Source organism: Peromyscus eremicus, chromosome 16_21 (assembly GCF_949786415.1).
Source record: "Peromyscus eremicus chromosome 16_21, PerEre_H2_v1, whole genome shotgun sequence".
Taxonomy (NCBI): Eukaryota; Metazoa; Chordata; class Mammalia; order Rodentia; family Cricetidae; genus Peromyscus; species Peromyscus eremicus.
In genome coordinates, this window is record NC_081432.1 from 40648910 (window position 1) to 40720998 (window position 72089).

Consider the following 72089-nt stretch of genomic DNA (forward strand, 5'->3'; position numbering starts at 1 on the left):
AGCTCCCATCCTGCCCTGGACTTCCAATCTGGACAAGAGAGCTCCCATCTGGACAAAAGAGAGAGACTTCCTGAATCTGTCAGCTCTGTCTGGACTAAGTGTGCTGATAAGACCAAGAACGAACCACAAGGAGATGGGCAGATGTCAAGGCAGAAGTATATACAACAAAATGAAGAGCAATACAGCATCACCCGAACCTAGCCCTCCTCCAACATCTGGACCTGAACATCAAAAATTGGAAGAAGCAGAAGAAAACAGCCTTATGAATACCATCATGAAGAAGGTAGAGGCTTATATAAAGGAAAAGACAAACAAAAAATGGGAAGAATGCTATAAAAAACTAGAGGAAAGGACAAATAAAGCAGAAGAAAACAATAAAGCCCTGGAAGAAAACAATAAAGCCCTGAAAGAAAATTATGAAAAAGCAATGAAACAGATGAAGGAAACAGTCCAAGACCTGAAAAGGGAAATAGAAAAAATGAAGAAGACACAAACAGAGGGAATGATGGAAATAGAAAATCTGAGTAAACAAACGGGAACTTCAGATGCAAGTATAACCAACAGAATGCAAGAGATGGAAGAGAGGATCTCTGGCATTGAAGATACAGTAGAAGAAATAGATTCATCAGTCAAAGAAAACACTAAAGCCAACAAAGTCGTGAACCAAAGTGTCCAAGAAATTTGGGACACCATGAAAAGACCAAACCTATGAATAATAGGGATAGAGGAAGGAGAAGAATACCAATTCAAAGGCACAGAAAATATATTCAACAAGATCATAGAAGAAAACTTTCCCAACTTAAAGAAGGAAATGCCTATGAAGATACAAAAAGCCTATAGAACACCAAACAGACTAGACCCCCAAAAAAGTCCCCTCGCTACATAATAATTAAACAGCTAAACGTACAGAATAAAGAAAGAATATTAAGAGCAGCAAAGGAAAAAGGCCAAGTGACTTATAAAGGCAAACCCATCAGAATAACACCCGATTTCTCATTGGAGACTTTGAAAGCCAGAAGGACCTGGACAGATGTAATGCAGACACTAAGAGACCATGGACGCCAGCCTAGACTAATATACCCAGCAAAACTTTCAATCATCATAGACGGAGTGAACAAGACATTCCAAGACAAAGCCAGGTTTAAACAATACTTATCCACAAACCCAGCCCTACAGAAAACACTAGAAGGAAAATTCCAACCTAAGGAGTGAGATACACCCTCAAAAACACAGGCAATAGATAAAGCCACAGCAGTAAACCCCAAAGAAGAGAAGTACACACACACTACCACCCAAAAATAACAGGAATGAACAATCACTGGTCATTAATATCTCTTAATATCAATGGACTTAACTCACCTATAAAAAGACACAGGCTTACAGAATCTTTCTTTCTTTCTTTTTTTTCCTTGGCCCAGTGGTGATTCAATGAGCATTGTTCAATTTCCATGAGCTTGTAGGCTTTCTGCTATTAGTGTTGTTGTTAAGTTCTAACTTTAAGATAAGGTAATCTGACAAGATACAGGGGGTTGATTATTACAATTATTTTGTTTCTGTTAAGATTTGCTTTGTTACCGAGTATATGGTCAATTTTGGAGAAGGTTTCACGGGGTGGTGAGAAGAAGGTATATTCTTTTGTGTGAGGATGAAATGTTCTATAGATATCTGTTAAATTCATTTGAGTCATAACATCTGTTAATTCCCTTATTTCTCTGTTAAGTTTCTGTCTGGCAGACCTATCCAGTGGTAAGTGGGGTGGTGAAGTCTCACACTATTAGTGTGTGGGGTTTGATGTGTATTTAAGCTTTAGTAATGTTTCTTTTTACAAATGTGGTTGCTCTTGTTATTCTGATAGGTCTGCCCTTATATATTGCTTGGCTTTTTTCCTTTGCAGATCTTGATATTCTTTCTTTATTCTGTATGTTTGGTGTTTTGATTAGTATATGGTGAAAGAATTTTTTTTTGGTCCAGTCTATTTGGTATTCTGTAAGTGTCTTGAACTTTCATAGGCACGTCCTTCTTTAGGTTGGGGAAATTTTCTTCTATAATTTTGTTGACTATACTTTATATGCCTTTGAGCTGGAATTCTTCTCTTTATTATATCCCTATTATTCTTAGGTTTGGTGTTTTCATCATGTCTCAGACTTCCTGGATGTTTTGTGTTAAGAATTTGTTGGATTTGGCCGGGTGGTGGTGGCACATGCCTTTAATCCCAGCACTCGGGGGCAGAGCCAGGCAGATTTCTGTGAGTTCAAGGCCAGCCTGATCTACAAAGCGAGTTCCAGAAAAGGCACAAAGCTACACAGAGAAACCCTGTCTTGAAACACCAAAAAAAAAAAAAAAAAAGCCAACTGTTGGATTTAACATTTTCTTTGACTGATGAATCTATTTCCTCTATCATATCTTCAATGCCTGAGAGTCTATCTTCCATCTCTTGTATTCTGTGGGTTATGCTTGCATCTGTAGTTTCTGATCGGTTACCCAGATTTTCCATTTCTAGAATTCCCTTGGTTTGTATTTTCTTTATTACCTCTATTTAAATTTTCAAGTCTTGAACTGTTTCCCTCCTTTGTTTTGATTATTTTTTCTTTGCTTTCTTTAAGCGATTTATTGATGTTTTTCCAATTTTTCTTTGTCTTTTCCTCTACTTCTTTATTTTTTAAATTTATAATATTTTTATATTTTACATACCAACACATATCTCCCTCTCATCCCTCCTCTCCCTCTCCTCACCCCCCCAACCCTCCCATCCCCTCCTCCAAAAGAGTAAGGACTCCCATGGGGAGTCAGCAAAGCCTGGTACATTCAGTTGAGGCAGGACCAAGGTCCTCTCCCCTGCATCAAGGGTGAGCAAGGCATCCCACCATAGGTAATGGGCTCCAAAAAGCCAGCTCATGTACCAGGGATAGATCCTGATCCTACTGTCAGGGTCTCCTAAAACAGACCAAGCTACATAACTGTCTCACACATGCAGAGGGTCTAGTCTGATTCCATGTAGGTTCCACAGCTGTCAGTCTAAAGTTTGTGAGTTCCTAAGAGCTTGGCTCAGTTGTCTCTGTAGATTTCCCAATCATGATCTTGAACCCCCCTGCTCATATAATTCCTCTTCCCTCTCTTTGACTGGATTCCCATAGCACAGCCTGGTGCTTGGCTGTGGATCTCTGCATTTGCTTCCATCAGTTACTGGATGAATTCCTCTGCTTCTTTAAGGGAATTTTTCATTTCCTGTTTAAGGGCCTCTATCATCTTCATAAAGTTATTTTTAAGATCATTTTCTTCTGCTTCTTCTACATTGGGGTGTTCAGGTCTTGCTGTTGCAGAACCACTAGTTAGTGGTGGTGCCCTATCGCTCTCTCTGTTGTTGAATATATTCTTACACTGCGGTCTGCCCATCTCTTCCTCCAATTGGTCCAGATGGGGCCTGTGACTTAGGGGAGCCCCCTCTTCCTCCACTTGGTGCAGGTGGGGCCTGGGCTTAGGTGGTCATTCTTCCTCCAGGTGTAGGTGGGGCCTGTGGCTCTAGTGATCACTGATGCAGAAGGGGATGGGGGGAAGCTGCTGTTGGGTATCTGGGCTGCCGTAAGTGGGGGAGAGGCACCGAATATGCCCCTGGGGGCTAGGGCCTAGTGAGCAGGTCTGTCCAACTGGAAGCCCAGACACTCACCTCTTCCTTCAGGTGCAGATGCCCTGTGTTCGCTGACACCCTGATGTGGCAGGGGATGGCTGAGGGCATAGAGAGACTGCTGTCAGGTCTCTGGGGCTCCTCCTCCAGGTGCAAGAGGGACCCAGTGGTAAATGATGCTGCAGGGGATGGTTGGGGGTTATGGAGGCTGCTGCTGGGTCTCTGGGGCTTCAATGGGTTGGGGAGAAGCACAGGATATGCCCCTGGGGGCTAGGGCCTAGTGAGCAGGGCTGTCCAGCTGGGAGCCCAGACACTCACCTCTTCCTGTAGGTGCAGGTGGTTCCTGTGGTAGCTCATGAACTAATTTTTTATGTAAAGATTTTGTATATTTACATTGAGCCTCCCACAGAGGCTGACTGACTAGAATTTCATCAATTGCAGAGAGTTGGAATGTTAATGTCCAGAGCTAATTACAACTTTTCCTGGTCTCCCTTTAGCTCTCTTAATAGCCATTCATTGCCCATCTTGCTGTCTGACCTAATATCCCTATCAGGTGAAACCTTTGGAATGTATTAACTCAATAGACCACTCTCTCCAATTCCAAATCAAAAAATACCATTGGATAACAACTGAGGCCTATAGCAGTGACTTCCCTGTAAAAGCTTCATGGAATTGTTGCCACATTAGAACATGGAATTTGAAAATAGCCCAAATTTGTGCTCCTGGGCAATTGTATTTGACTCAAGAATAAACTCGTTTTATCTTTGAAGTAAGAGCTGTTTTGAAACTTTTTTACATTAACAAATTATTATACATTTTATTACTTTTGATAAATTAGGAATTTATTTTCATGCATGTGAGTATTTCTGAGTCCATGATTGAGGAATACATTTTTGTTGACTTCATGTATGAACACCAGTAGGATTAATAGAGATCTCTTGAGATCAACCTTTCTCATGAAAAATTCTGTACACCTTGGTTCAGTATGTTTTACTGCTTGATAATGGCAATGACTTGGTGTTCCTGAGCACATATGAGATTTTTCTTAAAATTGAAAAATTCATCAAGCTATGTTTAGATGTTCTCTTTTGCTTTATTTAAGATGAACTATCTAACTCTAGAAAAGTTTTCTTTTATAAGACATTTTGTATTATTTTCTTCTCTGCTTTTCCATAGCTCCAGTTACCTATAATAAGGGATCTATTTCATATATATGTATCTATAAATATATATGAATATATATATATAATTTTCTTTTTATCACTTAATTATTCTCTCTGCATTGTTTTTCTAATTAGAATTCTGCAGTGTTGACTTACCTCAGATGCTTCTAAGGTCTTCAGTTTAAATACATTAAATATGGTTTTGTGTCTTTAAATTCTTGCCTGTTCAAATCCTTACCACCTCCAACTTCGTTTTCTCATCTGTTCATGTTTGCAGTTGTTTTTTTTTTTTTCTAATTGAGGCTGACAAGAAGATTCATGTTTCATTTCCTGTAGCACAATATTCCATTCAGTAATCAAATCATTTAATTTGTTCCCCTTTCTTGTCTTTAAAGAAGATGGGTATCTAGGGTCAGTATATGTGCCAAATGATCAATAATGATAAAATATGCACAACAGTGTATTGTGTAGCTATTTTTTTTTTCTGAAACAAAACATTCCCTGCTAGAGGAAGACTTGTGAGACTTGAGAAGTAAATAAAACTGATATGGCTCAGAAAACTCTTAAAACTTAGAAGATTCACAAGGTCCCTCTTCAAGGTTACATACATAGCAACAATTGCTAAGGAGAAGAGACTCTTACATCTGCTGAGCTCCTGCAGGTTGTGCAGAGAGTTCCAGGGATGCAACTCTCAAGATCCAGGGATGCAACTTTCAAGAGCTGTCACTCATGCAGAGATGTGCTTTTTAGGGATGCAGCTGCCACTGAGTTACCCATGGTACTGTAAGTTATTCTTCATCCATGCTCCTGTACGTAAACTGAGAACCTCACCCGTATACTGTCTTAGTGTTCTATCGCTGTGGAGAGGCATTGCAACCATGCCAACTCTTATGAAAGAAACCATTTAATTGGCTTGCTTACAGTTTCAGAGGCTTAGTCAGTTATCATCGTGGCTGGGAGCACGGCAACATGCAGTCAAACACATTGCTGGAGAAGTAGCTGAGAGTTCAAACACCTGGATCTGCAGGCAGCAGGAAGAGAGAGACACTGGGTCTGGCTTGGGCTTTTGAAACATCAGAGACCACCACCAGTGGCACACTTCTTTTGACAAGGCCACATCCACTCAGCAAAGCCACACCTCCTAATCCTTCTTAAATGGTGCTACTCCCTGATGACTAAGGATTCAAATATATGAGCCTATGGAGGCCCTCTTTATTCAAACCACCACATTCACTGAATAGACTTGTGTGAAACCATTTGTGTAGTCTGTAGCCAGTTCCCTATCTGGGGTGAATAGGCTTTGTGTCTGTTAAGCACAAGCACAATGATATGTCAAGGTCAGGCCAATGATGAGATGAGAGATGTAATAAGCCTAAGAGATTATACAGTATCTGGGGTTTGTCTGTATTTCAGTGACTTTAGTATATCCTGGTGTTGAACCAATGCTTTCAGGTTCTGCAAAGACTACTGGTTCAGAACATACAGATCCTACTACCATACGAGGGATACAGATGATAACACTGTTGTTGTAAGCCCCTGTGCCTGGTCTAAATTCAACAACAATATAGCATATAATGAGGAGGAAATATACTTTCATTTATATTGCCAAGGGCAGTGGGAGTATACAGCAGGTGACAACTAGTGTTTGACAAGTCGACCCACCAGACACATGAATCCCTGTTGAGGGGCCCCACTTGGCAAAGCCATGGGGTTATTGACTGTAAATGTCTGGCTGTTAATGGGGGAATGTCTTTCTGTACACTGCAAATATGTGTTGCTCTGATTGGTTGATAAATAAAGCCGTTTGGCATATGGCAAGGCAGCTTAGAGGCAGGCAGGAAATTCAAAGAGAAAGACAGGAAGAAGGTGAAGAGGGATGCCAGTGAGCTGCCCAAGGAGCAACATGTAATTGGACACAGGTAAAGCCACGGAACATGTGGTGATACATAGATTAATAGTTATGGGCTAATTTAAGATATAAGAGCGAGCTAGCAAAAGGCTTGAGCCATGGCCATGAAGTTATAATTAATATAAGCCTCTGTGTGTTTACTTGGGTCCAAACGGGTGTGGGACTGGTGGGTGAGAGAGATTTGTCCTGACCGTGGGCCAGGTGGGATGCAGAAAAACTTCAGCTACAGGTTGTTTTCTGTCTGTAACTTTCTTGGGTGCCACTGTTATGCCTCCCTAATAAAAACAGCATTTGGGTGCTTTCCACAACTCTTTGGTAGTATGTTTTACATCTGTGGGCACACATTTAGTGGTGGATTTCTGTTTAAGCTGTGTAGTTTTGATGTATAGAAATAATACCGGAATGTTCTTCTTTACTGACACAGGAAAGTTACAGTATTCTCAGTTTCAAAGACAGCCTTTTACACATTTTGCAAAGACCTTAGAACTAGTCCAAAACAGACTAAGCTACCCCTACAGAATATAGGCAAAGACTAATTCTCAAGTGTTGTTTATTGCTAAATCAAAGCCAGGCTGTTTACATCAAAACATACTCCTAGCTCCCTTTCTGGACGTATCCTAACCGCTCAAGGTTCAACCAATAGTTTAATGTCTGGGACCCCTCACCAACTTAAGAGTTACATGCATGGGTTATTGTGACATTACTAGCCTCAGAGAAAATATGTGACTTATCCTGTGTTTTGAGCATTGGCTGACAGGGAGCAGCAGGTGGTGTAGAGTGAGATGGCTGTGGAGAGCTATGTGAGAGCTGCTGCAGAATGTGAGTGGTGTGTGTGTGTGTGTGTGTGTGTGTGTGTGTGTGTGTGTGTGTGTGTGTTGAGTGAGAGATGAAGAAGAAGCATGAGAGAAGTATGAGGGAATGAGTGGGTTTAAGAGTTAATGAACAAAAAAATGAGTGAATAATCTAGAAGTATGTGTGTGTGAATGAGTGAGTGAGTGAGTGAGTGAGTGAGTGAGTGAGAGAGAGAGAGAGAGAGAGAGAGAGAGAGAGAGAGAGAGAGAGAGAGAGAGAGAGAGAGAGAGAGCTGTGTATAAGAACTGCTGCTGTGTGGAGGAGCTATGCCTAGGAACTGTGTAAAGTGCTGTGTGGTGAGAGAGCTATGAGATGTTTAGCTGTGGCTGTGTGGAGATTTGTAACTGTGTGGAGACAAGGAAGATGAAGCTATATAGAAAAGAGATATAGAAGAGAAATGTACGTAAAAGAAAGGTGTGTAGATGTGAAAACAGATGTAACTGTGTATTGAGATGTTTGACCATATGTATATAAAGAAAGACATGTAGCTGTATGTATAAAATGTAGCAATGTGGAGATATGTAGTTGTGTGGAGACATAAAGAGTCAGAGATCATTCTTAAGATGAAGTAAAAGAGAAAGTTAATATCAGAAAGCATATGTATTTTCTTATTTTACCAGTCAGAAAGACAGAAACTTATTTCTAAATACCTTCAGATAAAAAACAAGTCTAGCCCTCACCACCTTCATGGATTTTCTTGCATTACCATGGAGGTGGTCTTGGAGCAGGCTCTCCATAGGCTCCCAATAATGTATGATGATCTATTTTGTAAGTTTTGATGAGATTTCTTACCATATTTAAAGATTTCTTACCACAGTTGGTCCTCTATATCAATAGTCTTTATATCCTTGGAGCCTAACAGTCGTGGATAGAAAATAATAGTGTGGACAAATTAAAATTTTGCTGTCCTTATTCCCTGAACAATGGAATGCAGTAATTACTCCCAAGCATCTAAACTGTATTTGACATGATAGGTCATTTTGACATGATTTAAAGTATTTAGGAGTGTGTGGGTAGGCTGTATGTAGGTACCACAGTATTTTTGAGCATCTGCAGATTTTGATGTCTGTGAGGTTTTAGAACCCAGTTCCCTATGGATAGTGATGGACAGCTCTGGATTCACCTTTCTGTTTGTTATACTATATGAACTGGTGGGTGTTGATTACAAAGGCTTCGTTTTCCCACATCATGGTGCATCTGCTCTCATTTGGATGTTGTTTGCTTTGTATCATGAGGCAGCAGCACTGTCTGCCTAGGAGGTTGAAAGTACCTTTCTACAGTAAGTTTATTGGTGTGTGTGTGTGTGTGTGTGTGTGTGTGTGTGTGTGTGTGTGTATGAAACATTCTCAGATTTAGTGAGCCATTCTGATAAGGAGGCTCAGGCTTTTCTTCAGTTGGAGAAAATTTATCTACCAGAATCATTATGACATTTTGTTCTACCTGCAGTAAGCAGTCTGCCCGTTAAGATCTGTCCTTGATGTTTCTTATTTATTTCCTTAGAATAATTTGTCCAAACTAGATGTGGCACATGCTTATAACCCCAGGGTTTAGGCTGAAGCATGAGGACCAGAAATTCAACATCTTCCTCAGCTCAATAGTGGAACTAGAGGCTAGCCTGAGCTACATGAAACCCCGTCTCTAAATATAAAATAAATAAATAAGCAAAAACAAAAAAATGTCAATTTTCATAGGCCCTAAAGTGGCTCAAGAGATTGGGAAAACAAATCTACATCAATGAGCCAATTTTAAATTTGAAAATCATGGCTATTTTTAGAAAACCTTTTTGTTATGTTGAATTTCAATTTCTTATAACTGTTTATTGTTTTCTATTCAGTAGTCACCTATTCTCCTGGCAATTCTTTTTTAAGGTGGAGCATCTGCTCAGTCTCTCAGGCTATAAAGCTGGGTGGTCGGTGTGATAGGAGAGTCCACATTTCTCCTGAAGTCAAGAGGGGCAGGAAGGAGGGCCTCCCATCATTCCAAGATTTTGCATAACCATGAAATTGGGCATTTATGTCTGTTACTAGAAATGCAGGTTTCACAGATTTTATGTGAGAAACCATGGTTTAAACTAGGAAATTCTTTTGTTTCTTAACAATGACAAAAACTGGATACACCCGTTCAAGTCCTCCTTCTCTTCAGGAACAGCAGCTGTGCAGTCTCTGGCAAGGGGACGTTACCAGGGGAACCTAGCGACGCCGTAGACCTTGGTGGATGGTGGCATCGGCAGTGAAGGTTCATAGTCCTTCATTCATGCTGCTGTCGCCTAAATATTAATGATTTATAAAAGCTAATGAGACAAAGAAAACTATGTATCACGTTATTTTGTGTTGTGCTGCTTCTGCTTCACGGCTGAATGTCAGAGTCCCTCCAAAGCCACTTTTATGATGTGGCTATAAATCAGGAACAGGGAGCCAGAGCCCGTGCCTGTGTGGTGGTTGTACCTCACCGCCCCCCTCAAATCCTCCGCCATGGGTGTGGTGAGTAAGGCTTTATTTTACTTCCTAAACTTGGCCTCCCATGTAACGTTTCATTTTGTTTTTCTTTTTGGAAACATGCTTTACTTCTTGTGTGTAAAAACACATTTCTGTGCACCTGTGTGGAAGATCTGGTTCCATGCATGCTTTTAATGTATGAGCGCAGGCTGCCTCCCCCTTCATGCTCTCTCTTTCCTCCCATTTTCTGATATGTGTTTAATTTCAATTGGTATCCATCCTCTGAGTACCTCCCACATCACAAACACGGCAGATGCTTGCGGAAACAGCAGTAAGTACAACATGGCGCCCGAATGCCCTCCCAATGGACATGTGAACACTAGCTGTGTAATACTGCTTAAAATACTCCACATGCTCATCAGGCCACAATCGTTCTACAGGGCAAAGCTCCAAGTTTTGTTTCACCTTTATAGACGAGATGAAGCATGGGTTTACAACTGAGATAAAGGTAAATTATATGAGGGATGAGGAACTGGGGGTGAGCCTTTTTTTTTTTTTTATCTTCATTTGTTCATTCCATCCCAGCCATAGAAGTCAGTTGTTTTTATTTCCTCAAAAAGTGGATGTTCATCCCCTCTGCCGTCTCACATTGAAGACTCCAGCTAGAAGAGCCTTTGTAGCTGCCTCACAGGACACCATGCCGGGGAACATGGATTCCAATTTGGGATCACAGCCTGGTGAAATATCAAGTTCCTGTTCCAAATTAATTGGATGGAATGGGACATTTGATTTTCATCCTGTGAAAACGTTCAGGAAATGTATCATCTTTTGTAAGGTGGATTTGTAGAACCTGGTAGACAGCATATAACTGAGTTGCAATCACTTGAAAAGATACAAAAGGATGCCGTCCTAGTGATTACTGCTGAAGCTAAATTTTAGACTCACCACTGGGTCACACATTTCCTAAGTGGAAACTGACTTGAATGATTTGTCTGTAATCTGAAAATCAGTGGCTGAAGCTCAAGACTTTTTTTTAAAATAGAATAATTAAAAATTATTTTTGTCAAATACTGAAGTTATATAGCTTTGGTTAAGCAAAGCAGTTAAGTGCCCTAAAGTAAAGAATATTAAGAAATAGAACAATCTTCTTGAGAGTGACTTCTAAGCTAAAGTGAGTTCTTAGTTGTTGCAATGATGAGATAATCCTAGGGACCTAATTTTCATCTGCACAGAATATTCCTATCCAAATGTAAATATCTAGCTGAAGGCTAACCTGTCGGGAGTAGATCTGTGCTGACAGTGAGTGGAGAGGCAGGCCACGTTCAGAAAAACTCTGGCCTTGAGTGAGGGGTCATGTTTAACTGAAGTTAAGACACTTAACTTTAGAAGCTGAAGATTCTTCATTCTAACATAAATCCCACAGTTTAAGAGATAAGCAAGTGTGGCTGAAGCCAGTAAAACCAGAATCAGCACCACATGGGTCTGTGCTCCTCCACAGGTTTGTGTGGGTTTGGTAGACTGAGAATTGTAAAGGAAAGAGCTGGCTTCTACAGCATGCCTTCTGTGTTCCTGGATGTGCAGCTGTGTTTTGAGGGCAGGATGAGGGAAGTTCGTTCCTCAAGGCTTTTAGCCATGAGTCAACATAGTCACGTCTAAACCCTAAGTAGGGAGGTCTTGAAAAACAAATGGTTTGCAACTGTAGTTAAAGCCAAAGAAGAAACAGTTTTCTTCACTCAGTATATTTCCGCTTAAGACAATTTATCTTAAACTTTAGTCTAAAACTTGATCAGGTATAATTTCCTTTAGCATATAAGAGTGTAACACTAAACAAGTGTAAACTTGGTTAGAAATGGATTTCAAGTTTGTTAGGAAAATAAGAATGTGAAGTAGTATACATATTAGTGTTCTTAAAAGAAGTCTTACCAGTGATTTATAACAAGAAATATGAATTTCCAGAATTGGGCATTAGCTATTGTGATGCTATCTTCTTTCATGAATAAATTATGTTTTGATTAATGAATGAGATGACGCCTCAACTTAAAGCAAGATAATTGGATTATTTTTCACTTCAGCCAAGGTTTGCACTGCATAGTAACCATTCCTTAACCATGGCCAACTCAACATTATTTGTGAGGCCCCAGAATCAAAGAAAATTAAAATATTGGAATGAGAAAGACATACACAATGCCTTTGTGCCAACTGATCAGGGCTGAAACTATCTCTCTTCCTCTTTTCTTTTTCTTTCTCTCTTGTTCTTCTGTGCAATGAATCAAACCTTAACTTGTTCTTAACTCAGAGAGCTGTTTGCTTTGAACAAACACACACAGAAAAGACCTCAGGCATTTCTTTCTCATTTTTTTTTTTCAAAACAAGGTTTCTGTGTGTCGTTTTGGTGCCTGTCCTGGAACTCACTCTGTAGACCAGGCTGGCCTCAAACTCACAGAGATCCACTGGCTCTGCCTCCTGAGTGCTGAGATTAAAGGCATGTGCCACCACCGTGGCCCAGCTCTTTCTCAGTTTTTAAAATAAAGTCCCCAGATTTCCAGACCGGCTGTGTGTATGCATATGTGTGTGTGTGTGTGTGTGTGTGTGTGTGTGTGTGTGTGTGTGTATGTATGTGTGTTGTATGTGTGCTGTATGTATGTGTGCACTGTGTCTGTATATGTGTATGCTGTGTGTGTGTATGCACTGTGTGTGGTGTGTGTATGTGTGTATGTGCACTGTGTGTGTGAACATGTACTGTGTGCTTCTGAATATATGGAAGTGCTTTGCCTATGGGTATGAAAGTGGAGCCATCAGGTGTCTTCATCTATTGCTCCCTCTCTGTCTTATTACTTGGAGAAAGGTGTGTCTCCTACCCATCCTGACACTCACCATTTGGGCCAACCTGACTGGCTAATGAGCCTCCAGTATCTTCCCCTCTCTGCCTCCCAAAGCTTAGGTTCCAGGCATGTATATTCATGTTCAGCTTTATACATGGGTGTTGGAGATTCAAGCTCAGGTCCTCAAGGGTGCAGAACAAGTGCTCTTAGGCACTAAGTCATCTACTCATTCCCCAGAGTTAATTTTAGTGTTATATCTCTGAAATACAGATCAAAAGGCACATTAGCAAATATTAATGGATTACACTGGAAATTATGACCAGATTAAAACAGCAGGTGTTCTAATGTTTCCATAGGTGCAACATCTTCCAATTTATATTTTTCTTTGTGACTATTATTGCTTTATATTCCATTTCTGCAATGATTATTGTATTTTCCTTTCAAAATAGTTATTAACAATAATTCCTAAGGGTATAATGTTGTCTGCCCCTTAGAAGAGTCTAACAGAAATGGAATGAATTGGCACACAGCGACCCAGCAGCAAGGTCTTAATCTGAGTCTTCCCCTTAGAGAAAAATAGAAGTTTTAATTAGCAATTACTTTCAAATGCAATTATCCATAGGGGGAAAAAACATTGTTATTCAGTGAACACACTTATATTAGCTGTACACATGCACAAAAACTGAGGTGTCATCCTTAGGGTAAGGTCAATCTCCTTTCTCTCTCTCTCTCTCTCTCTCTCTCTCTCTCTCTCTCTCTCTCTCTCCTTGATGTCTTCCCCCCCACCACCACACTGTGTGGGTAACCTGGCCGCTGAAGCTGAGACCATTTATCAGATGGAATTTAGGATATCTTTCATGAATGTGTGTTCTTTTACTTTGTTGAGTCTTGGACAAGTAAGTGAGAATTTCTGGAAAGAAGCTGTGACTACAAAGACCAATTGATGGATGTTGCAAGTCTGGAGTCAAATTATCTTGGACCATCTTTAATAGCAATTTTATCCTCCTTCATATATGACTGAGTATCTTTGTGACCACTAGTTAAATCCATTGGCACTTATAGACAGACCGCAGCTGCCACCAACCAAAGGCTAAGATGAAGTCAATAGCAGAAATTTCCCTGCTCTGCTATGTCCCATCTTCCCTAAGTTTCAACCAAAGTATTTAAAGTGCCTTGATTTGTGGCTTCCTTTGTTGTTACACTATAAAACTTCGTTGTGCAGTTACCACGTTGGAGCGTGGTATTCGGGAAACCAGAATCTATGTTCCCAGGACATGATGATTCGCACTTGGTTCCACTCTTTTGTTGACAATACACACAACAGAATCTTCTAAGCATGTGACGTGTACGTGCTGTGAACAGTGTCTTCATCTCTCTCCCTTTTGTAAAGATGGTCTTGCCATGTAGCCCAAGCTGAACTTGAACTCACAGTCCTGCCTCCTCTTCCTGGGTGCTGGGATTACCATCCTGCCCCCGACACACAGTGTCCCTCTCTTTCCATCTCCTGCTTTCACTTATTTTTTCAGCCCTTTAGAGTAGGTCCCCTGGATGGCTTCTGCTCTGCAACATCTCAGCCATTCTACTCAGTCCTCTATTACTGATTACATTAGCTCAACAGTCGTTAACTACAGTTTCTGCGGTCAGTCATTAAGGATTGTTTCATTCTGCCCGTCTTATTACTTTGCCAACAAAACTGCTGGGAAGTTAATTACCTGGCAGTCATTTAAAGCATAAGATGTAAAGAAAAAGCTTCTGCAGTTAAGTCATCAGGCAGACCCACTTTTGTCCTTATGGAATAACAACAGATGCCTTTGACAACGAAGCCAAGCGGGGCCACTTGCACCCTATTGTTGAAACGGCTGATAAAATATTCACAAAACTGAAATCTGCCGGGGTCTGGAACCCGTGGCTGTGCAGCTTGGACCGCATTTAATTATGCCCTTTGAAGAATGTTCATATTCTTTGAATCTAGCTTTTTAAAAAAGTTTTATTTTTTGACCTGCTGAGCTTGTAACACTTAATGGAGACTAAGCAGCTTCCACAAATCATGACACCCTAAGCAGAAAGGGTTTTCCTCTCAAACAAAGGCTAAGAGAGAGACCTGACCTCAGGAACCATTCTGAGGCTGCATTGTTGGGCTTCTGCCCTGTGGAAAAGGGATGTTTAGGAAAGATGTAAGAGTTTACTGTTCTTACAGGATTGAGACTCCTGCCCATCTTGATGCCTCTAATAAACAATTGTTCATCAAGATATGCTGACACTGCTCAGAGGTTTTTACTTAGCAGTTTCCGATGTCCTGTTAAGGAACATGTGAGGAACAGTTGAAGTTCTGAGTGAATGTGTATTGTTGACATGAGCATGGCCATGTCAAAGACCCCAGTGCATCAGATCCATGGGAATGGCAAGAACTACTTCTGGTCTCAGTTCAGGTATTGATAATGTATACAGAAAGTGTCAACCACAGCTTCTTCCTCCAGGATAACTGCAGCCTGAGGCTGCTCCCCTACTGAGACACCCTCCCCCACTTATCAAGATTAGCTAACCCACTTCCTGATTCAGCTGTACATAATAAGCCGGCTTCCTCTTTATTTTAGCCATATACAATAAATGTGCTTAGTTTCTAGGCTGCTGGTATCTCCACTAAAGCTCGTGATGTACCAAATCCCAGTTTTTGTATGTCTGCCATTTCTTCATTCCCTAGTTCCCTACAGCACCAATCAGGTCAATCCCCAAAGCTGTGTAGCTCATGGCAGGAATGTATGAAGATCAGGTTGTGCCTTGTTCTAAGTTACTCCATGTTGCATGAAATGGTGACTTAAGTTGTGCCTTGGCCTGGAAGACTATTATACAAAGCAGGACTTGGTGCTGTTTGAGTGCAAATGTAGAGGGAGAATGACTTCACCCTGTTGTGGATGTGGATGGACTTCCTGTCTAATGCTCAACACAAGGCATGGACCAAAGGATAGCTTATTCCTACAAGGAAGAAGGAGCCACATCTGAATGTATCAAAGCAGATCAGGGAAATGTGGGCACAGGCATGTCTTCAAACCATATATATATATATATATACCAGAGGACTGATCAAACACACCAACCAATAAGGGAGACAACACTTTCATCCAGACTGTGTGAAAAGGATGCACAAAACTGTCATGCTGTTGACCCTCCTGACCTGTCATCCTACCACTGGGTGTGTGTCAAGGGCTGGACAGGAGAACTCTCAAAGCCCACTAAAATTGTGAGCTTCACCTGTGTGCCTGTCTGTCTGGATCAAGTCCTATATGGCCCTGAACCTCTGAGGCTTGTCTTGACCTTGTGACTCACAGTGGCTTCTATAATATTTTACCTAGCCACCTGGAGTGACTGCCTGTACCCAACAAACCCCTTTGAACTCACTGTTCTCTTTTATACTTTTATAGCCATTCTGCAACACACACACACACACACACACACACACACACACACACACACGCACACACACAACTGTATGCTGTTTAATTTGTGACTTGAGGGCTAATATTAGTAATTAAGATTGCCAACCTCCAGACATCAAAAGAGTCTACTTGATAAATTGCAGCCAAGGAAATGGATCAGCTTGTGAATTTATTGTTACCCAGTAAATTCTGATGTTGTCAGGAGCACAGTCTCCATCTGAGAATGGCCAGAGTTCACAAGCAAACAGATGGCCCAGTAACATTTGAATTTCAGAAAATTAGTAAGTGTCGGCTGGGCCGTGGTGGTGCATGCCTTTAATTCCAGCACTCGGGAGGCAGAGGCAGGCGGATCTTTGTGAGTTTGAGGCCAGCCTGGTCTACAGAGTGAGATCCAGGAAAGGCACAAAGCTACACAGAGAAACCCTGTCTTGAGAAACAAACAAAAAAAAAAAAAGAAAAAAAAAAGAAAATTAGTAAGTGTCATTACCCTGTGCTTCCCTAGAAAGTTTTATGTTGAGTTCTATTTGTTTTTATCCACATATATGATAGCCTGATTTTACTGTCATATGTAGCATGTTGGGGCACAAATGAGATATAATTTTACTATTTTGTTAATACTCTCTAATTGGTTAGGGGCAATTTTTATGCCATTTCTAAATATCTCAAAGCATTGCTTTCTAACCTTGGGTAGCTGTCAAATCTCACAAGTTAATAAAACTCATTGATGTGTGATCAAGACAGTCCCTGTGCCCCTTTCAGCTTCACTTAACTTCAGACATTTTTTTTTATAATAGCTCTAACGTGAGGTAGGAGCCTAATTTCTGTAGAAGATAGTTAGTGAACACCAAGAGCCTCTCCATTTTGAAGTTTTCCTGCTAAGGACCTATATTTGCATCCACTAGCTTGCACAATGTTTAAAAACTTCCCCTGCTTTTGTTTCCCTGAGGCTGAGATGAACTCTGCATAAGTCTTTCCTATGGTGGTCCCACGTATGGAATTGTCCTATTGTAAAGGTGTGTCTGGTGCTTTTTTTGTTTGACAAGGGCAATGCCTGGTTCTGCTAAGTTTCTAAGTCCTGTGGATGATTCTGCTACTGACCAAACTGGAGAGGCATTTTGGCTTTTTGCAATGGTTTGCACAATGCCATGGTAATATATCTCAAAATCTATTTCTGATTATAGAACAAATTTTCAAGGCTCTGAGGACTAGCATTCCATATGGGAATATAATTTATATAAATTAAAAAAAATATAAAATTAGTCATTGCTCACTTTATCTTTTTCTCTAAACAAACTGGATAATGGTTCTGAACTTCACAGGCAACTTGACATTCTTGGTTACTGAACTACATGGCCTGGCTTTCTCCTGAGTATGGCATTCATTCTAAGGAGGTAGAGAGAAGTGGAGAAGAAAGAGAAGGTTGGAGTGCCGCCACTCCATCAGTCAGGCGAAAATGGAGCAAAAGAAGGGTAAAGGGTTTCCTGTAACTGAAATCATGGACTGTTTGGAGCATGCTATTAAAGCCACTGCAGAAGTGTGATTAAAGGGACTACCCTACCCCAGGATCCTAACATGCTCCTTTCCATGTCCAGCCGGGGTAGAAACACTGCAGCAGGTGTTTACTAGTCCCTGCTGCAGTCAGGAGACCCCCAGCTTCGCATGGGAGATTTATCTGGGTGGGCAACATTGGAAATCCTTATGACTGAGAAAGAGGAGAGCATGGCATGGTTACTGTTTTAGTTAGGTTTCTATTGCTGTGACAGAACACTATGACAAAAACACCCTAGGAAGGAAAAGGTTTATTTTAGCTTGCAGTTCATATCACAAAGCTTTATCCAAGGAAGTCAGGAAAGGAACTCAAGGCAGGAGCTTGGAGGCAGGAGCTGAAGCAGAGGCCTTAGAGGCATGCTGTTTACTGGTGTATTCTCTATGGCTTGCTTTTTTATACAACCTAGGATCACTTTCCCAGAGATGACACTAGTGGCTTAGACCCTCCCACATCAACTATCAATCCAGAAAATGGCCCACAGGCTTGCCTAAGGCCAATCTGATGGGGGTATTTTCTCAACTGAAGTTCCCTCTTTTCAGATGACTCTAGTTCTTGTCAAGTTGACAGAATCCTAACCCATCACGATTGTGATATCAGGTGGATGAAGTGAGGTAGACAGGGATGTGGCAGGGAAGCTGTCTTAGGGACACTGGTGCCTAGATGCTCAGAGTGGGAAAAAGGGAGTCCCATGCCAGGAAGTCTATTGGTAGTGTTCAAATAAGGCAGTGACTGAACTATTAACAGTATGTGAATAATAAACATTAAGAAAGTTACTTTTGAGACAGGTATATTCTTTCAATTAAATTTTGTTTGTTACAAATACTTTAATTAGTATTCCTTTCATGTAGGATATGAATAGGTACACATACCCTATTTCAGAAGTGAGCATAAAGCACCAAGGGCATTTATTCTCTCTGTTCTGGTTATTCCATATTACGTCCTCTCTCTTTCTTGGCTGAAGATAAGTGGAGCATCAATCCCTTGCCCTGACAGTTGCAGTTAGCTCAGGATTTTCAGGAGAATTTATGTTTTAAAAATATTTTAAGCATTTTTTAAATTTTTAAATATTTTCGTTGTCACAGACTTTGATATGTTATGACTATTTTTTTTCTTCAAAATTAAAAATGTACTTTCAAGTGGTTCAAGGCTTGCCAGGAGCCTCAAAAGAAAAGCCTGTGGTCAGAGGGGGCTTCTCTGGCAGAATCCTGGTTATCAGGAGATGCAGAGGCACATCTGCCCCTGGCTTCTTTAAGCGCTCCCCCCCTTTTTTTAGTTGTGTTGGTGGTGGGTCTTTGGATAATGTGGTCAGTGCGGCCATCTTGGTGCCTATAAACCTGGGAGTTAGCAGGGTGAGAATGCTTCTTTATGATGACTCTCCTGTCTATACTAGAAATGGTTTTCTAGGAAGCCACAGAGATAGCATTTGTGCCAGGAGATCCCAAACACTGAGACTTGAAATGGCTTGGTTGAATTTCTTCAGGGCCATGGTGGCTGTCAGGGCATCCAGATTCTCACTACACTTGTCTGGAACACTCATGCTGTGGCTGTGACCCGATGTGGGTTTCTCTACCTGAATGAGGGGGGGGGGGCTGGAAAAATCTTAGAAATAATGAAAGATCCTAGAATGCATAACTACTGAAGGAAGACTCAAAGTCAAACACATAGTGGATATGAGGTGTTTCTGGCACTGCTTTCTCATTTGTATCAAGAGGCTTCACTGCAGCCTTAGTTTTGAATACACAGCATGCACACTTTGCACTATGCGTGTTATCACAACACAGAACACCAGTGAACGCTGCCCCAAACTCCCAGGTTCAGATTCTTGTCTACTATAGGCTATTAACTGCAATGGTTTTTACTTTGTGCACAGTTTTCTGTCTGATAGAAGATATCATAACTATAAAAAACAAGTACTTTAAATATTCCTCAGCACATAAATACTTAATTAGTATATATTTTGATAGCATGGTGTTAGGATGCCTGATTTAAGCAATTATGGTGGAGTTACTGACTTGCATTTCATAAAAAAATTCTTAATTATAGCTTAGGAATAGAGCAGAATTTACAACAGCTTCTGAAACAGTCCTAAATGTATTTCTGTGATTTTTATAATAAGTATGTACACAAAGAAGCATTCTGAGCCTTGACCATTATAAAATCAAAATGTTGATCAGTTCTGACAAATATTGAAAATGCCCTATATTCAGTAATATTGAATATTTAGCCAAGATTTAATTCTTTATGCAAAAATAAATAAGCACACCCATCTCATTAGCATGCAAATTTACTTTAGTCTCTAAGAAATGGTAAAACTGTATGTATACGAAAGAGTTGTTTTAAAATAAATTTTAAATGTTTTTTTTTGTCAGCAAGGGTTTAAATTTATATATCAATTTTATACAATTACATACCCAAGACTTATAAAAATGTGTTTAATGGAAGGGTTCACTCATGGAAAAAGTTTAAGAAACTATATTAGGGAAGGTTCTGTCACAGAGCACTGTTGTGCCCTTAGTTTTATTTAATTTTGAGATGGTCTCATGGCTGGCATTGAACTTGCTATGGAGTAAAGAATGACCTCTAGCTCCTGATTCTCCTACATCCACCTCCTGAGGGCTAGGAAAGGTCTGCACCACTACACTTAATTTTATGCAGTGGTGGGGATCTAACTCAAGACTTCCTGTGTGCTAGACTGCCACTCTACCAATGAACTATTGCCACAAGCCCATGCATGTTTGTCAGAGGACCAACTATGGAAGGAGTAGGCCCTGCTTTACAGAGCAATAGCATAGGAGTCCAGAGTCCCCAGGAAAGCGTGGCTTTATGAGGATTGCAGAGTCAGATAACCTGCAAAAAGTAATTGTCAACTATGTGGAGCCATTCTAACAAATTTGCAAGGCTATGATTGGTGGGTAATAAGAAGTTACCTTAAAAAATGGCTGATTTTGGAAACAGCAAATGGCTGAGGACACCATCCAGTTAAAAATGGAGGTGCTTAGAAGCTAGAAGAGATGGAGTCCCTCTCTTCGTGATTAAATCAAGAGAGACCCTTGGCACCTCAGGGTGTACTGTCTGTGCCACGTTCATTCTTACATTTCAAACAGTAACTACCTTTACCTTGAATGGCAAACTCTCATAACTGCACAGTCTTTTTACTTTCATATGTATCATTTCCACATGGTCTTATTAATTAAATTTGTTTTTTGAAATTGTCACACATGTGTAAAATGCTCTCTCATTACTTTCACTTCCTACCCCATCAAATACCCTCCTCCCTACAAATCCCCTTTTCACAATCATGTCTTTTTAAAAAACATATTTTCTTCTCTGAGAATTTCATACACTGTATTTTGATCACATTCACCCCTTTCTCCTTTCTTTGAGTCCTCCCAGATCCAACCCTACTTCCCTGTCCCTGCAACTTGTGTCCTCTTTCTTTTTATAAAATTAGTAACCACTTGACTCCAATTTGTGCTGATCACATACTTCTGGGTGTGGGGCATGGTCAGCTTACCAGAGGCCCAGAAAACTGACTCTCCCTTCCCCCAGAAACCATCAGCTGTCCACAGCTCCTCAGTTAGGGATGAGAATTCAGGAATCCCTTTCCATTCCATACTAGAATATTGTTTGGTTTGATTTTGTGCATGTCTTATGCCAGCCATCACGGCTGTTCTGAGTTCCTGAGTATAGTGTTTGGTTTTGTTTTATGACTCACTGGGCCTTTTTTTTTTTTTACATACTCAAACCCAGATCCCAGACTAGCCTGGAACTTGGGATCCTCCTGCTACAGCTGTGGGACTGCAGGCGCAATAACACCATACTCCACTATTCGAGTCACATTTGATTAGACAGCACCACCAGCTCTACCGCCTTTCGGTTTTAGAATTTTGGATTTGACAGGTCTCATAATTCTCTCAACTTCCTTGGAGCATAGATCAAATGGAACAGGTGCAGTCTATCTTGTTACACAGCCTGTGACAAACCACAACACGAATGTCACTAACCTTTCAAAGAATCTTCACTATTTTCCATAGAAGAATATTTGTTTTAGATCATTTCCTGTTTTGAGTTAAAACATAGGTTTTGTAGCAAATGTGCATTCAAATACTTTAACAGGCTCATTTAATTAAAACTTCTGCATATTTAAATTTATTGAAATTGGCTTATTAATCCAAATGAGAAAAGTGTGAGTGTCTTTATTTCCAGAACTGTATATAAATCTTATATTAAGAAACACATTCCGGCCGGGCGGTGGTGGCGCACGCCTTTAGTCCCAGCACTTGGGAGGCAGAGGCAGGCGGATCTCTGTGAGTTCGAGGCCAGCCTGGTCTCCAAAGCGAGTTCCAGGAAAGGCGCAAAACTACACAGAGAAACCCTGTCTCGGAAAACCAAAAAAAAAAAAAAAAAAAGAAACACATTCCGATGCCACAAAGATAAATGGAGAGGTGATGGAGATGGAGGATCGAAGTGTCTTTTTGGCTCTTTGTTGTTTGTTTGTTTTTGTTTTATTTTTGCTTTTGTTTTTTAAATTAACATTCTTATTTATATCATTTATTTCCTTATATTTTATTTTTAGTTATTTCTTTCTAAGTTTTCCTTTGGTGGGGGGATGCTACAAGGGAAAAAGGCAGGTATTGAGGGCCTGGGAAATGAGTGGGACTGATGTGAATGATGTGAAATTCCCAAAGAATCAAATAAAAAATTATTGTAAAAAGAGAAACGCATTCAAGAAGAATATTTTCTCTAGACCTCTGTTAATTTCGAAATAAATTCCTTCTCATGTTCCTGTGAACTAAAACCTAAACTTGTATCCAAAATGTGTTTCCAAGTAAATATGGCAAAGTCAATGTGTTAGAAAAAAATCCTACTTTGCTTGCATCAACACACACACATCAGCATATGTATGAATTCATATATATATATATATATATATATATATATATATATATATATATATATATATATATACATATCTATGTTGTACCCCTTGAAATGTCTGCACATGTATGCATGGGTAGGATGTCACCACACAGTCTTGGTGAATTAACATTGGCTTTTACTTATTCTCACACAAGTATGCATATTTAAGACTGTAACTTCCTTCACTAATTTCACAAGTTCTTTCATAGCAAATTACTGGTTTACACTTTAAATAAATTACCTTCATTTGTTGAAGACATAAAGAATATAACGACATTTTTCCATTTTATAGTCAAAGCACATTTGGAAGTTTTAGAATTTACACATAATTTTGCAAGCATTTGCTCAGAAAATAAACCCAAGAAAAGAAGTTTATATGAGACCAACTACCCAAGTAGGGGATGGATTCTAAACTCATAGAATAAAAGATTTATTAAAACATATCAGCCCATAATTTCCAGACTAAGCCTTTGAAATAGCCAGAATTCCTCCTTCAGGTGATTTTTGGATAGTGTTCTGTTCTTTTAGGTCATAAGATGGATGAATGAATAGACAGAACCTTTTCCTTCAAGTATTTAATTCCCTCTTTCCGGTTTCTACCGGCATGTTCTATAGCCATGTTTCTATGTATGCATTTATTTTGTTTCATTCAAGTTATAAAAATCACTTACATCTGAGTTCATTTAAGCAGACCCAAGCTGAGATAAAATTGGGAGTAAGTGCCCCATTGTTGAGCTAGTGTGCTGGTGACCCATGAGTACAACTATTAGCATATACTGTTGTGCATGGTAGTGTGGTATTGTGTTCCCCAAATATTGTGCATGCTAATAAACTTATCTGGGGTCAGAGACAGAGCAGCCACAATATTAAACATAAAGGATAGGCAGTGGTAGCACACTCCTTTAATCCTAGCATTCCAGAGGCTGAAATCCATATGTTCAAGGATACAGACAGGCATGGTGAGTCATCACGCCTTTAATCCCAGAAAGCAAGCCTTTAATCCCAGGGAGTGGTGGTAGAAAGCAGAAAGGTATATAAGGTGTGAGGACCAGAAACTAGAAGCATTTGGCTGGTTAAACATTTGGCTGGTTAAGCATTCAGGCTTTTGAGAAGCAATTCAGCTAAGACCCATTCTGGATGAGGACTCAAAGGCCCCCAGTCTGAGGAGACAAGACCAGCTGAGGATCCGGCAAGGTGAGGTAGCTGTGGCTTGTTCTGTCTCTCTGATCTACCAGCATTGACCCCAATAACTGGCCTCGGGTTTGATTTTATTAATAAGAACTTTTAAGATTCATGTTACATGATAGTTTGTTTAGAAAGCGGATTTGTGTGTGTGTGTGTGTGTGTGTGTGTGTGTGTGTGTGTGTGTGTGTGTGTGTATGTATGTATGTATGTTCAGGTTGTTCAGTTGATCTGGTCAAGAATATGCATGTGTGCATGCATATGGGACAGATGTCGATGTCTTCCTTAATCTCTCCTCCCCTTGCTTTTTGGGACAGGATCTCTCACTTAACCTGGAGCTCATGGATTTAACCAGACTAGCTGGCCATTAAGTCCTAATATTCCTCTTGTTTCTGCCTCCTCGGTACTAGAATTAAAGGCACACACCGCCACAACCAGATTTTGAGATCTAAAGTCAGGGCCTCATGCTTGTACAATAGGAACTTTACTGGCTGAGCCATCTCACCAGCCTCAAAGCAAAGAATTTTTGAATAGCAAGAACACCTGGAAATGAGGTGGGGACTATAAAGGCCAGGAGGAAAACACAGCTGTAGCCCACTGGTAATTTTGAGCTCTAGAGAGTAAGGGGTAGCTTTCAGGAGGAACGCTACTCTTGGGTGAAATGCTAGACTGTTCCAAGGACACTACTAGAGAAATGTAAAGAGTATGCGAGGAGACTTATTTCCAACTCCAGAGAGTGATTGGTATAGCTGTCTTCAAGACAGGCTACTTTGTGAATGCAGAGGTGGCACATTGATACCAGCTTGGGCATTTCACAGAGATCTAGGAAAGTTATCGCTGTGACTGGCAGTTTACCAGCAGAAAGGCAATATTGGGAGGAAGAGATAGAAACAGATAACATAGGAGATTTCTTATCCTTTCGAGGATACCCAGGACCCAGTCAAGGGTCCCTTCCTGATACTACAGTCTTCCCCTATGTGCAGAGGTGAAAAATGAATTTTGGGCATGGACTGTTAGTAAGAGCTTCTTTTTTGCCATAGACTATTGTCATTTGGACACATCCACATTGTTTTTATCTATGGAGGTTCAAAATCACTATGATAAACCTTTTAAAGGTAAATGTAGACTTATTTGCAAACACTTAAGAAGTAAAAACAGTACTTGATCGATATCAAGTAGTGCTATTTTCTTTCCATAATCTAAGTCATTATTGAACACGTAATTGTCTTTGTGCATATTAACTTAGTTAATAGTTATAGAATAAGGGAGGCAATGTAATTTAAAAGATATTAGCCAGCATTCAGACATAGCCTATCTATATTATACCTATATTTATCCAGAAAGGTATTTTCAGTTTCAGAGTTTTATTATATATTAAATTATAAAAAAAAGTTCTTTTGTTAGTAAAATTGGGATTGCAATTTCATTCTTACTTGATTGGTGCTAGGACACACACTAAGTTAAACATTTTCATGCTGTCGTGAAATCAGAAACAGGCCAGCTAAACAGTTGCCAGTTTTCAATGCAGCTTGTGCTTTGTTCTACTTTAAAACTTCAACCGTATTTGAGGTTGAGGAACCTCTATGAGAGGCTTTGTGGGATTTTGAGTCATCATTGTGCATGTTATCTGTTTTGAGCTCATAGTTCTGTTTTTTTTTTCCCATTATTTGGGCTGTGATAAGCTGATAAAATTTCCATTCTAGCACAAAACACATGTGGGGGTGTGTTCAGACATTCATGTACGTTCTTCTTTTACTAAAGTAGCAGTATGTTCCTCCACTTACTAATATATACCGAAGCAGACTCCTAAGTTCTTTATAGTTGTAGATTTATCTTTGTCATCTTTAAAGTGGGGAATACCAGAAAGCTTGATGCTGATGGGGAACTGCAACATGTTTCCCCATGCCTGGTGTAGCTGAGCACTCTCTGACTTCCTTCTGTAACGCAGCTCTCGAACAAGCAAAGACTTCACTTCGAACTTAAGTGTGTGGTCTTTTCCCACCAAATATCCAAGGCTGATAATTAGACTGTTGTCATATCTTAACTCTGGACTTAAATGGCCTATCAAAGACATAGGATGAGTACATTTATTTATAATTCCAATAAATTTCTGGCTGCCTAATTTTCACATGGAATGTCCTTTTGTGCTATCTCTCTCTTTTTTTTCTTAGCACCGTGATTGTAATTTGGGTCTTTAGCATCCCATGCAGGGGTCGCTGAGCAAAACCAGCAGGCATCAGACTAGATTTCTCTCCTTTTTTTCCAATTTGCATATTGCTAGAATTATTTTCTTAAAAACCATCACTTCCCTGATCATTGCAGGATGCTGAAACTATAGATTTGAATTATGTCCTTGTTTCCTTCTGAGCTGTGGTGGTTATTTATAAAAAGTACATTTTATTTTTGCATTCATTCCATCCTCCTTTTACATCCTGTGTTCCCGGGAGTATTTTTGTTGTGCTCCTTTGCTCTGGCTTCTGTGCCTGTGTGTGCACTCTCCCCATCACCTGGTATGCTTGTCCTTTCACCTCATGGATCAAGGGATCATTCAATTTGATGTTTCCAACCCAAGTTATATGAAAACTCATAAAATAATCATGTCTCTTGAAGCTTTTCCAAAGGTGTACAGACAATTCATCCATTCTGACATTTTTGATGAGGGAAAATAGACAAAGCATAAAAAATCCTTTATAGACATGCTCAGATGATCTCCAAGGTCATTCTAGGTATTGCCAAGTTGACAATCAAGATAAACAATTACGTCGTTTAAAATTTATTTGTTTATTTTAAATGACCCCTGAACTTAAAAGTAGTGTGTGTCTATACCTGGTTCAACAGACATGTATGACTTTATCAACTATTTTCTTTATAAAAACTTATTTTTGTATCAGGGTCCCCATCACTGTATTAGATCACCTAATCTGTTAGAATTATATATAAAATTAGACTAAATACTCTGATGAGTGTTTAAGTGACTTAGGACTCAGCTATTGTACAGAGTAAATGCTTCATTATGTGGAGTTTGTGATATAAAATCATTGCTTAATTTGTTTACTGAGAAAGCCAAATAAGAAGGAGGAGATGTGAGATTTGTTGTGATTCTCAAGGGAACGGCCACATTTGGTTATTTACCCATTGAGTTAGTCAAGCTTTTCACCTCTGTGCTAATCTAAAGAAAAGTTAGGTTTATTTTGGCTTATGGCTTCAGTCTAAGTCTCGGGGTGACAGAGAATATTATGGTGGGGGAGAGTAATCCAGAGGCTTCTTACCTCATGGTGACCAGGAGACAGAGAGGAGAATATCATGAAGGGACCAGGGCCAAGATACTCCTTTCAAAGGCACACATTCAGTAACATACTTTCTTCAGGTAGGCACTGCTTTCTACAGTACCACTGTTATCAATATTCTATTCACATTTTAGAATCATCATTGGATTAAATCATGGATTATACTTGAGCTCTCACAATCTAACAGTCTCTGGAAATGTCTTCATAGATGCCCAGAGGTATGATTTTCTAGTGTACCAGGAACCCATCTCAAGCCAGTACATTAACAATAGAGATCAGCTATTACACGTCCCCTCTGTGCAGCATGTTGGGTATTTAGTGGATATTTAATAGCTTAAGTGCCTTTTGTAGGTCTGTTGAAACTATATCACAGAACAATTTTTATATTCTGTCATAGCTCTTAGAAATCGGAGCTGCAAGCTTACCATTCATAAATTAGGTTTCTTAGGGCAGATAGCTCGAAGTGAAAGTCTTTATCATTTGGGGGCTAGATTTCTTTCTCCCTCTTGCTCAGAGCTTGTGTGTTAAGAGCGGGGAGAGACAGTCCTTTGTTTAAAGGAACAAATTGCAGGAGTCATGGCCTGATTTGTTCAGGCTGCCTATTTGATCTCTTAGAATGACCAGTGTCTTAAAGTGGTAGGCCTATGATCTAGCAATGGCTATTTCAGTTCTTTTTATCATTGATTCTAAAATTATGACCATTATTAAGAATAGGACTTCTATGTTATAAAACAAAGATCACTTTCTCCTTTTGCATGCTTCTGTGGTTCAACAGTTTTGGCTAACCTCTACTGGGCTGTTCTGATGATCTTACCTGGCTCACTCTGGAGGCTCTAGTCAGTTGGGAAGTTGGTTGGAATCTGATTGCCAACAGATGTTCTATTCACAAGGACAGAAGTTGGCCCCAGGAAGTGTGGAGACTGTAGACAAATTTCTAAATGGTCTTCTTAAATAAAAAACACAGGGCCAGATATAAGGAAGAGAGATCAGGGAAATAGGGAAAGCCACAGCTAACCTTACCTCACCAACTTGGCAGCTTCCAAGTGCAAGTTACTTCCTGTCTACCCATGCCTATATGCCTTGCTGTTCTGCCATCTGATTTGCTCTCTCTGTCCAGCTACATCACTTCCTCTTCCTGCCCAGCTCTGTCACTTCCTGTCTGTCTATACAGACCTCCAGATCTCCATGGTTAACTAGTGTTGGAATTTAAGGCATGTGCCACCACACCTGGCTCTGTTTCCAGTGTGGCCTTGAACTCACAGAGATCCAGACAGATTTCTGCCTCCCAAGTGACAGGATTAAAGGTGTGTGCTACCATTGCCTGGCTTCTTTGTTTACTTATAATGGCTGTTCCTATTCCTCTGATCTCTAGGCAAGCTTTATTTATTAAAGCACAAATAAAATATCACCACATTTCAGCACAAATAAAAGAACACCACAGGGGACTGTATCATGTATCTCCACCTCTGCCAAGACAGTCTGCTTCCTATAGGGTCCCAAAAGTAACAAGTGAAGGCAAGATCGTATTTACTAAAGTCCCTTGGCCCAAGAAATTTCATGGCTAAAGATCAACTCAAAGGAAAAAGAAATAGGTTCTATTTCTGCAGGGAAAAACTTCAAAGTGTTGCTAATTGTTTTGTTTTTAATTGAACACAATCTCCATATTCATTCATGGCCCTGGTGTTTAGGGCCTATGTAGATGTAGCATAATTCTCATAGTAAAACAGTATTTCAAGTATGGTGTTTATACCTTGTATGCAGATTGAAGCAATAAGTATAGGATGCTGACATGTTATGAGGCTTGGAGGCTCCTCTTTGAGTTTATGGTGTAAACTCTAAAATATTTTCAGGAGGATTAAAAATTCAGTACTTTGCCTTTTAAACGAAGTTTTCAAGGTAAGAGAATTACTGTAATGCCAAAATCTCTATGCCTAAATCCCACAACTGAGTGCTGAAAATTTCAATATGAAATCACTCCCTAAAGCAACTGTGCCCTTTTAATTTTTAACTTCTATAGAATATTACAAAAGGGAAAAAGAGAATAAAAAAGAAAACGTGGAGTAAAATTGTAGTCATAAATCTATTGAAGGTACCTATGTTATTTGGAAGCTAATTATGACTGTGTGCAAAGCAAATGAAGTAAGAACTGAATTAATGGATACCAGCTACCTCCCACAAGGTAATGAGGCATGCTTTATAGCAATAGTGCCTCAAATTGAAAAATTAAACTGCGGTGGAGAGAATAAAGGGGCAGTCAGGTTAGGAATAACAAACAAGGCCAAAGGACTTCCCAAAGGCCTTCTCTGGGACTCACAACCTTTGCTTGCTTTCCTGTGATATGGAATATACTACTCAGCACAGAATTTTAATGACTTCTCACACCCTTCTTTTTCTCAAGAGAAAAGAAGAGGAGAGAGAGAGAGATAAAGAGATTCAAATATTTTTTGTTTTTTTTAGGTGCTGTTCTTCACTTTGATGCAATGCTAGCCTTGCGGCTTTTCTTGTTATGAATACATTGGTAATTTTGAACTAGTTTCTTTTTATGTACTCTGTGTTTTTATGTGCTAAGATCCTTTTTACCAAAGGAGTCACAAGACTATCAGATTCAGGAGACAAAAGTAGATTCTATAAGTTGCATCCCTACGTTGAAGAAGCAACTGTAAACTATTGTATATAGTTTTTCAATGTTTCACCACAATACCTCAAAAACAAACTTCATGTAAGTATGTATGTATGTACATATGTATGTATCTGTTGTATGATACTATTCCAGGGAAATCTTGAACAAATGTTCACTTATTCAAATAAGAAACCAGTGAGAGCCCAAAGTATGATACCACCAAAGTCCAACTGATGAGTCAAAGAATTTTGGGGTGAGTTACTTACAGGAATACAGGTGAGGAGTTACCTACAGGAGCAGAAATGACTCATAGATAGCTCCATCACCAGAACCTCCCTCAGCATGGTGACACCTCACAAAACTGGGAAATCTTGAGCACACTGAACAACCTACAGGCAGTAGGTTGAGTGTCCTTTCCATGTGGCTTAGCTGGTTTGAGCCTCTTCCAGATAGCTCAGAGGGTCTCTTCCTCCATGTGGCTCAGCTGACCCCTACTTTTCCAGATAACCCGGTCACTACTGGTTCTGAGTCCCCACTAGACAGCTCAGCTTGACTGAGAATCCTAGCAGTCCTTACTGTTTATGTGTGTCTGGGGAGGGAGGGGCCTAGTGGATCTGGTTTCAGGAACTTCCTGAACCTATTATATTGTTTACTTCCTACAGGATGGACAGTTTCACTGCTCCTTAGACTATCCCTGTAAACAGCCTGTATTTTAATGAACTCCTCCATTAGGAATCTTTTTTAACCACGCTTTTAACATTCCATCTTAAACTATGCTGTCATTTTTATCTCTCCTTAAATATAGTGTGGTATAATTCATTCTTCACTCCAAGATGGATGGTTTTTATGTCAGAGAAAAGTCTTATATAACAGTGTTTATCTAGCATCAGTCTATCTGTTTGTCTATCTATCTATCTGTCATCTATCTATCTGTCATCTATCTATCTATCTATCTATCTATCTATCTATCTATCTATCTGTCTGTCTATCATCTATCTATATCATCTTTAAGAAGATATAGAAACAAAAATTTCCAAAATTTATGGGGGCATACTTTCTTTTGGAAATTTCATTTCTTGGTTTCTCTTTTATTCACCCTTTCATACTCGTAAACAAGTGCTCTACTTTTATAGTTTCTGTGTGAGTATATCTCCTTCTCATTTAACAACTCAATTCATATTTTAATCTCTAAGAGACAACTACTTCACATAAATTATCTTAACTTTAAAATATCTGTATTAAGTGTGTGTAAAGATATGTATGACTTTGAAAATATTTTAATTTTAAGCCATTCAAGAAAGATTTCATGCATATGTGTACTTCAGGTAGTAACACACACACACACACACACACACACACACACACACACACACTTGTCCAAGTATTGGAAGCTTTAGTTAAGAAATATTTTGGCAAACCTTAAAAGTCCTATTTGCTTAAGTTTTGCCCTGCTGGTATCAGGGAGATCCTCTTATTGAAGCCCTAAACAATAACAGCACCATCATGGTTCCTGTTCCTGTTGCTGTGACAACATACCCTTAACACAATGAGTTTTAAAACATAGAGTTGGTTCTTGCTCACAGTTCTGAGGTATAGTCTGTGATGTGGAAGTCATGGAAGCAGGAACTCGAGGGAGTTCCTGGTCACATTTGTATCCACAGTTAGGAAGGTGAGAATGAATAGTACATGCTGCTGCTCATTCTCAGTCTCCATTTATACAGTCCAGGATACCCCACCAGGGAGTTGTCCCAGCTTCAGCAGAGTGATCTTCTCACATCAGTTAACTTGATCAAGAGAGCCCCTAAACTGGGGCCAGTTCCCCAGGTGATTCTGTAGTCTGTCCAGTTGGCAAGCAACACTATCACAGCTACAGTAACACAGTAATATTTAGAGTTAAAAGGAATAAATTATATGGAGTGTCATTTGTGAAATACTTAAAAATTCCACCCTTTACTCAAAGAAAACAGAATTAATTTTTATTTTACCCCTTGAGAAAATGTTCTAATCATTTAAACTTGCTGTTTTTTCAAATACTTAAAAACTATTTAAATTTTTCTGAATATAAAAGTGAGAAATAATTCAAATAATTATAAGCAGCAAATTATTATATTACAGTATAATTTGAGATTTAGATGCGTACTTTGGCATATTTCCATTCCCAAAGTGTGTATATTTAAATATATTTAAATATAATTTATGCCATATAAATTATGCCATATAAATTATAGTGACTATATAGATACTTTGTGTATTCTGCTTCTCATTTAATATAGTTGTGAAGCTTCTGTGATAAAAATGTATGTTGAAGGATGAATTATATATATTCTCATGCCATTATATTAATGCTGCCAAATTAACTATCCTATGGGCTTGGTTTAATATACTTAAAACACTGTTTACTGACTATTTCAAATGAGCACAGATAATTAAAGATTTCTTATTAAATATGCTAGTGTTATAAACTAATACAGGAGACCTAATTATTTCCCTCTTCCTTTTGTCCCTCCTCTCTTTCATTCTGTTCTTTTCTTCTAATCAATAAATTTTGATAAGAACCCATTTCACTATTTTTCTGTCTGTTGTTTTGTTGTTGTTTTCCAGGTCTTATAAATACCTGAAATCTTTTTTTTATTAATTAAGCCTGGATGGAAGTCCCATGATTATATGTTTAGAAAAAAATACTTGAAAAATTACATGATGAAAATAATAGGGAGCAACTGTACAAAGCATTGTATTTGTAAGCTTATTTGAGATTAGCAACAGTATATGCTGTTAACAAATATGGTTGTGACTGTGCTCAGACATAATCTAAACACTACCAAATTAACAATAGATTTATTCTATACATCCTATCTTATCATTGTCAGCATTCCATAAGCATTGCTGTCATTCATAGTGGTGAGAAGTACAGCATAAGGACTCTATGGCTTCTGTTGCTCAATGCCAATTCTTAACCTTGATTATCCATTGTTTCTGCTAAATGAGGGATTATAAATTTTGCCAGGGTGAGTTGCTAAAACTCTTGCTGTGACTCGATAAAAGTGTAGGTGGATGATTCTTTGAATTGCCTACTATCTACCAGTTACTACAAATGTTGATTGTCTCTAAGGAGAACTAGGACCCCCCAACTCACCTTAAAAGTTGGACAATCTGGGGTGAACAACTGGCTACCCCGAGGTGAGCAACTTTGCTGCATTATATGTTTTTAATTCCATGACTTTTTGCTTTACCACACAGGCTCAAGGCAATGGAATAAGCCTAGCACAGTCAGACACTTTCCTAATCATGATCAAAAATATACTTTTAGCTCTTTAAACAAAAAACTATAAGTTTTTTGTTATAGGAACAAAAAAATCCAACTAATGCAGAAAACTGGTACTGGGAATTGTGGACCTTGCTGTGACTGACTATGTAATTTAGAAGCACTGGAAACTGGTTTGTGAGAGGAATTTGGAAAAGCTTGGACATAGAGGATAGAATACTGTAAGCATTCTTAATGGATAGTTCTAATAGGGTCTTAGAGGACCAGAATGCTGATAGAGATACTGACAGTAAAGACTGTGGAGGTTTTTCAGGGAACCGAATATCTGGAATTGTACTAGAGGCCAGTCATGCTACATTGTTGGAAAGGACTTGCCTGCCTGCTTTCTGTGCTCTAACAGTTTGGGAAGGCTGAATTTAAAGGTTATAGACTAATTTATCTGAGAGAGGGACTCTCCAGCAATCCAGCACTCAGACTATTGCACAATTATCACTAGTTTGTCTTAGTCAATTTTACGGTGAGAATCAGGAGGTAAATGCAAAAGAGATACTTTAAAAACTTGCAGTTAAGTAATAAAAGTTCATATAAAGCTTAGCTTTAGAAAGGTAAAGTATCTGAAGAAATCATCACTATTAAAAAGAAGGCAAGTATTTTTTACTTGGATAATAAGAAAAATGCCTGGAGGGTATTTCAAGAATTGGCCAGAACCTATGCATTGTAAATTCAAGAGTAAAAAAGTGTGAATGCACTTGAAAATTTTTCCTTTGAGGATGAGAACGAAGGTAAACTGCTTACATAGATTCCTAGAAATCATGCTTTTCTCAAAACACAGGTGCTTTCCTGATGTCCAAGAACAAGGAAATCCTTGAGTCAAAGAGGAAATGGAGGGGCCTGGATCTGGGGGTTGGGGGGAGGTCAGGGGTTGGGGCAAGGAGAGTAGAGGGAGGGGAAACTGTGATTGGGATGCATTGTATGAGAGAAGAATCTATTTTCAAGAGAGGGGGGGTCCAACTGCGACTGGGGAGGCTGCTTCTTTGTTTAGCTCCATGTAGCCCCCAGTTTGATGATCAGATTTGAAATCCTCTAACATCCAGATGAGTGACTGTGGCTGATAGTGAGTACTGGATATTTCTCTTAGATTTTTAAATGTGGTGTATAGGATGAATAGCGATACAGATAACACAATTTTTGTTGTTATTTTTCAAAAAATAGTGTTATGACTTACAAGCCATACCCAATTTTAACCAGTAAGGTAGTTTTTTATAAACTCACTCTAAAATATGAACATGATAGGGATTGATGAAAGCTTTAAAAAATAATTGAATAGGTTACTATGGGTTCATTTTCTAAATTACCAGATAGTACACACACAGTTCTTGATAATCAGATAAGGAAAGTACAGAATAGATAGGAGGAAATGTAAAATATTACCCAGTGAGTAATTTCTAAACCTCAACCCTGGACAGTTATGTTAGACCTTCCTTTTTACATACCATTTGATTACTATCAATGATGGAACAATAAATAGTATTATCCAAATATTATTTTTTATTAATTTTACATTTAAGTTCATAAATAGTATGATTTCCATGATGGACACTAGCAGAAAACCCACTTTTGAGTATGACTACTCAAGAGTATATCTTGGCTCCTGAGTAGTGTATTGCTGAAAGGGAGATGACATTAGCTGTGCTTACCAGTTGCTTATGAAAATTTAATGGAATTTGTGATATAAAATGAAATATTAGATGAACTTAAGACAAGTTGTCTTTAATGACAGCTTGGAATACAAATACCTCATTCTAGAGGCCATTTACCTAAGGCTTGTAAATTAAATTTTCTAAGTATCTTGCATGTTCAGCTCTACATTTAAAGCAAGTGGCACTCTACTTCAGGGAACTGAAACCACTTATGGTCATAAAATAATAGATTTAGATTGGCCTTTCAATAAAGAGATGAGCATGCCAGAAATCTGAAGGGTATTACTGTAAGTAAAAATCATTACTGAGATCTACAGAGAACAAATTGATTTTAAAGGTTGTCATCTTTGCTGGCACATGATAAAATACAATAATGATAATCAATATTAAAATGTTCCCTAGGAAGGAAGATATCCTGAAGCAATACATAATTTCAGTCCTGCATGGCTCAATGTCATTGATAGGATTGCTGAGTGCATGAAACAGATGGATTATCTTGGTGGGTGACTGAAAATGAAGCTTGAATACAAAGGATGAAGTATGGAAGTTTACCATTGGAGTTGTCTTTGCCTTTCTTAGACACACTTTCCTTTAGTCCACCAGACTCAGTTTACAAAGAGATTAATCACAGTCTATACCAGTCAGCATTGCATGCAGAATGCATCCACAAGGAAAGCTGCCTCTAATCAAAGCTGTTAGAAAGATTTGAAGGTAGAATTATTTATGACAGTTCTTATCTATGCCTTTTTAATATTTTTGATATGTAATTCATTTTATTACTGTCTGTTTTTGAGGGGGAAGCATGCTTTCTTTCATTTCCTTTTTTTTTAAAAAAGACAACACCTGCAAAAGAAGACAATGCTATTCTGAGGTTTCTCATACATATCTGGGTTTTGGGATGTTAGATTATCAAAACATCAAGAGAATTACATAATAGATATTTTGAATTGAAGTCAAAGTAGGCTAACCAGGGATAGAATTTTGCAACTAAAAATATTCATAGCAACAACTTTTGAAAGATGATTTTTTAAAGTAACAGCACTGGTCATTTTATTGCTACAGCCCAGCAAGGGCATTCACTTGTAACATTCCTCAATTCTGATTATAACTGATCATCTCATTCTGTTCCTACATTTCAAGTTTAAATGTAAGTGTAAAACATTCATCAAAAAACTTACAGAACTGAAAGGAGTCCTATGAAGGAAATTTATAACTGTGACTACATTAAAAAATCAAAAGAGCACAATTAAATGGCTTAATGATGCAACTCAAAAAGTTGAAAAATAAGAACAAACCAAATCCAAATACAGTCAACAGCAAGAAATCATAAAAATCAGAACAGAAATCAATAAAATGGAAACAAAGAAAACAATGCAAAGAATCTTTGAATCTAAGAGCTGGTTCACGGAGAAGATAAACAAGGTTGACAAGACCCTTGTCCCCACTAATCAAAAGAAAGATAACACCAAAATTAGTAGAATCAGAAATGAACAGAGAAACATTATATCAAACACCAAAAAGAAAAGACCAGAATATTAAAAGGAAATTCTTTAACAACCTTAATATTCTTTAAGAATATTAAGCTGGAAAACCTAAAAGAAATGGATGAATTTCTATATTCAGTCAGACCACCAAAATTGAACTAAGAAGTTAAGAACCTAAAAAAGCCCATAACAAAGGAACAGATTGAAACAGTAATAAGTCTTTCAGCTTTAAAAAAAATTATGTTCAGGAGCAGATGGATACACAGCAGAATTCTATCAGACTTTCAAAAAAAATATCTACAGACAGTCCTTTATAAACTATTTTTTTAAAAAGAAAGAAGGAAAAGAGAGGAAATGGAAGAAACAGAAGGAGTACTCCCAAACCCCTAAGAAGCCAATGTTGTTCTAATACCAAAACCAGGTAAAGACACAACAAAATAGAAAGACTACAGGCCAATATCCCTGATTAAAAAGAACTCAACTATGCTGAACAAAATACTTGAAAATAGAATACATACATACATCAAAAAGATTATCTACATTGGCCAAATTGGCCAAAGACTACCTAACAAAACTCTAACACTGCATGAGAAGCCCTCTTGTGAGTTGTCGGTCAGGGCTGTTGGAAAGACTCCCCAAACATTACAGACTATTGCCATTGCCTTTGGTTGCCCTACAGAGATGGAAAAGTAACTCCCTATTGCTGAAGACACCATGTACTTTAGACACATGGGTCAGAGGCCCATGAACTGGAACTGATCTGCGTGCCTCTTCTCTGGGGACCAGCTTTCATTGAATGCACCATATAAACTTCCCGAGGTGCTACATTGCTATGAGCCACAACGATGACCAGCTTGTCACAATAATCTTAAGGGACAGTAGTGATACACATACCTTGGTGGTAGCCAACAGCTCTCTAATTGGATTTAAGACCAACTCAATAAGAGGAAAATCACTCCTGGTGCTGGAAACCTAGCCAATAGTTAGTGAAGTCATGGACCTTGGAGGAAAACTACAGCTTTATTAAACCAGCACAATCTCTAACTACATACTACATATTTGTCCTTATACCCACAGGTAAGTACAGCCCTCATAACCCTCACTCTTCATGAAGGATACTTATTTTGCAACAATGGAGACTATTACAGAAAACCACAACCAGTCAAAATGCAGTTATGGGGGCCAGTCTCAGTGGATACATCTGTAAAATGCTCCTGTATCTAAGGCACAATAAACATTGTGGGGGGGGGGGACAGAAAGATTGTAGGAGTCAGAGGACCAAGGAGTTTGTTGTGAGACTGTATCTCCTAGTAATGTCATAAGCTACACCCATAAAGTCTCACCAACATGACTGCTTAAACATGAGCTGAAAAACGACAACATCAGACATGCCAAAGTGGATGGGAGAAATCCTAGGAGACCTCAACCCTACACATAGAACTACAGCTAACTAAGGAATGCTGAGAGCAGGAGAATTAGTTTTCCTAAGGGAAGAACACACCAATTGGTTATTGAATACTATATGGTCAGCACTGAAAGTACACTCATAACTAACATTATATAGGCTGAGCAGGTTATATTTAGGAATATACATGTATGTACACCTATGTACACGCATGTAACAACATTTAATGAAAGAGGCCATGAACTTAAAAGAAGGGAATTAGGAATATATGGGTGGGTTTGGCAGGAGGAACGGGATGGGGAAATGATATAATTTTATTATAATATCAAAAATGAAAAGTAATCAAAAACTCTACAGAGTGCTTGGATTTATTTATTATTTGTCTGTGATCATAGTAAGGAGTGTAAAAAAGGCTCCCGTAAGACTAGCCCTATTCTCTTTTTACATCTATAAAATATTACATGAAGTCCTGTAGAGTCACACACATCTAATAACAAGGATGTTTAGTGGTTGAAAATACACAAAAAATAACCTTGAAATTCAATTAGAAACTTAGTAGTATTGTTTTTCAAAAAACAGTAAATCTAAATTATACACTCACTAGTAACTTGGCAATGATAGATTCCATGCTGTTTTTTATACTCGTGTGTGTGTGTGTGTGTGTGTGTGTGTGTGTATGTGTGTGTGTGTGTGTGTGTGTGTGTGTGTGTATGTGTGTGTGTATGTGTCGGAGGGATAATGATTTACCTCTAAATAGATGTCATCTTCTTTTATTATAATTATTAATGTATATTAATTAAAAATATTAATAGGCATCATTGTAACATTTCACACTGATGGATTTCATGCTTTGGACATAGCTACACTTTCAACTGCCCTCTCTTTCACAAATTCTGGCGTGTTGTGTTTTAATTTTTACTTGTTTTAGTTTCTTCTGCTTAGTTTTCTACTGCTGTGATGAAACACCATGGTCAAAAGCAACTTGGGGAAGAAAGGGTTTATTTCACTTAGATATCCTAAATCACAGTCCATTAAGTGAAGCCAGGGAAGGAACTTGAATGGGCCAGGAACTTGGAGGCAGGAGCTGACATAGAGGCCATGTAGGAGAGATGCTTACTGGCTTGCTCCTTGTGGTTTGCTCAGCCTGATTTTTTTTGTAGAACCCAGAACCACCAGCTTAGTACCCTCAGTGGTCTGGGCCCTCCCCATAAATCACTAATTAAGAAAATTCTCTACAGGCTTACCTACTATAGCCTGACTTTATGGAGACATTTTCTTAACTGGGGTTCCTTCTTCTCAGATGACTCTAGCTGTGTCAAGTTTTCATAAAACTAGCCAGCACATGACTTGATTTCAGAAACTTTTTAATGTCTTCCTGCTGGTTTCTCCAGTGGTCCACCGATCCTTTAGAAGCTGATTGTTCAATATCCATACATTTGCATAGTTTTTATAGTTTCTCTTTATGTTGATTTTTAGTTTTATTCCATTAAGATCTGATACATTACAAAGTGTTCTTTTGGTTTTTATAGTTGGCTTATACCCCAAACATGATTTATTTTGGAAAAAGTTCTGGGAACTGTCGAAAAGGGTGTATGCCTTGCTGCTCTTGAATGAGATGTTTAGAATATGTCAGTTAATATCTGATCTCTAGTGTTTGTCACTGGTAACTTTGGTCTATAAAATCGTTTTATTGGCCAGAGTGGGGTAGTGAGGGCACTCACCATTCATGCTCTAGAGTCAGTTTCTCCCTTATCTCCTGCTGTGTTGCTTTATAACGTTGATGCTTCGGTGTTTGGTGCTGGCTTGCTTTCCATTGTTCTACCTTCCTGCTGGACCGCTCCCTTTATTAATACGGAGAAATGTGAATAATTTTGGCTTCAAATTTGTTTGTTCCTTTTTTGAGTTCCATTTGTCTAGACCATCATTGCTGATCTTTCACTTTCAAAGACTGTATATCTTTGCGGGTGAAGTGGGTTTCTTGCGAGCAGGAACTTATTCGGAAACTATTATAATTTTAAAATAAAGTCAGTCTGACCCTTTTAATTAGAGAATTAAGTCTCTTACACCTAAGATTACCAGTGAAAGGTGTGTAACTTTTCCAATTATTTTTGCCATTTTGAATAATATTTCTTTCCCAACTGTTCATTTCAGAGGTTTAACGTACTGAATTAATCATGTTTGATTGTTTCCTAATTCTTACTTTCTTTTCTCCTCTTCTAATGAGGTTTGTTATGTTTCCAGGTATTTGTATTATTCCATGTATTAAGTATTCCCATATTCTTATGATTGCTTACCTTGCTTCATGTTCCTTATATGTGATTTCATTTGGTAACTTCTCTAATACTGTCTTAGTGTTCATAATTTTTTGACTGCCTGTCTTGGAAGACCTTCATTTTACTGTAGACTTGGAAAGATAACTGTGTGGGATGTAGCAACCTAAGTTTGTAGACCTTTTCTTTAAGAATTTGAAGTGTATCAATCCATGCCATCCTGGTCTTTGCATCTTTCTGCTGAGAAACATTCTGTCATTCCAACGGGCTTGTGTTTGAAACTGGCTTGTGCTTCTTTTGCAGCTTCCAATATTTTTTCTTGGTTCTGCATTTTAAACACTTAACTATAAAATGGTGAAAACAAGTTCTTCCCATTATATCTGTATCTGGAAGGAAATAAAAAGACCAAACTGCTTTGTATAATAGGGTGCCATCAATAATACCCATTTGAATGATTTAAAACCTTTTCTTTCCACAAATTCATACGTGTACATAATGTGCTTTTATCAAACCCATTCCCATTCAACCCCTCCAGTCCCTCCACTATCGCTCACCACTTTTCCCTTCCAACATCATTTGCTCTATCTGTCTATCGATCTATCCATCTGTCTGTCTGTCTGTCTGTCTATGTACTATATATTTATATATTATATATTTACATATTATATGTATTATATATTATATCTATTTATATATACATATATATGAATATAAATATCTACTGGATTCACTTAGTTCTACCTGTATGTGCATGGTTGTGGGACCATCTACTGGATCATGATCAGCCTCTCAGTGGATGTATTCTTGAAGAAAACTGACTTTCTTTTCTCTAGCATCCATTAACTACCAATAGCTTCTAAGATAGAGCACAGGACCTCAAATAGAGATCAGACTCAGATAGATCTGTAAAAGGCAGCTTCCCTGATGATGATTTAAAAGCACACACTTTATGGGTATAAAGATAAGAACTCAGGCAACTGTTTATTACTTTTATTTTATTTTATTGCTTTTAGTAAAATAATAGTACAAGGCTCTCCCCTAGGTAGAGAGACTTAGCAAGCCATGGATTTTTGGCCCAGTTAACTATACTAGACATGAGTTCCATCTTATAAAGTGAGATTTAAACACAACCATAAAGTGGTTGGATATTCCCATAACATTCATTCCACTCTTATAGTAGTGTGCATATCTTGCCAGACCAGTCATTACTGAGGCTTGCAAGGGTTCACAGATGGATAAGACCGTTGATGACTTTTCTTCCTTAGTAGCATGCACAGGCCCTTCCAGCATAGCTTTGTATTAGAGGGAAATTCATACATATTGGCCAGAATATTAGAACCAGAATGTCTGTTGTGGGACTAATTGTTAATAATGTCTCCTCTTTCTTCACAAGGTCAGATAAGGGCCACCATGATGAATCGGCAGATGAAGGCACTTGTTGCACTAGCCTGTCCACCTGAGTGGATCCCTGAAATCCATGTAAAGGTGAAAATAGATACACATCAATATTTTCTGTGCCTTTGATGGGCTTTCATTCCCTTCTTCTATCCCTATTATTTGTAGATTTGATCTTTTTACAGTGTCCTGGATTTCCTGGATGTTTTGTGCCTATATATTTTTAGATTCAACATTTTATTTGACTGTGCTATCCATTTCTTCTACCTTGTTTTCAACACCTGAGATTCTATCTTCCACGTCGTACAGTCTCTTGGTGAGGCTTACCTCTAACCTTGTTTGACTTCCTAAATTTCATTGTTTCATTCAGCTGTTCATTTGTGTTTTCAAAGACTTCATTAAGGGATTTATTCATATCCTCTATAAGGTTCTTGAACATATTCATAATTTTTTGGAGTCCTTTTCTTGTGCTTCAGCTATATGTTATTTTCTCAGGTCCTATTGCAATAGGGTTGTAGACTTTTAGAGGAGGCATATTGTATTGGTTGTTCACGTTTGTGGTCCTGCTCCTGGATCTAGTCATTTGGAATTATGATGTTTAAGGTGTTTCTTAGTGTCAGTATCTGGTTTTGTCTTTGTGGGGTAGGTATTCCATTCTTTAGTTTCTGCTGCCTTCTCTAGATGCAGGAAGTGTGGTGGCTGTGGGGTTTCTCACAGAGAATGCTTCTGCAGGTAGGTGAGTGACAGAAAGGGATATAAATGGGCTGTGATGAAAGGCTCAGTGTGCTGAAGGGAAGACCTGGGTGGGCTGCAATCTGCTTCAAGAGGCAGAGTTCCCAGGTTGAAAACAGAGTGGGACGAGGAGCTCCTGCTGATGGGCTACAGTAGGACAAAGGATAAGTCTGGAGAGACAGGGAAGGAAATCTAGGTTAACGCCAGGTTCTGCACTGGAGTCCTAGGGAATGGAGATGGGGTAGGAGGAGGGACTCCTCCAAGCAGGCTGCTACAGAACTAAGAAGGAGTCTAAAGAGATCACAGTGGAAGAGAGGAGGATAGTGAAGGTTGCCTGCTCGAGTTCTAACCCAGCATGGTCACTGGGAGCGCATGGAAGAAAAAGTTTATTAGGTTCAGTGTCTATCACAAAGCTATGGACATGAGCTAGAAGGGAAGGCTGAGAGGGTCTGGGGGAAGCCTTAGGTACTTGTTAATCATTATCATGTTGGTAATTAAAACCAACCATTGCCACATCTCTTATTTTGAGTTTGCAGCCTCTGCCTCCTCTTCCTTTTGCATTTGTGACTTTTATGACTCTTTTTCCCTGTTGGTCTCTTGTCCTGAATCTGCCTACCTATTTAGTCAGTCTTTATGAAGGCTGCTGCCAAGGGATTGGTTTATTTCATGCCCATTGATGCCAGTTATAATTTCTCACATTTGGTCATTGCACTAAGTTTAAAAAGATAAGAAGAGAAAGCAGAAGACTCAATAAGATTTTTAAAAGTATGATACTGAGTCACAGAAACATGCACACTTACCTCCTGTGACAGAAGCTAAGCTGGTGAACTCTTGGAACTAATGAGGCTGAATCCATACATAGTCCCTCTTCCTCAAGCAGCCCATTTTCCTAGCCTTATCTCTAGGCAATGCCAGCATCTGTGCCCTTGCTTCTTCTGATCAGTGATGTTTAATGGTGGCATGAGGCTTGGATGCAAAAGAGGATCAGTTTCTTTCTTGCTCCTGGCAAAACAATTCCTGACTTGCACTGGGGGAAGGAATGTGCCTCAGCAGAACCATCCTACTTCAGGCCATTTCCATTGTTAACGATTTTCCAGAGGGAGGTGACTGGGTAAAATACTTAGGTGATTGGGTGGATATAAAGTGCTTTAGACTGCTAATTATGACGCTTTGTGGCTCTGTTTTGCAGATGATCTGTGCTTGGTGAACCTGCTCGGAGACACATGGGGAGCAGAACAATATTGTACCCTGCTTATCTCTACTCTCTATGAGTGCCTCTACTTCTATCACAGGTGAGTTTTGGCATCTTACAACATTTACAAATGCAATCTCCCATTGTGATTTCTCAACCTGGCTCAGAAGGAAAATAGAACAAGATAGCTAGGAACATCTTTTTAGGAGAACAGGAAGATTAGAAGCATGAGATTAGCAGGCAGTTCACACCATTAATCATGCACCACGAGCTAACAAAGGACTGGGATCTTACACTGTACAGGAGAAACAACAACAGCTGAGAAGCAAAGCGCAGCTACTGATGCTAGGTCTGCTGTGGAGTGCTTGTTCCAAATGTGCAATTTAATCTCCTGCGACAGCATGAAGATTTGAGAGATATAGAAGTAATTACTCCTGTCCCTGGCAGATCAAGCTCTTGCCCATTAAGAAATTACAGTCAACTCTAGAGAGGATGTAAGGAGCTATCTAACATATACAGTATGCAAAATTGAGTAACCCATAGTCCATCATGCCAGTACAGTTTACAGTAGGTGTTAAATAATGTATCTTTATTAATGAATTTGCTGTGTTTGGCAGCTACACCTTTCCTCCATAAGTCATAAGGGAACCTAATAAAGTTCAAATTTATGGCCCTTAGTCTAATATTGGATGGAATCAATTAGATGCTCTGGACACCATCCCTTTTAATGAAAGATCTTTTGGAATGTTGGTAGGAGAAAGGAATTTGGAAGTAGATAATGTAGTGCTTAGTATGGGACTCTTGGATGCTGTTGTTGACACATGTATATGGAGGTAGAAAAATAAATTAGCAAAAATCAAATACTACAACAAAGATACTTACAGACAATTCTTTTTTTTTTAAAAGTAGCAACTAATCACACTGAGAGAATAGAATTTCTGACAACAATCTTTGCTTATACCCCCTGGTTCTTCATTATTTTACCTCTTGTCTATGTGTGATCTGAAAATACATAAGGTAGTAATGGTGGGAAAAGTCTGTGTCAATGCTGAAGTTACATCTGAAGGGACCTCTTTGTGCAGCATCTGGAGTTATATTCCTGTAGGGATATGAGGGGATATAGTGGAGTGAAGTGGGAACATCCTAATAGAGAGAATGAGAGGGCTACATGGGAGGGTTGGGAGGGAAAAAAGGGGAGGGTGAAATGATGTAATTACATAATAATCCTAAAAACATAAAAATACATTAGAGACATGAAGGGTACGCAAGCTCACACCTCTAATTGTTAACTGCTAACAAACTACTTGTTGGCTAACTTTTAGGTAGTCAATTAGATAACTTTTGAGAAAGGTGAACTATGGACTCTACTGTGAGTATGTTCCAGGTTGAAGTTCTCCTCCTTTCCAGACTCACTTTTTCTCCCATAATCCTCTCAGTCCATCACACCCTTCTGGAGTCAGCTGTGATCTTCCCCTGACTCCTGCTGAATTCAGTCCCTGAGAGATAGAAAGACAAGCACATGGGAGATGCTGTACGCCACTGTCTTTGTGTGCGATTTCTTAACTTGACTTTTGGCTGTTACTCCCGTTCTATCTTCTGACAGTTCAGCTGTCTCATGGTCTGTTGTTAGATTAATTTTTTTGAAGCAACATTCTATATGACTATAATCTTTCTGTCTGGCAAATCCCCACAGCTTCTCAATAGTTCTATGCATGGAACTATATAGACTTCACAGTATGACCCCAGCCTAACTTCACAGTTTAGTATGTAACTTCATAGTCCTATCAAACTAGCCAAGTTAACCTCTTTCTCTACCATTGTTCATGTTCCTAACTTCTCCGATGGACACTGCCCAGTTGCAAACAGGTCTTCTCTGAATTGTTCCCTCTGACCTTTGCCTTTCCATGGTTCTAATCTTCTTCAAGATGCTGCATTCACACGTATGATCACCTATGAGGACAGTTGGTGCTGCAGTGGTAGAAGACGTCTCTGCTCCTTGTACCTAAGTGCATGGGAGGCTGAACCATGTCTTCATCTGGAGATTCTCCACAGTCTAAGATGTTTCCTTTATGTGATCACCAAATAAGCTAAAACTAATGAACAAATGCAATGAGTTAATCATACAAACCAGAAAAATCTCACTTTGAGTTTAAATGTTCTTATTTATAAAGTCTTGATTTTTGTTTCCTTCTGACTTATAACGACTATGGTTCTATATCAGCTCATGTTATCACATGTATATTTTAAATAAATGTGAACAGCAGTGCTTTGAACATTGTGAGCCTTTTACTATAATTACTATTTTGATTCCTTCAGCTCCACAGTCCTATTACTTTTAACTCCCTGTCGGTGTTAGCATATTAAGTACAAATGGCATTATTATTTTTTAAAAGTAATTAATTAAAATCTTTTCTCAAATAGAGGAATATAATGGAATTTTCAGTGGGTGAAAGGCTAATAGAATCTTATACCTAGGTGTTCATGGACTGACAGATTTTGCAAAAATTTAAGATTGCAATCTGGTAAGAAATGGGGAACTTATGTATTTGCTTTTATTTAAAAATTAAGTAAGGTTCTTAATGCTAGTGCTTCTTTTCCTTTTTTGCGTCTTTACTTTTCTCAATACATATTGTGGCTACTTTGTGGAGCTCCATCCACTCTTCTGTAGAGACGCCTAGGACTAACAAGGCCTTCTGATAGAGCTTTCATCGTCTATGTGATGTTGTCTAGATCCTTACAGAGGGTGTGCTCCAACATGGTGAGTAACCTGTGAGATGGTGTGGTGGTTTGAATAGAAATTACCCCCATGGACTCCTGTGGTTGAATGCTTGATTACCAGGGAGTGGCACTATTAGGAACTATGTATGGCCTTGTTGGAATAGGTGTGGACTTGTTGGAGGAAGTGGGCTTTAAGTTTTCAAATGTTCAAGCCAATCTTTTCTCTCTCTCTCTCTCTCTCTCTCTCTCTCTCTCTCTCTCTCTCTCTCTCTCTCTCTCTCTCACCTGCCAATACAGATGAAGATGCTCAGCTCCTCTCCAGCACCATGTCTGCTGAATGCAACCATCCCACCATGAAAGTAATGGACTAAGCCTCTGAACTCTAAGCCAGCCCCAGTTAAATGTTTTCCTTTATAAGAGTTGCTATGGTTATGGTGTTTCTTCACAGCAATAAAAACCCTAACTGAGAGAGATGGCAAGAAACTTCTCGATGGCACTTTTCTGTTCTGCAAAAGAATATTCTGATGGGAATGTTACTTTGAGTCATTATTCACTTAAATGACAAAGACATGTGCTAGAGGTGGTGACAGCATGAATGTTATATTTCCCTTTGCATTTCATTGAGTGTTTTAATTTATATGTTTTATTAACTGATACACCAGTAGTGTAACTCCAGTGTTCTTATTTTCTGCTTGGGAAAGGCAGTCATAGTTTCATTTCCTGATGCTTTGATAAAATATTCTGACAAAAGCACCTTAGAGGAGAAGAGGTTTGTTTGAACTCATAGTTTCAGGTTCCAGTCTGTTACAGCAGGTAAGTCAAGTCACCAGAAGCTCGAAGGAGTTAGTCCTATCATGTCCGTAGTCAGGAGTAGAGAGCAATGGAATACATACACACTTGAACTCAGCTCAATTTCTCTGCTTGGGCACACTTCAGGATCCTTTGCCTGTGGAGTGATTCCACCCACAGTGGGTGGGTTTTCCTACCTAATCAACCCAAATGCTCATAAGCCAGCCTGTTCTAGAAAATTTCTCATTGTTTCTCCCTTCCCAAGTGAATATAGATTTCGTCAAGTTGATGATTAACTAACCATCACAGACAATAAGAATTTTTGTAACATACTTGTGGTAAGGTTGGATATTTTGAAGGTTGTTTTATTACATGGTCTGATTTTCATCCATCTCTGATGATATTCTTTAGGAAGTTTTTGTGTCTCATCATGAAAAGGTTGTCATTAATAATTCCAGTTCCTTTGGAGGTTGGAAAAATCCACATTCAATTCATAATTGCTTCTTTGCTTTGATTTGAATTGCAAAGATGATCTATTTCTATTTAGAATTTTAATGCTATTTTTACATTTTGCATTTGTGAACACACATATTCATGGAATATATTTTAGTGTACAGAGTATTTAACCAATTGCTTTATCTTCCTTCCTGAGAACATTATGTTTATCTTTATCCTGTGTTGGTTATTTTTAAAATTAGCACATAATCATGACCATTTCAACTTCCAAACTCCTTGGTCCTACCTAATATATTCAATATCAAGAGGAACAATGATTCAGATAAAATTTGCTGATTTTCAAAACAGTCTAGCAAGTTTTCCTACTTGGTATAGAGGGAGCTGTGTTCAGTGGCATGCATTTGGAAAATAGGCCCCTCCCACATTATTTTAAGATGTTATGTCTCTTTTGGTGGACCCTAAGTGAAATCTCTGGCAAACTTTCTGACTTTTTTAGTCACTTTAAAATGCATAATACTCTTATTTTTAATATTAAGAAGGCTTTTGTAATGCAAATAAAAACAATTAGCTTACAGCTTCTCTTCTGTTCACTCTGGCAGAGTCCTGGCTGCAGAAGAGGAGGGCAAAGGACTGCATAGCTGATTTCCTTATTGATTTTTGCCCCTGCTGCTTCTTCCACTTGTTATTTGTTCCTTCTGGCTCCATCAGGACCAGACACGGAGGAGGAACTGAATAAAAAGAACAAGGTCTTGTTGTTTGTTGCTAGCATTAGCAGGATCAAGGGCATAGTGTTGTCCGATGTTCAAACACTGGTTCTTCATCTCAAAGGATGTGGTTTGGACTTTGTAGATCCTTTTGTACTGCCTGCTCCCCTGCAACCCACAGACTGATGGCCCCATTACTCCCTCTGAGGTGGATGACACATTCTGTGTCAGCAAGAGTGGACATTCATCCCTTCAGGTCATGCTTCTCTGAACATAGCAGAAGGCAGATTTCCTGAGCTGAGAGCTTTTCAGATGTTTCAAGTCCGGATACTTTCTACTCTAGAAGAACACTCAGAATTTGGGTCTTTGTATCAGAAACTTGGACATGTACCTTGGGTCACCTCATCTCCTATTCTCATATTTGACATCATAAAGCTCTTCCAGGTGAGAGCCCTACACTAGCCAATTGAGTAGTATGTCTTCCATATCTAGGCTCAGTATGAGCTGAATAGCCCTTATCTGAAATTCTCTTATCTGTAGTGTTTTGAATTTCAGATTTTACACACAGGGAGACTTGTTGAGGAGAAGATCCAGATCTCAACACGTTTCATTTGTATTTCATAAATATCTTGTATGCACATGAAAGGTAATTTTAATATACTGTGTTTGATTCATCCATTACATGATATCAGATGTTAAACTTTCTACTTGCGAAATCAGTTGGTCCTAAAAGAATGCTAAGTTTTAGAGTATTTCAGAATCTGCTTTTACACCGGGGTGTCTAACTGGTACTAACACTGTAAGATGGCCTGTGGGCTTCTATAAGTGAGTAGGTGTAGCACTAGGGGCTGGAGGTGAAGAAGGGGGTGCAAGATGCTGACTTTATGACTTGTCAACAGAGAATTGTCCAGGCACAGCAACACTGAAAAGGAGAAAACCCTGTTTAGCTGTTTGAACTGATTTTATTAGTGACTTTAGATTTAAGTGAGGGAAAATGTTCTAGCTAGCATTTTTAAATGAGTAAGTGCAGATATACATCCACACAGCAATGGCATGAATGCAAAGGTAGCTAAATTCTACTGTAAATGTGTGGTGTTGGGATTCAGAGACTATTGTAGTCATTGGTTATGTGCTTTCTTGGCATTTTAGTAAGTTTCTGAAGAAAAGAAATTGTAAAAGCCTTCAATTTATATGAATCCTCATCTTCCTAGTTGAATTTTTAGGAAAATGTGTGTGCTTTTAAGTCATGCCAAACTTTCAAGTGCAGCTGTGACTGAATAAATTATATCAGTTGGAACTTCCTTTCTTTAGGTAGGTGTATGTCTGGGAGGAAGGGGACTCCTGAGATATCTCAGAGTCCTCAAGGGAGAAGAACTACAGAAGCAGGACGTTAGAGAGAGGGGGACACATGCTGCGCCACCTTCTTCCTTGAGACATTGGATGAATCATAAGAAGGAAATAGTGAGAGGCTAAAAAGATGAGCAAAACCTGTCTGGCAACACGGGAAGATGCTAAGCCGAATTTTTAGAAGCGTCATGTTGCTTGAGTGACAGAAGCTAGAGGTTAGAGCTTGCCACAAAGAAGGGGCCCAAGTTCTCAGTTGGAACCAGAAAGATTTATCTGTGTTGAAATGACATAGCTAGACAAGCTCTCATAAAGATTGAAGTCCAGGTTTGAATTAACTCTGTATTTAATTTAAACCCTAGACAAACACAGAAATAAATCCTCTCTGGAGGCAAGCCATGACATCTAGAGTCCACACAAGCGATCATACCTGATGTTTACATTCAATAAACACTCATCAGGCTGAATGACAAATGAAACTGAAAAAAGCAGGGACTATGGAAACAGACTCACAGTCGTATGGATATAGACAGAGACTATATTATACAATGTAACCATGGAAACAGAAAACAACATTTGAGCAGAGAGCAACACATACACACTCCCCTACAATCACATATGTTCCTAAGATCCTAATGTTTGTGTCCCTACTTTCTTATTTGAAACTTAATCACCAACATGGTAGTATTGATATGGAGGTCTTTGGAAGGTGATTAAGCCGCAAGAGATTCACCCTCATAAATTGAGATTAGAGCTTTGTATGGGAAACTTGAGGGACTCTTCCCTGTGGGAACATAAATAGAGCCCACCATCCATGAGAAACAGAATTTCCTAAGACACTATATTCATGGGCACGTTGATCTTGGAATTCACAGCCTCTAGAGCTGTTGGAAATAAATATATATTGTTTATAAACTACCTATAGTATTTTATAACAACTGGAATAGACTAAAAATACATATACCTGTGTATACATTACTAGTAATATTATGTAAGACAAAATTAGGTCCTAGGTTCAGATAAACATAAGTATAACCTGAACATTAAATAAGCTTAGATATATGTTACACCTATGTGAGAATATTTGTTCAGACATTTGATAAACTGTAGTATATGGGAATATTCCTCATTGTATAGAGCTGTCCTGAGGATTGCAAGGTACCTAGTGGCCCATCTCACCCCAGTGTCAATTTCCTTTGGGGAGTAATATTTCTATTGAGAACTACTGCTCACTTGCCTAGTGTACCCTAGCTGTCCCTTTTTATTGTTGAGACATTATTGCTACGTAATGGAGGCTAGCCTGGAATTTACTATGTAGCTCCTGCTGGTTTCAAGCTTGCTTTCTTTCTTCCTCGGTCTCCTGAATGCTGAGATTGTGGGAGTGTACCGCTGTGCCTGGATCATCCAACCCATTTTTAGATGGGGACAATAAAACCAGAGTGCTGTGACAGCTTCACAAATCCGACCCAATCGTCCAGCCAGTTATTTGCAGAGAAGAGGGTGACAACTGATCTAATAACTCATAATGTACATCTTACCCATGAGCCCTCTGTTCTGCCTAGTTTCCTAAATTCTTGAGAGACATAGCCTGGATTTCTATGTCAAACAGTAATAAATAAGTGCTTTTTTTAGTATACCGATTTAGATGTTTGATACAATATACTCGCCAAACCACTGATAATTAAAATTATTTTTGGTAAATGGTAATAAAAATTTCTTTCCAGATTCTGAAGGAGTTTGACAATTTTGACTGAAGATTTAAGAATCTCAAAACATCTTACCTTGTTTCAGCTTAGCGGCATTTAAGGGATATTTCCAAATCTCGATTTTAAAAAGAAGTCTCAGGAAGTACTTGTGATATAGTTCAAAGCCATCATAGGTGCGTGGCGGGGGTGGGGGGAGGGGGGAGGAGGTTGTGTAGAAAGTTGGTGTTCGGATGTGTTTTTCCCCTGGAATTCACATGGACTTCTCATTTCAGTTGTGGTAGCATTTTTATAAATTACCTCACAACTCCACAGTTCTTCATTATCACCGGAAACCACAGCCTCTACTCACCATGAACGCTGAGATGTTACAAGATGTCTACAGAACTTCTGAGACAGCCAGCCTTTTTTCCAGTTGCCCTCTGCTTCCCTCACTTTGGAAAAATAGAGCTTGTCTAAAAGATTTGCTTTCTCATAATTTCAGATTTTTATTTTTATCACTTCCTTCTCCAGACATGTTGGTGTCGCTATTGTGTTCTAAGTTCTAGTGGTTCTTTTTTGGTAATGCTATACATTAGTGCATGCTTGTTATCAACCTCGGTAGGCTGAAATGTGTGATATGCTCTATTATTAGACTCCATTCTCTGTTACTATCCCTCGGACTTGTGACTTCTTAGTATCTACTAGTTATCTACAGAATAATATGAATACATATATATTTAAATATACATACTAACATGTACCTCATTTTTGTAAAGTCTACAAATGAACACCCCTACATACCTTCAGAAAGTAATTACATAGTTACCAAATTTTTAGTTCATTTGCTTGCTTGAGTTTTAGGTAGAATCTCTCTATGTGGCCCAAGATTCTTTTGGGATTCTTCTGCTGCAGCATCCCGGATGCTGGGAATTCAGGAAGGGACTTGTGGCGGCCCACAAAGGTTTTCTAGTGAGATCTGAGCTTGCTTTACCCAGCAGGGCTGCATTAGAGGATTGCTTGACCACATGTGTGGTTACCAGGTGATTGGAAGGGTTTGCACTTGGCTGTGCTAGGGGGAGGTCTTTTGCTCCACCCCTTGGCGTTCCTGTAAATAGCCATTTAGAAGAGACAAAGGGGGATGGTGGATATTGATCCAGGCCCTCCCAAGGCTATCCTGTGTTTCTATCTTTTTTCTCCCCTATATCCTTCTATCTAATATCTCTTATCCCTCACTCCACAAGAGTACCCTGTTGAAAAATGTGGGAGCCAGTCTCCCAGCTGGGCTCCAACAGGGACTGCTTTCTGGCCAATTCTGTCTCACTTTTCAAAGCCTCTGTGAGCACAACTTCAATAAAAAACTTACTAGGGAAGTGCTTCACCTTGACAAAGAGATCAGCATAGGCTTTGCTTGGTGCGAATCTAGGTATACTGAGGTTGCTTGAAAAGTGGTGAACACACTAGTGGCCACACTTTATCCCATCACCATTTAGTAATGGCCTCACTAGTACTGTATCTTGGAAACTTAAATTGTTTTTCTTCATTTTTCCAAGCAACACATAATCTGAACTTTTGTTTATATACAAAGTATCTATAATTGACATATGCCTGACCGTTATTGGACTTTAATACTTTAATTTCAGTCCTTGGCTCACTCCACCCCCCACCCCGTGTGTGTGTGTGTGTGGGTGTGTGTGTGTGTGCGCACACGTGCTCACACTTGCGTGCATGCGCGTATACAATTCATGTTTGTGATTGCAGGTGTACAGATGCCATGATGTGCAGGTGGAAGTCTGAGAACAGCCTTGAGTGTTAGTCCTTGCTATTCATCCTTGTTTGAGGCAGGGTCTTTGTTCTTTTCCCATGGTGTATGCTAGTCTGGCCCATGAGCTTCCAGAAAGTCTCCCATCTCCTCTCCCCATCATCCAGTAACAGTGATGGGACTTCAGATTCTTGTTCTATGCATCTGGCTTTTATGTGGGCTCCAGGGACTCAGCACCAGGGCCTCACATTTGTATGGCTAGGACCTTACCTACTGATTCTTCCCTGCATCCATCTTAGCTCTTTATATGCTTCTGCAATGCCTGTGCAAATACTCCAGTCTCTGATTTCTGGAGTCTTTTTTATGTAGCTTCACCACGGAAAGGAACTAAATGTAGTCACAGAAAACGTGAAGCTACATTTCAGGATTACTGTGGAGGCCTCTACTTTCTTTCTTGTCCCTTCCTTTTTCTTTCTCCTTCAGCGACATGGGAGCTTCTTTTGCCACCTCAGGAACCTGGCTATTTAACTCCAGTGGTTTGTTTTGTTCTGTTTTACATTTAAAACACGTTTTTATTTGGTGGCATGTTCCTGTGGACTGACCTTCTTTTTAAAAAATCTATTTTTATTGGTGTATTTATGCCTGCATACGTGGGCACCTTCAGAGGTGGGCAGAGGAGGAGGAGCAGGAGTTGCAGGTGGTTGTGAGCTGATGTGAGTGCTGAGAACTGGACAGGGAACTGAACTCTGGTCCTCTGAAAGAGCAGCAAGAGCTCCTATCCTTTGAGTTATCTTTCTATATTTTTAAAGGTTGTTTTTAGATTTATTTATTTTATTATATCGGCGTGAATGCTTTTCCTGCATGTTTATATGTGCATCACATGCATGTCTGCTGCCCACAGTGGTCAGAAAAGTTCACTGAGTCCCCCAGAACTAGAGTTCTAGATGGTTATGAGGCACCATGTTGATGCTTTATATCAAACCCGGGTCCTCTCCAAGAGTAGTAAATACTCTTAACTTCCGAGCTATCTTTCTAGCCTAATCATCTCATTGTAAGGTAATGATTATAATGAGAAGATGACAAATTCTAGTTTCTCTAAGGAGAATGAACTGCAAGTATAAGAGGCAGCCAGGGATAACCCAAGCCTTACAGATCATACTGTACCCTGGTGACAAAGTCCTCACCAAACTTGTTCTTACCTTGAATTGGGAATTATCTCAGGGTGAAATAAATATGTAGTCTAACTGCATTGTTATGTTGCCTGCTCACACTCTCAGTGAGCACAGGTTCAGTCTAGAGGAAATTCTTAACATAGCAGATTTAACAAGTGTTTTCATCATTCAGGGTGAAGATTGGGGTACAGTAGCATAAATATATATTTGTTGTCAAGTTCTATATCCGTAATTATATGTTATGTGTCTTAATTCTAACACAGACAGACAGACAGACACACACACACACACACACACACACACACACACACAAGTGATTATTGGATGTATAGTCACTAGAAATCATCAGCCTGAATCCTGGCTGTGCCGCTTACTGGCCATGTGACCCAGAGCATATTGTATCATGGTGCTTAAGTTTCCTGCCAAATGGAGACAAGTTGTTTTCCCCTGAAAGAAGCTCCCTCTGTGGCTGGCAGTGGGCTGCAACCCTTTTAATCCCTCAACATGAGATTCCTGGAGAGAGTCCAATTCCTTAGGGCCTGTTGTTTCAATAGCATGATAGCCAAAGAGCAGGGCACACTTACGTCTCTTTGAAACCCATTTCCTCATGTCAGGAGGATAACACTTCCTGCCGGGACACAGGGACAAGGGACATAGGGACACAGTTTTCCTTAGAAAAAGAACAGGTACAAAACATTGTTAAAATCACTATTGGTGTTAATGATAAATTCTTTTCATTTATTTGTGCAATCCCTCTTTCTGATGCTCAGTTTCTTGTAAATAAAACTTTGAACTCTTCCTTGATGCTGAGTTGCCTTGAAAGACAGGGCTGTCTGTAGCATCAGCTAGTCCTACCACTCCTATGCAGGCACCAGCCACCTTGAACACTCCATGCACACCCTGAGATAACCACACAAAAAATGGAAGATGATTATCTGTCTCCTGAATGCAGAGCATAACCCTGGCTGTGACTGTCTGAAACCTTTCTAAAAGACCTTTTGAAATCACCAGCCTCAGTGACCCATTTCCACCTAAACCAGATGGGAAGCCTTGCTCTGGTGTGTGTGTTGGAACTGCTATGATTGGTGGAAAGGCTGAAACTGGACCAAAACAGCAGCCCTAATAGCTGCAATTAGTTCAAATGAATATTTGTGATTGGCCAAACAAATGACTGTGATTGTACAAACATCCTTTTTGAGGCTATGTAGGCAGCTGTTCATGCTCACTCAGGGAGTTGCCCGGGAAACACGCTCTTGCATTGCCTCTCTTGGTGTTGAAATGTAAGGTTCGGTAAAGACTGCTTTTGAGTGATTTTCCTTGCCTGCTTTTCAGCATTGCAGGCCTAGGTGGTAACACCAGGAAAAAGGTAGCAGAGGCTGGTGGCGGCACCAAGGATAGCGGCAGCACCAAGGATAGCGGCAGCACCAAGATAAGCGGCAGCACCAAGGATAGCGGCAGCACCAAGGATAGCGGCAGCACCAAGGATAGCGGCAGCACCAAGGATAGCGGCAGCACCAAGGATAGCGGCAGCACCAAGGATAGCGGTAGGCAGAGCTGCCAGACTGCCGAATAAATGCCAGCACTGGGTAGGCTCAATGACATGTGGGCGGGGCGTAGCCCCTGGTGCAACCCTGCCCTCACAGAAGTGGTGCATACTGCCTTGGCCTGCTTGACAGCTAGCTGAAGACTGCACAGGACCCTGTACTGCCTGTGACTCACAAGGGTTCAATGTGGCTCCCAGTGGAAACGAAGTGCCTGTAGCCACCACTTTTTGCTGAAGAAGGGGCCACCTGCCGAGGCCCTGGCCCTGCACCGCAGTAGCATTCCCCACATACCCGAGTCCACTAGGTATCAAGTGGTGTTGCTTACCGCTGATTATTGCCTGGGATCGCAATCTGGGTGGGAGTGCAGGTCTGAGCCTCAGTGACTACAGCTGTTCCATGTACCCCAGGTCTTGAGTGGCTCCTTAGGTGCCTGAGTCGGCAGCAATCACTGAAGGAGCAGCTTGAACAGTTTGGGGGCGGGCACTCAGGGAGGGAAAACATCTGAAGAAGAAAGATGGCAAGAGAGAGCTGGCTGGAAGGAGTCAGACAACTTGCAGGCCCTCTTCCACGGAAGAGTTCCAGGAAGCTGTCAAGCCTTTAGGACCAAGGATCTCAGACCACAGGCTGAGGGCTATAACCCTAGCTGCTACCGAGGGCCAATGCCAACACAGACTGTGGAACAAGTAGAAGGCTGGGGATCCCATCTCTGAGGTTGTAGTCGACTCTAACCTGTTGGTGTTTTCTTCCGTCTGCTACTCTCATCAAACACCGAGGGAGATGAAGGCGTCTAGAATAGGCCAGCATGTGAGTAGCATTCTTGCATACCTATGATTAATATACAGGTAGAGTGAAAGAACCCTTAGCTATCTGACTTTTTTGACAGGCCCAACCCACCAGAAGTAGTGATATCCAAAAGGTAGTAAAAATATCCAAACTGGATCACCTTTGCCTGGGGATTTTAGCAACTGGAGGAAGGAGTTGGGTTTTCATCTTTTCGTCTCTACTGTCAGTAGCAGGGAAGTCAGCTTGGTGCTTTCTCACTGTCAGCTGGACTGAGAACAACAGGGAAGACACTGAGAAAGAAGAGAGCATTTGGATATGTTTGAATTCCCAGATCCATTAATAAAAGCCAGGTAGACTTAGCTTGACCGAAAGAGCAAAGAAGTTCAGTAATAAAACAAGCTTCACCTTCAATGTCAAAGTCATGGGAGGATTTTAACTGTTAAAGATTTAGTTATTGTAAACATCTGTTTATTTTATGTGAGTGCACGTGTATGTGTGGGCTGGAGTATGTACACATCAATACATGTGGCCATGGAGGATTCCCCAGAGCCAGTTTCAGGCAGTGGTGAGCTACCTGAAATGGGAGCTGGGTAAGGAACTTGGGTCCTCTTATCTAGTGAGCCATCTCTCTAGCCCCAGGGTTTCAATATTTTAATTTAACCTCATATGACAGTTTAAGATTGAATGCCTCTGTCAGAATGCAGCTAGTCTAGAGAATTTATAATTTTATTTTGCCAAACGCTCCTTACTATTGCTTGTGTAAACCAAACACAGTGGTGGTGTGAAGCTGAGTGAGCTCATATATTGAGTGTTGTTTTTGAACACTAAAACAAAGCAGGTCAGATCAAGGTTCAAACCCTGACAGCAACTTGCCGCCTAAGCGATCTTGCCGCTCGTCTTTACATGTTCCCTTTTATGAAATGGGGGTTATAGTGACCCATGGTGTGAGCCTGAGAGTAAATGACATATTGAGTAGAGTTCAACAGACATTTCTCTAGAAGGATAAAGTTATCTTCATCTTTCTGCCCTTTTGTGGCATTCAAGACTTCAGCTTTTGTTTTGCTTCAAATCTTCCTGTGGGCAGGGACTGGGGTGAAGCTAGTCTCAGCAGCAGACTCTAAGAGCCCCTATTCAGCTGGCTTTTCTGTTTACCGAGACCTTTTCACTGTTATTCAAACCCTAAGCATCCAAACTAAAAGAGTTGTCTGATTCTTCTATTGTTAACACACTCCCCGATACTTACTTTCCATAGCACCCTCCAGCTGCTGTTTGTGCTACTGATCTCTGGCAGAAAAACAGAAGCTAAAAATAGGCTCTCCCTCAGCCAAACCTCCTCATGCACTTTAGCTCCTCAGCACCCTTGCCCATTTTCTAGTTTTGTTATTATTTGTTCTTAGTACCTTGTCTGATCAGGACTGAGTTCAGTTTTCCTTCTGTTCTCCATGACTAGAATCCTCCAGTCCATAAGAAGTTCCGCCATTCCTTATTCTCTGGACACTAGGCATTACAGATTGACATTCTTAGGGGGGTTCTACTCAGGGGATGCACTTCCCTGTCATGCTTTGGATCCACTAGGCCCTGACATGTTTGAAACACCGAGTAAATGGTAACTGTAGTTACCAGCACCATAATCATGATGTTCATTATGTTTACAAATGCTAGGACACCAATGAACTGACACCTCTCATGTCTCTGGTCACCAGATTCTATCTTTTTTTTCTACTAGTGTAATTTTTGGGGTGGATGTTACCTTCCTCTGTATACCAGATGTGTCTTCTCTGAAAGCATTCACTTGGCCAGGAAGGGTTAGGATTCTTGCAAGCAGAACAAACACCCTTGTTTGTACAAAGACTTTCTCCTACTGGAATTTTCAAACAATTTTTTAGGCTTATACTTATAGAGACTATAGTAACTGTTCTTTTACAAATTTTATTCAAATAGGGGCTATCTAATACTATCTGTCCTGAATGCTTCATTTCTCTGAGCACTAAGGTCTGGCCACTGTACGTTTTTGATAACCAGTCAAGGTGGCCTCTGGAGAAAAACCTTGAAATTTTCCATCCTCCTTGATCTTGAAATTGTTTGCCACCATGGAGATAAATGGACAGAACTGTTCTAAGTCCTTGGTTTTTGGGTTCTGCATTCCTGCCCTCCCTACAGCAGCCAGTGTCCCACAGCACTGGTCTTGTTGGCTAGGGTCATGGCGCCTCCAGATTACCGCCTGTTTTGGAACCAAGACCCTGAAAATTCAGCTTTGACCATGATGCTGGAGACACTGCCCTCCTCCACTACTCCCCCAACTCTACCTCCCTACCCCCCTCCTACCGGGGCCACGTGTTCCATTCTTCAGTGGCCAACGTTCCTCACATTCCTCCCTCTATCCACCCTTCCCTCCTTCTTCTCCCTTCTTGCCAAAGGTGGAAGACCAAATTCCCCCTCCTTACCTGTCTTCCTGTCCCCCCCCACACACTGTTTCCTCCTATCCCCCAATGCCCCAACCTACATCCTGGTCCCCCTTCTACACACTGGCCTAACACCCCTGAAACCTCCCTGGTTTCTTCTCATACCCGGTCTCACCAGACTCCTGCCCTCCTGGGCCCTCTCTGAGAGGGAGCTGGAGCCAATGGAATTGTCTGAGTCCAAGCACTCTTCTCTCTTCAGGACCTTTCACAAACAGAAAAGTGATTGGGTTCCTTCTCTGCTAATCCTTCTGTTTATATCAAGGAGTTCCGTTACCTGTCCCAGGCCTGTGTTCTGACTGGGCATGACCTTTATGTGATCCAGGCCTCCACTCTCACTCTGGAAGAGCAAACTTGAGTTCAGGCAGCATCTAGGCAGTAGACCAAATGTTCCTAGTAGACAATACGATCCCTGTGGGTGATGTAGCAGTGCCAGCTACAGAGCCCTCCTGGGATTACCAACCAGGTTAAAAAAGCCACTAGAGAAGAGACCTCATGGCTCCTTGCAACCCCCAAGGTATGGAAATGGTCTCAAGAAAGTTGCTAATTTTGATAAGCTCCGAGAAATTACACAGCTAGTTGATGAAAAAAAAAAAAACCAGCCATTTTTCTAAACTGGTTAGAGGAGACCATGGTTCAATATACTCGCCTTGACCCAGCCTCCCCAGCAGGAGCCATGGTCCTGGCCACCCATTTCATTTCTCAGTCAGTGCCAGATATTAGAAAGAAATTAAAGAAGGCTGAGGAGGGTCCCCAAACTCCCCTACAGGAATGGGTGAAAATGGCTTTTAAAGTTTTTAATGGCAGCTGAGTCATCCTGACAGACAAGGCTGCCCAAGCCTTTGCAGCAGCCCCGAGGCCACCAGGGCCCCCCAACAAGGGGGTCAAAGAAAGTCAACCACGAGGCTCCATCCTGCTAGAGCTCAGCCCAAGTTGACTCCACCAGAAGCCTGCTTCAAATGAGGCCAGCAGCCACCCAGGAGGCCATGCCGTGTCTACCGAGAGCCTGGACACTGGAGATGTAAATGCCGCCATGTGGCCTCATCCTCTATACCACGCCATGGAGGTCCAGCCTCACCAACACTGGCAACTGAGACTCTTCTGGCCTGTGGACTCCTAAGCCTGGTGGAGGACTGATGAAGCCTCGATTTGGTGAGCTTAGGTTGGGCCTAAGGTTGATGGTGCAGGTAGTGAGTAAGTCTGTTGACTTTCTTAGACGTGGGAGCTACCTATTCTGTTTTGACATCTCTCTCAGATCCTACAGTTCCCTCTCCAATTTCTGTCATGGGGGTGGACGGGACCCCTTCCTTCCCACTTAAGACTCTGACACTTCTCTGCATTCTTGCACGACGATTCTTCTCACCCTCTTTTTCTAGTCATACCTGCTTGCCCCACACCTCTGCTTGGTTGCTACATTCTTAGCCGCTTTGGGGCCACACTCACCTTGGCCACCACACTCTCTCCTGAGTATTTCATGGGTCCATTCTTCCTGCTAGATGTGTGCCAAGGCCAATTCACAGGGGGCCCTCCAGATACATCAGCCTCTGCACCAGCTTTGAGGACACCAACTGGGCGAGGATTGGCGGGGAAAGAGCAGATATGGTGGCCCAAGTACTCCTGGGACACATCATTCCTAGATTTACCTTGCCACCGACCATACAAATGGACAAGGGGCCAGCCTTCATTTTCAGGGTCATGGAGCTCATGTCAGAAGCTCTCAACATTTCCTGGAAGCTCCATATTCTTTATCACCCACAATCCTCAGAAAAGGTTGAGAAGGCCAATGGACTCATCAAACAACAGCTCACCGAGCTCTCCATTGAACTCAGGTTATCTTGGCCCTCCCTTCTCCCCATTGCCCTTACCTGCCTCTGGGCCACCCCATGCTCTCCTACAGGTCTGAGCCCTTCTGAGCTCCTTTATGGAAGGCCCTTCCTCCTCAATCACCACCTCCCAGTCTGAATTCCTCCACTGGCCAGGAACCTCCCCTACCTCTCCCTTTTGAGGTCCCTTCTCCATTCACATGCTGACAGCTGTCTCCCTGCCCCCACACCAACAGACCCAACTGCCCCTGAGCATGCCCCACTCTCCCCAGGGGACCAAGTACTCCTCAGTTATCTCCTAAGTCTCTGAGTCCTGATGTACAGGACCTTATATTGTGATCCTCACCACCCCTTCAGCTGCCAAGCTCCTGGGACATCCATGCTGGTACCATCTCTCCAGGCTCAAGTGGGCACCTATTCAGGATAAATGGTCTGTCCAGCAGCTGGGACCCTCCACCCTCTAGTTTTCCAAGAAGTCCCAATGAAGGGCCCATCTGCTCTTCTGCCCTGTACATTCATCTTTTCAGTACAACTAGGGCAGATGTTAATGATCTATTTTTTTTCCTAGAAACTTGCCTTTTCTGCTTCCTCAAGAAACAGATGCCTGAGGTCTTCAGGAGGACAATTAACTGGGTATTTCTCCACTCACACCTCCTGCTGAATGTGAGCCCACCAACTCCTGACTCCCCCCTTATCCATGTTGCTGCATGCCCACAGGAAGTAGCCAGATTTGAACCAGCTCTCTTTATACTCAAAGAGTCTGGAATGTTCTGGTGGAAGCCCTACCTCTCTGCCCAGACCCTGCCCTTCAGAAAGTCCTGCCAAACACAGCTTCTTCTCCCCCAGAGTTGCTCAAGACCACTCCCATAGGGTATTTAAACCGCATTTTAGAAAACAGACACGTGGTTTTCGGTCTCTCTTTCCTCTGGGAGGTTGGGGCGGGGGGAGGAGAATTACCTGGGAACACTTTACCCATTAAACCGGGGCTTTTACTAATTAAGTATGACTTGGATTGCTGTGTTGGCAGGAGGCTTACTGACCAAAATTAAAATAATCTATTTGGCCATTCAGCTTGAATGTAGACACTACCCACATACATGCTAAGAATAAGCCTGTTAGTACATTAGGATGAGTTTTATGGCTTGACAAGAAAAATAACAGTTATTTGCGACAGTCCTGATTGGAAATCGTTTTTGAGTTCTAGAATTCTTTCTATTGTCTTTGAAATCAAAAGCAACATTTGGATGAACAGGCAGTTGGTGATATGTCCATGGCCTGGTGCTAATCAGCTTTGAAGAAGAGAATTAGGTTGCTTTGAATAATGTTCTTGTTTGCTGACGGCTTTCAAGTAATTTCTACCATTTCTGTGAACTCACTAACACTTAGGCATGAAGGACAGGAAAATGAAACTGTTATGAGGAGTTACCCACCAGAATAGCTAGAGGCAAGGGTTTGAAAAGGAAGGGGAAGAGACCAAGATTTTTTTTTTTTTGTAAATTATACTGTGGTTTTTCTGAAATAATCATGTATTAGGAAAGAACCATATTGGATGTTAGAGTCTCTGTAGTCTGAAGGACACTTTCTTTCAACTTTTCCTACCAATTGAAGTATGTATTGCATTTTAAAATCACAGCTGGTCCTATCTGAGTGCATTGACTGTGGTGTGAAAAGATGATGTACGGTATGCATCATTTTGAGCATGTCAGAGTAAAATGAATATAAAGGAGAAATTCAGACAACCAGGTGGCACAACATGTTAGTGTTTGGACCAAATGGTCATAGTCTTTAATCATCCTTATATTTCTATCAAATTGACTAAGATTTGTCTAGCAATTTAAGTAAGATCATCAGGGGAGAGGCTGCACCCACTTGCTGATGGCTTGTCTAACTTTAGGTTCAAGAAAGATGCCTTTCAGTGCAGATTTTAATTCCTCTAATAGGTCTGGCTTCTGGGAAATATTGTTCTTAAGAGTGCTTTGTACCATTTCTTCTGTCCTGATAATAGGGATGAGGTCAAACCTTAGTCAGCATGGGATGATTGATGTAATGTAGTGCCAGCTCCATCATTCTGTGAACACAGGACTTGGGTCTTTCATGTCCTTTACCACAGAAGGGTAAGTCCCTTGCAGTTAGTTCCTTCACTCTCAATTATGTTACACTGAAGTGAGTTGGTTTATTTCCTGCTGGTGTCGGTTTATGAAATCGTTGAGAAAAACATGAAATTAGCTTATGGTATTTGTGAGAGTGCTGTGTTACATCAGGTGTTAGGCAAACAGAATGTTTTCTTTGTTTTAAATAACAAGGTACCTACTCTTTTATGAAGGGGTATTCCTACTCTTTGACACATGCAATAATTTATACCTAGTAAGAAAATGGAAACAAACTTGAAAGTATTTCTTCGATGTCTTGACTTAAGTTTCTGAGGAAGCTACTTCATTGGCAGAAAAAAAAAAGATACTTTCTTTTTTTGCTGAAAATATTGTGGCCAAAGTGCACCTGAGATGTTTTCTATCTCAAGGGAAATTATAATACAATGTAATAAGTTACAGTGGTTTCTTGGGGCTGCCATAACAAATGATCACAAACCATGATAAATTACCATAAACTTGTAGCTTTTCTGCTCATAGTTCTAGAGGCCAGAAGTCTGAAACCAGTTCTACAGGGAAAAAATTACAGGCTACATTCTCTGGGTCTGCAAAGCAGGGTCTGTACATTATCTCTTCCAGATTTCCACATGTGCTAGCCAGGATTCTTCGGCGTATCATGTTTTATCATTCTAATCTTTGCCATCAATCAACTACTCTTTTCTATTTTGTGTAGTAAAATCCCCCTTTGTCTTGACCTTATAAGGACATAAGTGACTGTATTTAGGGCTCATCTTGGGATAATTGTCTTATCCCAAGATCCTTAATCACAGTTTTAAAGTTGCTCTTTTTTTGATTTTTGTTTTTTGCTGCATAAGGTAATGGTACCATGCTCAAGGGCCTGTAATCTGTTCTTTCGTGAGCTCATTATTAAGTCCACACACAAACATGACCAGGATGTAATACATTACTAACAGCAACGCTTTACAAGAATTAGTAACACTTTTCATTAGGAACATAGAGCATCTAAGCATCAAATTTGAGGAACATCACAAAAGAAAACACAACCAAAGAGGAAATACCCAGAGTTTGTGTTATTTTATGCTTGTGTGCAGCTGTGCATTTAAAATTGTGTAAATTTTAGATTGCATATTTGTCAGCATTACCTGCCTTTATCTTTGACTGTTTTCTCAAAACCAGAGTAAATTTACTGTGAATTTATTTTACCCCAGCCAGACCAGTAACCATTAAGCAAACAAGCACCAAATGCTGGCAAGGATGTGAACAGAAGTCCTGTGCTCAAGGAGATAGACAGGTTAGAAAATTCTGATGTTAGATAAAATAAAGGGGCGGTGACCTCAGGGCACAATCCCTTCCAGCTAAGCTTCCAATTTGTGAAGAGGAATTAAAGAAAAACTTAGAGCTGGGTGTAATGGTACACACCTTTAATCCCAGCACTAAGGAGGCAGAGATAGGCAGAGTTTGAGGCCAGCCTGGTTTACAGATCGAGGTTCAGAAAAGCCAAGCTTAGGCAATGAAGGTAACCACTGAAAACAGAAAGTTGATAAAGACGTAATTGAAAGAGGAGGCTATGTTCCAGCCCCAGCAAGCAGCAAAACTTGGCAGCTTTGGCCAGATGGTTTTGACTTTTAGAGTCAAGGACAGAAGAAAGGGGTTATGGAAACTCCCTCCATGACTAAGGAAAGCTGCTGAGACCAGGCACATGTCTGGGATGTCCCTGATTGGAGGCCAACACAGGCCTTTACATGAATCTGTGAAGGTGAAGCCTGGATTGCATTGGAACCCCAAGAATCATGGAATACCTGTTGAGGAAAGCTGCTAATATGGAGTAGAACCAGCCCAAGAAAGAGAAGTGTGTTACAGTCAACAAAGATGAAAGAAGTTAGGGATCTGAAGAGTTTTTTGACACGAGACATGAAGATGCAGAGTTTGGAGTTTGCCCAGCTAGTTTTCAGTCTTGCTTTTTCTGATATTTTCTCACCATGTTCCCTTTTGGAATGGTAATGTATGTCCAATGCCATTATATGTTAGAGGTATGTGGTCTGCTTCTTTATTTTCATTTTACAGGGGAATTGCAGTTAAGAGATTGCAGGAGTCTCAGAAGAGACTTTGAACTTTTGATTTTTTGATACTGTGATAGACTATGGGGACTTTTGAAGTTGGACTGAATGCATTTCTGCATTATGATATGGCTATAAGTCTATTGGAGCCAGGAAGTGGAATGTGGTAGCTTGAATGAAAAGGACCACCATAGGCCCATAGGGAGTGGCACTATTAGGAAGTGTAGCCTTGTTACAGTAGATGTGGCCTTGTTCGAGGAAGTGATCACTGGGATCAGGTTTTGAGTTCTCAGATTCTCAAGAAAAGGCCCAGGGTGGCTTGGTCTTCCTTCCTGCTGCCCGCCATCCAGATGTAAAGCTCTCAGCTCCTTCTCCAGCACCATGTCTACCCTGCATGCCACCATGCTTCCCACCAGGACAATAACGGGCTTAACTTCTGAAATTGTAAACTACCCCAATTAAATGTTTTCCTTTATTAGAGTTGCCATGGTCATGGTGTCTCTTCACAGCAACAGAAACCCTAACTAAAATAGGGCTAATAGGAGGAGGAGGGAAAAGAAAGGAGTATACAAGTATTGGGAATGCCCTCACTGTGTATGCTGTATATGTATACAAAAGAGGGAGGAGTCTGTCTGCTAGGCCACAGTATTTTTGTCCTGCAGATATTGCCTGAATAGCGATATATATATATATATATATATATATATATATATATATATATATTCCAGAAGTATGAAAAACAGTACACAAAAATCACTGTTTTTCTTCCATAATAAGTGTCTTTTTATTAGGTAACTCAAACCAATGTCTGATACACAGTGGTGATCTCTGGGTTCCCATTTGAACTGCAACTTCCTCCTTGGTCCTAGATGTTCTTTATTACACCACTTCTCCATCATGGTCCCTGACCGTGAGGCCCAGGTTATGATTTGGTCTTGTAGTTCCATTGTTAGAATGTTCCAGGCCAGAGGATGGCTTTATGCTTCATGATGCCTCCATGCAGGTGTTTCTGGGCAGCAGGTTCTTTGGCTCCTTCAAATTCCTTGCCTGTCCCATGTATCCTAAGATAAGCTTATGCTTCCTTCTCAATTCTCTACTAAGACACAGCTTTAATAATGGCAATGTAAAAACCCCAACACTGTGGGTAATAGATTGAAAAGTTTTATCTTTCTGTGGCTAAATGTAAAATAAATTGCCTAGGCTTCTAGGCTATTAGCAATGCTAAATGCAGAATATGAGAGACAATGATCTCATTAACCTGTTTTGGATAAGATTGGCCTACAGACATTCATTGATTCATTCAACAAATAAAATTTCTGTCTATAATCACTTTGGCTAGGTGATGGTGAGACAGGAATAATTATGGACTATGCTATGTCTAGGAGTCTGGTTGAAGCCTCTCACCAGCCTAGAAGCAAGAACTCCAGCACAGTTAACATCTCCTGTGAAGATCCCTACCACACAGAAAATATTCCTTTCACAGCTGTATATTTTTATTTAAGAACTAAATGTATGTTACTTTGGATGAGCCCTCATTACTTTCCTTAGATGTCAGAGAGAGAGAGAGAGAGAGAGAGAGAGAGAGAGAGAGAGAGAGAGAGAGAGAGAGAGAGAGAGAGAGAGAGAAAGTCCAAAACAAGACAACCTCAAAAAACAAAAACCCTGTTTACTTTCTTTACAGTAAAGATATCCCACCTCCCGGGACTCCTCTGGCCCAGATTCTTACCCGATCACTTGCAATGCTGTCCGGCACCTCAGGAACCATCCTGTGATGTCCTGGAGCTCCCTTAGCAACCCTCAGCAACCCTTAGAAGACAGTAACCTCAAAACCCGTGAGAATCCCACCACAAAGAAAAGAACTGCAGTTGTGTCTTGGCGAAGCCCCTGCTGTACTTTTGGTTGTGCCATACTCTCTGCTATGGTCCTCTCTCCGGCTTTGATCCTTTAGCTTAAATCTGTGTTAAAGTACCTCTGTTGGCCCCCGACTCTGCTTCATACTGGTTACTCCGGGAATTCCTTTTTTGCATCAGGCTTGGCTTTAGCGGCAGAAAGGATTTGTGGAACCCCTCAGACTACTGTGGGTGGGGCGAAATGGAGTTGTGCCTCAAGTGTCTCCCCACCTGCTGACTATGGGTTAGAATTTAAGTGAAAACAGGTTTGTTTTGTGCCTCTTGAGAGCTTACATCTATTAAGAAGAATCATATATTAAATAATCATAAATCTTGCATGTTACGATTATGAGTACTAGAAGACCTATTTGAAAAGAACGTGGGACACATAATTGCTAACTTAGACTAACTAGTTGGAGAGACTTATTTTGCAGGCTTTCTCTGAAGAAGGAACGTCTGTATGGGAATTTGAGGGAGGAATGGGTGGGAACTGGGGTGGTGGTGGAAGAGAGAGCACTGGGTAGAAAGAACACATGAGAAAACATGCTGTAGTAAGATAAAACATGGTGTGTTGAAGGAACTTTAGGAAGATGAATGAGTATGGAAAAGTACTAGGTAGCACAGAACAATGGCAAGGAATAGGCATAAACCAGAGATACTGGAATCCACAGACTTTTTAAAGATTTGTTCTTGCTGGAGTGCCAACAGCAAACTGTTGAAAAATGGGGTCAGACTGTGTCTTCTTTTTATTTTAATCGCCTAATTTCCATATCAGTTAATTGTGCTTAAAAGACACTCCAAATGTGATGAAAGATTCTAGTAGATGGGTAACTCCAGTTACCTTTGCCTCTTGTTCTGGTGTATAGAATGTCACTCTGCCTGTTCTTATCATTGCTGCTGTTTTACATAGCTCAGGATTTTATTTATCAATTGATTGACTGATGTACTTTGAAATTTTTTTTTTATTATAGTGGCCCTCTTAACATACAATCTTCCATCTTAAGGCCTTTTTGAGTACATAATGCAGTATTGTCTATCATGGCTGTGCTGTTACTAACATCCTTAGAGAGTGTATGCAGTCTCACTTACATGCTGATTATCTAGTGATACTACCCTTTGCCTGTTACTAACTTTCCATTTACCTGGGAGCGGGAAAACCATTATCAGACTAATCTTTATTAAAAGGGCACTGCTTGGAAAAGGAGAGGTATTAAGAAAGCACAGTCCATATAGGAAATCTAGCTTGGAGACGGCTGTAAAAATGGAAGTGAAGAATGACTTACTCTGTTCTTCTATAATCTTTGGCAAACTTTTCTAGTTTCCAGCATTGCATGGTTAAAGAATGATAAAAGATTTGTGGACAGATAAATAGAACAGTGGCTTGGTATAAGAAAGCAATTCTGATAGGCTGTTCTGTGAGTCCTCAGTGTCTGGCTTGTCACAGACCCATATTCAATTAAACATTCAAAAGTTCTGCCATATCATCAAAGTATAGAGAGTGAAATGCTAAAATACAAGAAGTTACAGAACTTGTATAGCTCTAGGACAGACATCCCACATCTTAATTCTTGTGAGCCAACAAATGATTAAACAAAATTCAAGACCTGATTAAGGTTGCAGAGTACAGAGTTTCCTGGAGTTCTTGGTAATTATGCAATAGTGATTTAATCCAAATCAGCAGGAAATTAGTCTTTCAGGGATAAGAAAATGCTAACCAGGTCAGTGACGGTGCAGTCTGAATACTTCATCTGAGTCTAACAGATTACACTAACTGCTTTGTTAAAACTCCTAACATTCTAGTACAGTGAAAATATTCTAAGTATATCAAGTGTTAGAAAATAAACCCCAAACTAGATATTTTGAATTGCAAATGCTTGGTGTTAATTCCTAAGGATTAATTTGATAGGCACAAAATACAGAATGGCTGTTTCTGCTGGAAATTCCCTTATTATTTATCACCAACGTGAGTACAGTGTTCCAAATTACAGTAAGGCTATGGTTGGAAGCCTTGGAATGTCTTGGAATGTCCTTGCTGGTCTTGAGAGCTGGCATGAGAGGCATCAGAGTACCTCCTGGCTTCTCCCAGACTAATTCCCACTGGTTCCTCAGAGATTCAATTTGGAGCCTCATGACTTTATTTACTTAGAAAAGTGGACTGAAGGGTCTAGAATAAAAGGTTGAAACCACAATTTAAAGGGAAAGGAAGATATAATGACATTTAGAATCTTATTTTATATCTAAAAAATATGAAGCAAGTCTTTCTCTGTCCTGCCATCCAGCTCCCAAATAATGACATGGAGACTTATTATTAATTATGAATGCTCAGCCTTAGCTTAGGCTTGTCCCACTAGCTCTTATAACTTAACCCGTTTATTTTAATTTATGTTCTGTCATGTGACTTGTTACCTCATCTCTCCATGCTGCTCATGCTGCTTCCTCTGCATCTGGCTTGTGACTCTGCCTTCTTCTTCCCAGAGTTCTCTCTCTGCCTGGAAATCCTGCCTATACTTCCTGCCTAGCTATTGGCAATTTAGCTTTTTATTACACCAATCACAGCAAATACATCTTCACACAGTGCACAAATATCTCACCACATTTTCTCTTTTTTGTTTAAATAAAAAGGAAAGGTTTTAACTCTAATACATTAAAACTATGTATAATGAGAACAATTATCAAGTAAGAATTACATTCACAATGTTTAGTCCATATGTATTTGGCAAATTCAGAGAAAATACTATATTTTCTCTGAGTGAGTTGAAAGTTTTATACCTAAATCATTTTCTATCATAACTTGCATTACCATCCTAAAAATACTTTTTTGGACCTAAAAACATCTTATTAGATAAGCGGCTTAAGTTTTCATGTTTCTATATCTCTTATATGAGGTTTTTTTCCCCTGAATTTGGGAACACGGAAAACTGTATAGTGTCTAGTCTTCAATCCCCACCAGAGACCCAAGAAGGATATTACCTGAGTAACCAGGAAGTACAGAACAAACAACTTTCAAGGTTCCTCTACAATGTTGGGGCATCCATCTTTGGCCTATGGGTCTAAAATATCTGACAGACTTTTTTTTTTTTTTTTGTGAAGCAGTACTGTCCTACTTTGTTTTGGCAAACTTTGGCAGTCACTTTCTTTTGTGTCCTGCTTATCCAGTTTGGACAGCATACTGTCAGAAGTTGAGGCAAGGACAGTTTCTTGTCCAGATGGTTAGCTTGGCCACATTGAAATCAAGCTCCATATGGAGGTTCTCTAATGCCCACCATCCTTTTTGGAAGTAAATTGATGCTGCCAGGAACAGATGTGTCTCACTGTCATGAGAAGTCTTGTTATTTAAAACATTTTTAAATGCCATAATATGTATGTCCTCTGAAGTGTTTGAAGACCATTTATCTATCTAAAATATATTTCTATATGACCTTGAAAACATACTTAGCATGACAACAAGTTTGATTGTTTTAGATGACTATCTACTAATGTGCATTTTAAATTATCTTAAATGGTTTATAATAATAGATTTTTTTTTCACCATTTTTCTTTAATAAGAAATTTTCTACTCACTCTACATACCACCCATAGATTCCACCTCCTCCCTCCTCCCACTCCCCAGCCCTCTCTCCCAAGCCACCCCTCAACCCCACATCTCCCAAATCAAGGTCTCCTATGGGGGAGTCAGCAGAGCCTGGTACTCTGAGCCTAGGCAGGTTCAATCCCCTTCCCACTGTACCAAGGCTGCATAATAATAGCTTTTAAGAACTAGAACTTTACATTATATTTTTAAATGAGCTGCATAGGCACAATACCTCAAACAACAGTAGAAAGATATATATATAGTATAACAAAAACAACCTTAAATTTGTATCAATATACAAAAATCCATACCAATGGAAAATACTTGAGACTAGTGGTTATTCAAAATTAGACACAGCAATCCATCCACCATTTTATCCCATGATTTCTAGACTATATCCCCTTTTTCCCTTCAGAAAGAGACTCTTGAATCTAACCTTTGTTTAGCATTTTCCTGATCAAGACCAATAACAATTTGTAACCAACATCCCTAAATGATGACAAACACATACCCCCCCCCCCCAAATAACCCAAAACCATTCACGCTACCTCTTTGGAATGTAGGCACTGTATTCTCTAGACTGCTTCCTGCTATCTGGGGGTGATGGCATCTTTAGTGGACCCTGAGAAAATTAGGCTAATGGTCAAGTCTTGGGAGAGCTAGCTGTATAATTTTTTGTTTAGTTCCTGTGTGATTGGAAAGTATAGAGCTTATCTGAAGTCTTGGCTGGACAGTCTGTGAGGCTGGACCATCTCAGCTTGGCAGTTTTGAAGTTGTTCTGAATACAGATTTTTAAGGAGGCTGCAACATAGGCATTTTGAAAGGCTGCATTACCTGAGTTACTTGTCTTTATTGGTGTCTGGTCCTTTTTTTGTCTGAAAACACAAAATTTTAAAGATAACATGCATATCTGCATTAATATGAGTATGGAACTTATACTGTACACAAATCAGCTAAAATAATTTTCTGTTCTATGTTTGAGCAGGTAAAAGTCATCTGTTAACTTTCTAAGCCCATTTGGAATATATAACCAAACCTCTATTTATGTCATATGAAAGTATGGCATGTAATAATGTCTTGAGGACTCTGTAGCCAACAAGATTTATCATGTCTTATCCATTCTCAGAGCTGTTCCTATGTAGAAGGATCAGCATATATGTCTGTAGTAGGTAGCCATTCCAGCTTTGATCTAGAAGTTCCAACCCCCATTGAGGCTTCAGTAACTGTCACGCCTACAAGGTGGGGCTGAGAGGGGACCCTGAAGACCAGAGATCTGGATGCACCAGCTCTCTTGTTTCCTGGACCCTGGATGCTGGAGGTAGACTGAGTAGAGTTCTCCAGAGAACACCGCTGGACTGTGCCACACCTTTCCTAGACCCTGTTACCTATCCCTTCACTTTAAGTTACCCCACAAAATAAACCTCCCTTTTAACTATGTGGAGTGGCCTTAATAATTTCACCAATATATGTCACCTGTCCTGTAGTCTTTCTTGGTTTCTTTCTTATGTCTGTAGTCAAGATTTTCATGAGTGCTCCCCCAATCAAATTTGATCTTCATTAATTTTGAAGAGAACCATATTTTTGTTTTCAGTGGAAACAAAGATATAACCTCTTGCCCAACACAACATATTTTCTGACTTCCATTTTGAGGTTAAGGCATTTTAAAATCACATTTTAAAATCATATAAGTTGATTTAATTTAGCAGTTTCCATAATCCAGTGTCTCTCAGTAGCTATTGCTTTTTGAAAATTAGTATTTTAAAAATTTAAAGTCAACAAAGAACCATGCAAGATCCAGATACCCTGTATATTTTCTATCTTTATGTGACTCATTCCTTTTATATTACTTTACTCTCTCTTTAAAGACTTTATTATTTTTAAACTACTTTTTTTATGACTGTACCCATTTTTTTTTTACTGTATCTGTATAAAGGTTTTATCAGTCTGGACTGCTTTACTGTGTGCCTGCAGTCTTCTCTGACTGCCAGACAAA